Consider the following 71,571-nt stretch of genomic DNA (forward strand, 5'->3'; position numbering starts at 1 on the left):
ATCCTTGAGGAACACATGACCTTTAGTCACCTTCACGTTCAGCGACTTGGATACATGTGGGTTCCTTCAGCAATTTCACAAAATGTTTATTCGTTTGAGCAAACTCAAATCGCTCAATCATCTGTGTCACTAATTAAATCAACTCATCTTTATTCAATTACATCTAATTTGTTTGCTAGTTTCCTTGTGCGTGTAAACTGTAGTGAACCTTTGTTTCGGCAGTGTCCTATGGCTTGAGAGGGGATTCCCACAAATCCTTCTCCATCAGCTGCTTCCGTTGGAGGGGGCAGATGTGGCCCCCAGCTGGTAGTTTCTGTGGCTGGTCACATCCAAACTGCCTCTCCAGACCAATATATCACTGTCAAAGCTCTCTTGACATAATGTCTAATTTTTGAATCGTGATAAGCTGGAAGAAGCTTGGTTTGACATTCTACATCTTCTGTGGAGGACACTGTAGGTTGTTTACTGCTACATATGTAGGATCTTAATTTGATCACCCTGTTGCAGGAGAACGTTCCTGCAATGCAGGAATCTTTAAACTTGTAGTGTATTTGAGGTTTAAAAAGGCTTCTTAAGTTTGTAATTTCCATGTAGAAAAATGTCCCTTACAAAAAATGTATTAAGCCCTACAAAAATTTAAGTTAATTATAATCCACATAAAACACTACATGACCAAAAGTATGTGGATACCTGCTCGTCGAACATCTCATTCCAAAATCATGGGCATTAATATGGAGTTTGTCCCTCCTTTGCTGCTATAACAGCCTCCTCTTCCGGGAAGGCTTTCCACTAGATGTTGGAACGTTGCTGCGGGGACCTGCTTCCGTTCAGCCACAAGAGCGTTAGTGAGGTCAGGCACTGATGTTGGGCGATTAGGCCTGGCTTGCAGTTGGTGTTCCAATTCATCCCAAAGGTGTTTGATGGGGTTGAGGTCAGGGCTCTGTGCAGGCCAGTCAAGTTCTTCCAAACCGATCTCAACAAACAATTTCTGTATGGACCTTACTTTGTGCACAAGGGCATTGTCATACTGAAACAGGAAAGGGCCTTCCCCAAACTGTTGCCACAAAGTTGGAAGCACAGAATCGTCTAGAATGTCATTGTATGCTGTAGCGTTAAGATTTCCCTTCACTGGAGCTAAGGGGCCTAGCCCGAACCATGAAAAACAGCCCCAGACCATTATTCCTCCTCCACCAAACTTTAAATTTGGCACTATGCATTGGGGCAGGTAGCGTTCTCCTGGCATCCGCCAAACCAAGATTTGTCCGTTGGACTGCCAGATGGTGAAGCATGATTTATCACTCAAGAGAACGCGTTTCCACTGCTCCAGAGTCCAATGGCGGCGGGCTTTACACCACTCCAGCCAACGTTTGGCATTGCGCATGGTGATCTTAGGCTTGTGCGCGCTGCTCGGTCATTGAAACCCATTTCATGAAGCTCCCGACTAACAGTTATTGTACTGACGTTGCTTCCAGAGGCAGTTTGGGACTCGGTAGTGTGTTGCAACCGAGGACCCTTTCTGTGAGCTTGTGTGGCCTACCACTTTGCGGCTGAGCCGTTGTTGCTCGTAGACGTTTCCACTTCACAATAACAGCACTTACAGTTGACCGTGGCATCTCTAGCAGGGCAGAAATTTGACGAACTGACTTGTTGGAAAGGTGGCATCCTATGACGGTGCCACATTGAAAGTCACTGAGCACTTCAGTAAGGCCATTCTACTGCCAATGTTTGTCTATGGAGATTGCATGGCTGTGTGCTCAATTTTATACACCTGTCAGCAACGGGTGTGGCTGAAATAGCCAAATCCACTAATTCGAAGGCGTGTCCACATACTTTTGTATATATAGCGTAATTCACATTTTCTGTTACTGCCTGATTATTTTCCTGCTGTAGCAAGCTAGCTCAAATTAAGATCCTACATCTGTAGTCAAACAATTGATTTAGCTATGACATAAGCTTTCATATTTAGTGGATGTACCTCATAAATTGCAAGGTTACCAGTTTTGAAATCAAAGGTCCTGTAATGGTTCTCTAGCTGGTTTTCAGATTAACACATTATGGTATCAAGTTTCTAGATTTCCATATTCAAGGTTGCTGAGATACATGAAAGGAACATTTAGAACAAGCATGGGGAGTCTCACAGTGTTAAGTGAGGAGTGTGAAAGGCGGACTGAGGAGTGACAGTTTGAAAACACATAACAACATTTAAAAAAAATGTAAGATGGTTGAATGATTACACACTCACAGTAGCTCTTTTGGGGTCAATTAGAAAGAGCCAGACCCATTACATGATGAGTTTGACCTTAGGTCCTTGTGGAGAAATATCACCTTGCTTATGTCTCGGGAGTGCTCCTGCTAACTAGTGGAACACGTTCACAGCATTCTGCTGAGGCCAGAGGGCAGGGTTGCACAACAACAGTCACAGAGGGCTGTGGTGTGTGATGGTTTTGGTCCTCATCTTTTGATCAGAGACTATTTTATATCTGGGCGGAGAGAGAGTTGTTCATCCCTTCCATAGACGTTCTATTAAATCAAGCCGGCTTAGGGCTAAAGTGTTTACACTGATTTAAGAAAGGATATCAATTATGTTTATGTAGCCTATAGTTTTCTAATATAAAATAAAATCCACTAACAGAAACCTTGAGTGCATTGTGTTATGTACTGTACTGTAATGAGACACTGCAGCTGTCATTTAATGCTGCTAAGCACCTGTCTGAACTGAGTGTCCAGTTCCTCAAGTGCAGGGCTTCCCCATCATGTCCCCCCCATTGCCTTTGAGTGTTTATCGTCACACTTGTTGCCTCAGCCTGTGTCAATGTGACCCAGAGTGAAAGTCACACAGCAGTAATTAACTAACCCTTCCTCAACAGGGTCAAGGACAGCCACAAATGTCATGTAAATGACAGCTGCTGCCAATTAGTGGAACTGAACGTGATGAGGGCTGTTCAAAACCAAGCTTTCAATAATCAATGCGGTACCTCGTACCTACAATGCTCACAAAATGTTGCGGCGTCTTTATCTGTGCGTTAGTTAGGTGCATCAGAGAGTTACTTTTCTGGTGAGTATTTCCTCTTGATTCTTCCTTATACAGTGAGGGAAAAAAGTATTTGATCCCCTGCTGATTTTGTACGTTTGCCCACTGACAAAGACATGATCAGTCTATAATTTTAATGGTAGGTTTATTTGAACAGTGAGCGACAGAATAACGTATGTCAAAAATGTTATGAATTGATTTGCATTTTAATGAGGGAAATAAGTATTTGACCCCTCTGCAAAACATGACTTAGTACTTGGTGGCAAAACCCTTGTTGGCAGTCACAGAGGTCAGACGTTTCTTGTAGTTGGCCACCAGGTTTGCACACATCTCAGGAGGGATTTTGTCCCACTCCTCTTTGCAGATCTTCTCCAAGTCATTAAGGTTTCGAGGCTGACGTTTGGCAACACAAACCTTCAGCTCCCTCCACAGATTTTCTATGGGATTAAGGTCTGGAGACTGGCTAGGCCACTCCAGGACCTTAATGTGCTTCTTCTTGAGCCACTCCTTTGTTGCCTTGGCCGTGTGTTTTGGGTCGTTGTCATGCTGGAATACCCATCCACGACCCATTTTCAATGCCCTGGCTGAGGGAAGGAGGTTCTCACCCAAGATTTGACGGTACATGGCCCCGTCCATCGTCCCTTTGATGCGGTGAAGTTGTCCTGTCCCCTTAGCAGAAATGGTGTTCTTGGGGTCATAGGCAGCATTCCTCCTCCTCCAAACACGGCGATTTGAGTTGATGCCAAAGAGCTCCATTTTGGTCTCATCTGACCACAACACTTTCACCCAGTTCTCCTCTGAATCATTCAGATGTTCATTGGCAAACTTCAGACGGGCATGTATATGTGCTTTCTTGAGCAGGGGGACCTTGCGGGCGCTGCAGGATTTCAGTCCTTCACGGCGTAGTGTGTTACCAATTGTTTTCTTGGTGACTATGGTCCCAGCTGCCTTGAGATCATTGACAAGATCCTCCCGTGTAGTTCTGGGCTGATTCCTCACCGTTCTCATGATCATTGCAACTCCACGAGGTGAGATCTTGTATGGAACCCCAGGCTGAAGGAGATTGACAGTTATTTTGTGTTTCTTCCATTTGCGAATAATCGCACCAACTGTTGTCACCTTCTCACCAAGCTGCTTGGCGATGGTCTTGTAGCCCATTCCAGCCTTGTGTAGGTCTACAATCTTGTCCCTGACATCCTTGGAGAGCTCTTTTGTCTTGGCCATGGTGGAGATTTTGGAATCTGATTGATTGATTGCTTTTGTGGACAGGTGTCTTTTTTACAGGTAACAAGCTGAGATTAGGAGCACTCCCTTTAAGAGTATGCTCCTAATCTCAGCTCGTTACCTGTATAAAAGACACCTGGGAGCCAGAAATCCTTCTGATTGAGAGGGGGTCAAATACTTATTTCCCTCATTAAAATGCTAATCAATTTATAACATTATTGACATGCGTTTTTCTGGATTTTTTTGTTGTTATTCTGTCTCTCACTGTTCAAATAAACCTACCATTAAAATTATAAACGGATCATTTCTTTGTCAGTGGGCAAACGTACAAAATCAGCAGGGGATCAAATACTTTTTTCCCTCACTGTAGGTGCACTGTGCAGCCGTTTACTTCTAATTTACATTTCTCTGTTTTTTTTTAAGAATACAACTTAGCATTACAAATCTTAGTACTATGCTATAACACAATATAGGATCCTAATTCAAATTGGATTATAGGATGTCTATGGTTATTACCTTATCATAATCCAACAAAACCCATTTTTTGCAGGGATGTGAAGTAGTGTTGTATTGTTTTTGTTCAACTGCAGAGAATGAGAACCAACAGTGTAACAGGAAGATACTGTTTGTGTACACTGAAGTGGCTGGTTGACCAATCACCAGTAAATAGGTCACTTAATAGCTTCAAACCATCCTACAAAATTATATTTTTATTCCTCCACTGCTACATATATACATGATAAGTTATCTGCAGGTGTCACGATCGTTGAGAGACGGGTCAGACCAAGGTGCAGCGTGATATGCGTACATCTTTAATTATACGAATAAACACTTGACAAAATAACAAAACAACGAAAACGTGAAGTCCTATGGGCTATACACACAACAAGCCTAACAGGAACACAAACAAGATCCCACAACTAAGGTAGGCAACCAGGCTACTTAAGTATGATCCCCAATCAGAGACAACAAGCGACAGCTGCCTCTGATTGGGAACCACACCCGGCCAAACATAGAAGTGCAATGACATAGAATGTCCACATAGAAATTCCCACACATAGAATATTCACACCCTGACTCACCAACTAGCCAACTCTATGTCAGGGCGTGACAGCAGGTGAAACTGTTGTGTTAACTTGTAAGAATATTTGTGTGCAGCAATAGGATAGCAATGGGTAATAAGTTGGTGTGATTCAATTAAGCATGATTTTTGTTGCCTGCCACATTACAGAATAGCTTGATTATTGTAGCTTGATGTCAGTTGTTTACGCATTCACTCATTCTCTCTCTCCCGCTGTGTGGGGATGTGTGTTGGGTGGGAGTGTTGAAGACAAAGGAAGTGTCTCCATCTGTTGGTCGTTGAACAATACTACATCAAGGGAGCCAATGCAAGCAGTGAGCAACTCTTTTTGCAATCATATGAATATCTGTCATGAGTTCCATCCTTAAGGATCTCATGTTAACAGCATGTATGTCAGATTAACAAGACAGTGTTCCTTGATCTCTGTGTTTCACACAATGTACCCATCAAAACCAATGTTTTTTTCTGTCATTAGTAAGCTCTGAGTTTGGATGTTTTAACGAGATAGGATGCATTTTATGATTAGAGTGAGCTGGGGGAGAGGTTCAGGAATTCACACAGTGATTCTGGTATGCACAGTATCTATATGTGGAGAGTAAGTGGACAATGTGTTTGCATTCTCAACGTCCTAATATCTTTTCATCTTCTAAAGTCATTGCGTATTCATGATCGTTACTGATAAAAGCAGTGGATGATTTTGATGTACTGTAGCTTCTGACAGATGTCTCTTTGATAAATGAGAGATGAGTTATTGTTTGAAGTGGACACCTCTGACATAACTCTGTATGAGGGGAAGCTAATCTCCTGGAGTATAAGTGTATCTCCAAAGATGCCTGGCATTTTAATCAAATGCTTTTGGATTTTATTTTTCTGCACTGTCTTGCCTAGAATCAAGCTGTATGTCTCCTACAGTCTAGGTCAGCTGTTGTCCAATAACTATTCCTGGAATCAGCAAGTTGAGCTGTCAGTATTCACTCAAAGTTGGATCCAGAGCTGTCTCCAACATACTACAGAATGTAATTTTGCTTTTAAACTATTGTTAAAATATAGTGTCTTAACATGTCCATCTATTTGAATATAAGATAACTAAAACCCATTTGCTATATCATCTATGCTAAAAGTGTTACCTCTAATGAAACAAAGATAATAGACCAGTATGATACTGCTTTGCAGTATTTAATTATAGTTTTATAAGTAAAATTGATTTGTACTGTATTTCATTGTAATGCCATTTTCTGCTTTTAAGTAGAACATCTAAGCATGGTGGTCAAACTATAGCACAGGGAATGCTAACATACAGGTACGTACAATAGTGTAAGCAGGCATGTATCTTTGCAACAATAATTACTGTATACTGTATCTACATTCTATGCCTGAGTTATTGTAATTCTAAACATGAATTACAGCACCATCAGCAGAAGATGCCCATATCTCTATTCTTCTCTCTTGCCACCAACATCACGACTCTTAGCTCTTAATTTGTTAACTTGGGATTCTGCTATGTCTGCCCGCTGCTATGTCTGCCCGCTGCTATGTCTGCCCGCTGCTATGTCAATTGGCCAAATTGATACTGGTCTGCTCCTCCTGTAGTTCACAGAAAAATAAAGAGACAGATAAATTAGAAGTGGTGAACAGTTGTCCTATTTATCTAATAATAAAATGTACAGTCGTTGCCAATAATATATTGTACTCACCGCCTCCTCACACTGCCTTTTGTAAGCTTTCACCCTCAGCTGCAGCTTGTTGACCAAGTCCTGCAGTCTGTCTGCATTCTTCTTGTCTTCCTCACCCTACAAACCCAGAGTTATTCATTACTCTCATATTTTATCATGATTTGGTGCAATTCAGGAATAAGCAACCAAACATATTTTACCTGATATGCGAGCTCCTTCACCTTTCTCTCATATTTCCGCACACCCTTCATGGCTTCCACACCACGTTTCTGCTCTGCCTCCAGTTCATTCTCCACCTCTCTAACCTTGAGTATAATTGATTAAGAATGAATCACAAACTAAGAGAGTGTGAACTGGAAATAAAACATTTATCTTTATCCTTACATTTACATTTTAGTCATTTAGCAGACGCTCTTATCCAGAGCGACTTACATTAGCAATTAGGGTTAAGTGCCTTGCTCAAGGTCACATCGACAGATTTTTCACCTAGTCGGCTCGGGGATTAGAACCAGCGACCTTTCGGTTACTGGCACAACGGTCTTAACCACTAAGCTACCTGCCGCTACCTTACCCTGGTCTCTAGTTTCTGGAGCTCTTTTTTTCCACCTTTCATGGCTAACTGCTCAGTCTCATCCAGACGCTGCTGCAAGTCTTTAACAGTGACCTCCAGGTTCTTCTTCATCCTCTCCATGTGAGCGCTGGTGTCCTGCTCCTTCTTCAGCTCCTCAGCCATCATGGCAGCCTATCGATAAATCATTTGTAATCGATCGAGACATTGTTTGAACGGACTTCATTTGGACTGAGATTTACACTGAGTTCGGACTTACATCTATAATAGCCTTTTTAGCTTTCTCATCTGCATTTCTGGCTTCTTGGACTACATCTTCCACCTCTGATTGCAGCTGAGTTATGTCAGACTCCATCTTCTTTTTTGTGCTGATGAGACTAGTGCTCTGTTAAATGAGTAAAGAGAGAGGGTAACAGAATAAATTAAATTCATACATTTCACTTAAGGCCACATTTTTTATTTGCTTATGGGGCCTCACCTGAGAGTGCAACAGGTGCATCCTCTCGCTCACGTCGACCAGCTCCTGCTCGGCCAGTTTACGGCACCTCTCGGACTGCTCTAGTGCTGCCTTCATCTCCTCAATCTCTGCCATCATCAGTGTATTGCGGCGTTCTACAATGGCCAGCTGTTCCTTCAGGTCCTCCTGCCCATGGAGGGCATTGTCCAAATGGACCTGAGAGTCCTGAAACAGAAAGGTCATGAATAAGTCCAATACCTACTGATTAGAACTTTGATAGAGATGGTGAGTGTTATGGTTTTTATAAAATGAGTTTCTGGAGTCAAACACTAACTTTGAGCTGGCCCTGGATGTTTCTGAGCTGCTTGGTAGCATCAGCTGCTTGGTGGTTGGCATGGCACAGCTGAATCTCCATCTCATTTAGGTCCCCTTCCATCTTCTTCTTGACTCTGATGGCATCGTTTCTGCTGTGGGTCTTAGAATCTAGAGCACTCTGCAGGGTGTCCACAGTCCTCTGATGGTTCCTCTTCAGCTGGTCTATTTCCTCATCTTTCTCTGCCACCTTTCTGTCAACCTCTGACATGATCTGGTTCAACTCCAGTTGAAGGTGGAGCATCTTGGCCTCTTCATGTTCAAGGGAGGACTAGAAGAAGACAGGTGCACAGAACAGAAACATTTGCGGTCATATTCAAATTTCAAATAATACATGTGGGGGAATGCACAATATGTGTGAGAAAAGGGCGAACCTCAGCTTCTTCAAGAGCTGTTTGGGTGTCCATCTTGTCCTGTTCAGCTTGTTTCGCTGCCTTTTCCAGTTCATGGAAGGTCTTTGCAGATTGTCCCACTTGTTCAGTGATATCTGTTATCTCCTCTGAAAATTGACAAAACAATATGTTTGTTACATGCAGGCCTATAAGCTGCCTAAAACACATCATACATTCTATGAGGATATGTTGTTTTGATTTTCAAGGGTGATGACTATCATACGTTGAAGGTTCTTATTCTCTCTCTTCATGTTCTCTAAGTGATCCAGGGCTTCTTCAAATGAGTTTTTTATCTTGAATAGCTCTGTGCTCAGAGACCTGAACTCCCTTTGTGAGCCGTCCAGCTCAGACTGGGTCTCTTCATACTTCTGTTTCCATTCAGCAAGAACCTGATGTTAAAAAAGATCACATGAAAGTCAATCCAATTGTTGAGACTGAACCACACCACAGTCTTTAGTCATTGAGACACTAAATAAGTCAATAGGATTACTTTGTCAAAGATCCTCTGTTTCTTGTCCAGGGTGACAATGGCTGAATTGGACCTCTCCATCTCGACCATGAGGTCCTCCACCTCTGCTTGTAGTCTCTGCTTGGTCTTCTCCAGTGAGGCACACTTTGCGTTCATTGCCTCTGTCTGCTCTTCAGAATCCTGGAGGCGCTGGGCAAGCTTCCTCCTTAAAAGGGAACACACAATAGTAAATCAATCAATTACTGTATGTTGCAAAATAATATATGTTTTACCCATCAGCGCACTTATGTGTTATTAGGATATATTTGCTGTGGTAGTTCTTACTTAGCATCCTCAAGTTCCTCAGTGCGCTGGATGGCATCAGTCTCATACTTGGTTCTCCACAGAGCTACCTCACTGTTGGCCTTGGACATGCTCCTCTGCAGCTCAGCCTTGGACTCCTGCTCCTCCTCATACTGCTCCCGGAGCAGATCACAGTCATGGCGGGTTGATTATAAACCATGGGCCAGGGCATTCTTAGCCTAAAGCCAGAGACAATTCATAAATTTAGTCTTAGCTTATATTGTCATGGTGAAATTACCATGGCTTGTAATTGGCAAGAGTTTGTATAACCTTAACTTCCTCCTCCAAAAGTCTCTTCAGCTCTTCAATCTGTTGACTGCACACTAGTTTCACTCTGGTCAGCTGGGACACAGTTAACTCCTTCTCCTCAAGCTGGCGTGTGAGCTCACCTATTCAAGGTATACAGTAAATGTAGCACATTAGCAGCGTAGTTCTCAAACTATGTATCAAGTCCTTGGTGTCCTTCATGTACACAGGAACTTACCTGAAACTTACAATTTTCTGTTTGCAAGCGAGCATTCAGGGCAGTGTAATAATTTAGAGACTCATGGGCCTCGTCACATTTGTTCTTGTACTCATTACTTTGGTCTTCAAGAGTTCTGCACAGTTTCTCAAGGTTGGCCTAAAATATAAAAAATAAAAAGCTAATGTTAGCCACAACAAATTGGAATTCGTAACATATAATACGTTTAGCAAATTCATAATATATTGTACAAATTGCAATTCGTAACATATCACAATTCTAGGCTAGGGGTTAGGGGTTAAGGTTCGGGTTAAGGTTAGGGTTAGGTTAAAGGGTTAAGGTTAGGGGAAGGGTTATCTAACATGCTAAGTAGTTGCAAAGTAGCTCAAAGGTTGCAGAGTTGCTAATTAGCAAAATGCAACCTTTGGATTGCTAGATGTTCGCATTATACGTCCACTCGCCCCCAACCACCCATCCACCCACCCACATAATCTACGGATTGCTAGACGTTCGCATTATACACCCACCCGCCCCGACCAACCACCCACCCAACCTACTTTTGTTTTTTGCCTTAAGCAACCTTCTGTCTTATGTAACCATACCAATCGAAACATATCATCCTAATTTGAACGTCCCGGATTTACGTTTACTATATTACCGCTAGTCTATGAGACCAGGCTGGTGAATCGTGAATTAGTTTATTTTGTATGTTGAATATCAATATGGTCAACATATGTTGAACCTACCTTGCTTTTGAGGACACTCTCCACGTTGCTGGCCAAGTCATCAATTTCCATCTTGTATTCACTTTTCTCCTTCTCCAGTTTCTGCTTAACTCTGTGGAGGTTGTATATTTGTTCTCCCAGTTCTGCCACGCTATCTGCCTGATTCTTGCGGAGAGCAGCAGTGATTGACTCATGCTGCAGGGTTGACTCTTCGAGAGCACGACGCAGCCTCTGAAACTCACTTTTGCGCTTCTTGTTTGCCTCAATCTGGGAAGCAGTGGCACCACCAGCTTCTTCCAGTCTCTCACTGATCTCCTCAAGTTCCCTGGAGAAATCAGACCTTTGCTTCTCTATCTTGGCCCGAGCAGAGCGCTCAGCTTCGATTTCCTCTTCGAGTTCCTCAATGCGAGCCTGTGGTAAAAATAATAATTCCATCAGAATTTTGACAAAAGTTACAATGTATGCATTTAATTTATTTTCACAAACCACATACCTGAAACTCCTTTATTTTCTTCTGAAGTTGAGTGCTCAGTATTTGTTCATCCTCAAATCTACCTTGCAGGTAACTGAACTCTAAATCCTTCCTGAATTTGATTATTCATTATATGAAAATGAGTTGATGCTCCATTGTTTGTGCTGTTTCTATCACTTTCAACTACTACTCTATAAAATGTGAATCAAGAGTTTAATCTCCATAAACTCAATGATCATTTCTAAATTACTTTTTAAATCGTTCATCCATTTGTTGTCTTTCATTCTCCAGGTCCATAACATTTTCCTGTGACAGCTTGAGATCTCCCTCAAGTTTTCTTTTGTCTCTTTCCAAATCCGCACGCACCTTCTTCTCCTGCTCTAGAGATCCCTCAAGCTGGAAGGAGATCATAGTCCAGAACAATCAATGACTGTGGGAAAATCTTGAAAGAATGCTAACAAAAGACAAAAGTGTATAAGTCACTCGATGCTTACATCATCAACCTGTTGCTCTAGCTTGACCTTTGTCTTAGTCAGAGTGTTGACTTTGTCCTCCTCTGCCTGGAGGTCATCCAGGGTCTGCTGATGCACCTCTTGCAATGCCTTGATCTCCTTTGAAGACTTCAGAAGATTTTCCTCTAATGTGGTCAACTCCTCTGTCAAATTTTTCACCTGTGTTAAAATAACGCACACAAAGTTACCGTCCATTCATTGTGGTTATGACATTTAAAGGCATGGGGTGATGTGCTTATCAGATGCCCTCACCTTATTTTCTGTGGCATATTTTTCCTTCTCAACCTTGGCAATAGTGAGCTCCAGGTCATCTATATCCCCTTTGAGCTCGGAGCATTCATCCTCCAGTTTCCTCTTCCTGGCAGTGATCTCTGCATTGATCTCCTCCTCTTCCTCAATTCTCTCAGAGAACTCCTTGGTTTTTGCCTCTAGGTGGATCATGCTCTTGATCAACCCCTCACATCTCTCCTCTGCATCAGAGAGGTTCTCTCTTTCCTGTTGAAATATGAACAAGTAGCATACCTTAGACAATAAACCAATAGTAACAGGGTTGCTGCTACTGCTTATTATCTATATTGTTGCCTGGTCATTTTATCCTTACTATATGTACATATCTACCTCAATTACCTCGTACCCCTGCACATCGACTCGGTACTGGCACCCTGTGTGGTCCCGTGTAGCTCAGTTGGTAGAGCATGGCGCTTGCAACGCCAGGGTTGTGGGTTCGATTCCCACGGCGGACCAGTATGAAAACATTTATGCACTCACTAACTGTAAGTCACTCTGGATAAGAGTGTCTGCTAAATGACTAAAATTTAAAAATTTAAAATGTATATAGCCAAGTTATCGTTACTCATTGTGTATTTATTCCTTGTGTTATTATTTTGTAAGTAAGCATTTCACTGTTAGTCTACACCTGATGTTTACGAAGTATGGGACAGATACAATTTGATTTGAGTTCATTGGATTCAATTAAAGTTTGGTACTTCTTGAAATGTTAATATGTAACCCTCATAGAAAGTGCTATATATTTATAAGAACCATGCAACATCTACACACATATCTAATATAAAGCATGTTCTTAAAAACTTGATAGAAACCCACCGCTTGAATCTGGAGGTAAAGGACATTCTTCTCCTGAGCAAGGACCACCATCTTCTCCTCAAGTTCCTTCCTCCTGGCGTCTGACTTTGCAAACTCATCTTTGACCTTTGAGAACTCCTCTTTCATGTTCTGCATCTCCTTCTCAGCCTCTGCACTTCGCAACAGGGGCTTGATCTTGAAGTAGAGCCTCATCCAAGGCCAGTTCTTCACGTTCATGAATGACCGGATGTTATATTGAATTATGAAAATGGATTCCCTATGTAGTGGCAAAAGAAAGATCCCGTCATTTATTGAAGTTCATAGGACCTGTACTGTATGAATTTTTCAATTACAGAAATATGTTTTTTAGACCTTTTCTTTGACATCTCCTTGAACCTCTGCCTGGTGATGTAGCCCCTGGAGACAGCCTGGATGCGAGTCAATAACACTGCCAGGCGCTCATCTCTCATCTCCTCCAGCAGACCTAACAGGCCAGCTTTAAAGAACACCTAATATACACATACAAACACAAACAATGCAAGTATTATTCTGAGTTGGTGCACCACTGTCTGAATGTACACTACATATCACTCGATAACGTCATGCCTATAGGTCAGACCATAACATTGTTTTGCCTTCACAATACCTTAGTGTATCCAAATTTGTACTGGGCGTGGTCCACATCGATGGAGGACAGTAGCTTCTCTGATGCCTTTTTGCTGTCGATAAACTGCCCCTCGGAGATAGCACTGGCATTCAGGATTCTGTATCTGTTGGGGAAACAGTCCACATTTATCCTTGAGCTCATGTTTGTTGAATCATTTTTCTTATAGGTAACAGAGATCAATGAAGGATTTACCTCTGCTTGAAGTCAGCATATATAATCCTGCTTGGGAATCCCTTCCTGCAGATTCTGATACCCTCCAGCACACCGTTACAGCGCAGCTGATGCAAAACGAGGTAGTGTTCCATGGCCCCTACATGGAAAGGCATAATTCTGTCAGGTCAGGCAGCCTTGAGAGCAAACAACCCACATTACATATTTCAAACTTTTACATACCTGGTGTTTTGGTCTCGTTTGGGATGATGCATCTCACAAAATGGGGATGTGTGGACCTCAGGTTAGACATCAGCTTGTTGAGATTTTCCTGAGGGAAGGTTATGAAGTGATAAAAGAGCATGAACAAGCAAAACAATGCTCACTGAATTGTGCATAGAAATGTTCTAAAGTCTACATACGATCATTAGATCGATATACATTTTCATAAGAGTAGGGGGAAACAGTTTTACCCTGAAAAGTGCAGAGACAGTCTGGAAAAAGGACCCCTTCTTTTTTGCTCCTTTTTGGTTTCTATCAGCTACAGAAAGAGAAAAATAAAACAATTGTATTTCTACTCAAGATCATTTTTCACTGATGTCTTAAAACGCTGATGTAAACTCACCATCAACTAAGACAAACTTTGCAAACAACTGAGACAATAGCTTCAGGGCAGCTTTTTGGTACAGTTGTACCACAGTGTCATTCAGCGGGTCCTTGTTCTTCTCCAGCCAGCCACCGATGTTGTAGTCCACAGTGCCAGCGTAGTGAACCAGGGTGAAGTGGGCCTCTGCTTTGGCTGTTCTTCCCAAGATGCTGGTCATAGAGTTTGTTCTTGAAGGAGCAGTCTGTTGCCTTTGGAAACATGCACTCTTCTTCAAGGATGTAGAAAATACCCATTGGCTGTGGAAGATTTACAGTGTAAAATGTGTTTATAAGAACCAAGGTATAGAACTTCATTGTTTTGATCATGTCTGTCTACTGGATTTCAATATTATGCTTGTAAACTTTTTAATTACTGTCAATAAAAATGTTTTTCAACTCTGTCCTGTTGATCCTAACTTATTTAATCAATTAACAGTTAGACTGTAAAGAGTGACTTAAAGGTATGCTGAAAAGGTCACAGTACCTTCTCAATAAGCTCAATGAAGGCAGCCAAGTCCATTCCAAAGTCAATGAACTCCCACTCTATCCCTTCCTTCTTGTATTCCTCTTGTTCCAACACAAACATGTGATGATTGAAAAACTGTTGCAGTTTCTCATTAGTGAAATTGATGCAGAGCTGTTCCAGGCTGTTCATCTGCATGGTTTACAAAATATAATTAAATAACATACAATAAAGGATTACATTGTTGTAAATGTGTTTCAAATGAGGAGTCCACTCATACCTCAAAGATCTCAAAGCCTGCTATGTCCAGAACGCCAATAAAATGCTGCCTGGGCAATTTGGTGTCTAGCTGCTGGTTTATTCTGGACACCATCCACAAGAACAGTTTTTCATACACTGCCTTAGACAGGGCACCCATGGAGTTATTCACCTGCAAATGAGACAAAACACATTTTAAGGACAATGAAAATTGGTGAGAGTTGGGCGAGGGTCACTCATGTCTGTACACACTCTAATGTAGTTTGCATACCTGCTGAACTGTCTGTCCTTTGGTGACATATTCATTCCCGACCTTCACTCTGGGATAGCACACAGCTTTCAGTAGATTAGCAGAGTTCAGGCCCATGAGGTAGGCAACTTTGTCAGCTACTATTGAATACATGAGACAAAAAAGATGATGAGTGGATTCTGGCTGTGGATAAGTGAAGATTTAATTAGAATTTCAAAATAAGTAAAAATCTAAGACTGCTCACCCTCAGTGCCATCAGGCTCTGCCTGTTCCTCACACTGCTTCTGCTTGAACTTCATGTTCCCATCATGCATCACAGCACCAGTCAGTTGGTAGATCCCACGTTTTTCCTCTGCATTGAAGCCTAGGATATCAATGGCACTCTATTGGGACAGATATTGGAGCTCAGTCAAACATATATAAACATTTCATCAGTCCCTAAGACAATCTTATACAGTACAGTTGAGGGTTTTCTATTATGTTTTCGATGTATTTATTTTCCAATCTGTGTGGGTAATTTACACATATGAGATATAGGGTACAGGTGGACTCACATCTGTGGCCATGAGCTCTTCTGTGTCATTGATGCTTTGCACCTTTATTTCCCCCTGACTGATGAAAGGGTAGTGATATGGGTTGGTGGTGATGAGCAGCATCTCTGGTGAACATGATAGAGAAGGTGTATATTTACCAGTGGGGGGTTACATTGGTGTTGGAGGCTGAACTCACAGTACATCACTTTTTTTTTTTTTTGCAGTTCAAACAACAACAAAGTGGCAACCTACCACTGTTTTTGGTAAACAGTTGAGGGATGGGGCTGGAGAAATATAACCACTCTCAAATTCATAGACAGAGCTACGGATGTGAGGACTGACTAGGCTATACAGTTTTTATTTACAATTACATTGTTTACAAACAATGGAGTAAAACAATTTTATATTTGGGGTTCTGATGGGGTAAGACAGTTGACCTAAGCTCATGAGTCATTTATTCTTCAAGAACCAATGGGTACATATCATTAATTTTAAAGTACACAAATGGATGTAGCAATCTCAGATTGCCCCCTTAAAGTAACCAATACCTTTGTAGTCCAAAACTACAATTACTGTGTATGGCTTTATATAGATCCACCAGGCAGCATTACTCAACCTACCAATTAATTCAGGCTTCTTATTGGACATGATCTGATAGAAGATGTGATAACTCCTTTCTGCCAGGAGCTGAAACGTTACCCTGGATTTTTCCAGAAGGTCTAAAGAAGAAAATCAGAGAAATAATCAAATTACATTTTGTTCCAATCCACAGCAATGGCCTTGCATATTTAAAGAAAATAGACAAGCAAACTCACATGTCTCAATATCAGCTGAGGACAGCTTCCCCTTTGTGCCAAAGTGGATGCGGATGAATTTGCCCTGTAAGTTTTCCAAATATTACATTGTTTTTAAAAGGTCACATTTCAGCTAAGGTGTTTGGTTTATAATAGCCAGCCACCACCTCTGGGTTGTAGACTGGGAGCCACTTATAGGGGTTCACAGTCACACAGAACAGCCCAGAGTAGGTCTGCAATAGGGGAACAACTCAGGTTATGTCATTGATGATCTAATTGAACCCATGAAACTAGTTTGTAGATGTTTCACTGACAATGCAATTAGAAGATGTACGTATGACTGAGTTGAAATGTAATCTGATCTGTGTCTGCTTACATAGATCATCCAGGCAGTGTAGCGCTCCTTGAGGTTGAACAGCACGGCTGGCTCATGGAGATGGGTCAACATGGCCATGTCCTCGATCTTGTCAAATTTAGGAGGGTTCATGGGGCTGATGTCATCCGGATTCACCGTGACAACCTGCAACATAATCAAATAAAGGGGAGGGCAGTTAGGGGAGGCAAGTTTCCATTCAAATAAGGAACCAGTTGTATTGATTACATGCTAGAATAATAACTGGATGAAACTGCATTGAAATCATGCCACGGTGGCATAATGAACTTTTTATTTAGCATCCAAAAAGGCTTAGAAATGACATGCACTCTGAATTTCAGTCACTCTCATATAGTAAGTAAAATATATCATGCTTTCCCACTGGGCAAAAACTGGTTGAATGTTGTTTCCATGTCATTTCAACAAAAAACGTCAATGTGATGAAGTTGAATCAATGTGGAGAACTGATTGGATTTGAAAAAAGTAATCAACGTAAGTGATTATCGTTTTTTTTAACCCAACTTTTAACCATGGTGGAATGTTTTGTTGTTTTCACTTTGAATTCCCGTTAGCTGATAACTCAACCAAATGTAAATCAAAACTAGACGTTGAACTAACGTCTGTGTCCAGTGGGTTAGAACAGAGCTACTATGGTCAAACATTCTAGAACATTTTATATGTACTCACCCTCCCATCCTCAGTCTCCATTGTGACCTTGGAGATGTCTTGGCTCTTGATTTTGCCTTTCACATACTCTACCTTTAGATCTGCCACAAAGCAGGCCGTTTTGGCATCAAATGGTTTGACCTGTGCCGCAATCCTCTCCCGCTCCGGCTTGCGGAGGTACGAGGCAGCCACCCCAAATACTTCCATCTCAGCATCACTCATTTTCTAAAGCTGTGTAGCATGGAGACAATTGATTATACATCATATGCTTCATATTGATCTGTAGGTCATAGATTATACAATAAAAACAAATAATTGCAGAAATTCTCTATATTCCTTGAGAAGATCCAATGAACATCAAAGGCATAAATATATGATTTGGTCCATTCTTACCTGAGTGTTGCAGCTACAGGGAAAAATCTATGATCACAGTAGGATGGCAGAGACTGTATTGATGCTATCTCTCTATGGATGCACCCTCTATTGTTGTTAAATGTTTGCTGTCTCAACAGTACGCCAAAGACATACCTCAAATGCCCTGCTATCATCACACTAAGAATACTTTTTATAAGGGATGTTTTTTTCTATTTGCTTGACAGCTTCTCTATATTTGGATAGAGATCAAATCTGGCTCAAACGCCACCGTGGAAAAGTCAAGTATGTCCATTTCGTATTTTCAACTGTCTATCTATAGCTGTATTGTGTCACATTTAAATGTTTTCAATTGTAATCCTGTAGCCTGTCCATTAAAAAGCAATGATGGCTGAGGACGGCAGCTTAGAGGGCTTTGGGTTCAGACACGACATTCCTCATTTTCTGGGATCAGTGAAGATTAGGTCTGTTAAGGCATTGCTCAAATTCTGGCATTGGCTGACTGGGATCACGGTCGATTAGGGCTCACTGGGAGGGCATGGTCCGATACAGGCTGGGGTTGACAGGCGGCAGTTAGTACGTTCCAGACAGACAGAGACAGGTCCGTCTGCTGTGTTCCATTGCCATTCAAATACCTGAGACGAAGAGATGTTATCAAAACCTTTTCAGTTTTGCTTTCAAGACTATTGACCCAATGCTAAACTGAGGTAATGTTACTCTATGAGATTGGATTCAGTCACAGGGACCAATACGTAAATGTGCCATAAAAAAAACATACCGACACAGCACATTTGACACAGTAATTCTGAACAAAAATTATCTACAACACTGATTACCAGAGGCCTTTGTCGGCCTTATAATGAAGCACGCTGAAGCAATAAAAGACTTCTCTGACAATACAAACATCTAAGCTGCTTCCAATTGTGATGATGTTACATGTAGTAAACCACTTTACAGATGACCTGAACACATCTCATACAAAAGCAGCCCATGTCTCATCATGTCTTCCAAAAATTCAGGCCTCCGTTTATGCATGGCTGAGAGAGCATTCCAAATAACAGGGTTAACAATGAATCCCAAAAAGCCCTCCAGATCCATACAAAATCCTGAGTGGATTTCTATTAATGTTCCTCAGTTGCCCATGTCAATACAGCACAAGTATGTGTTTCAAGTGTACCATGCGATGCCAGTGCTGATAGAGGGCTTTGGCAGGGCTATATAATGTTATGTTGAAAAAGTCATCCATTTCATCTATACGGGTGCATTCCAAGAATGCAATGGCTAACAATATATTCTCAATGCATTCATAGCGCTGTAGATGTTTTTAATTGGTTTATGTTCCATTTATTCCTGTGTGTGGCAGTGTGCAAGAACAATTCTAAATTCTATTAAATAAAATGTAAACTGACTCAAATTAAAACTTATTTTGAAAACAAAATTGACTGATAAGCTGTGGTACATTTTGAGCACAACATTATCTCTGGTCCAGGGTGTTATTGTGCATTATTAAAGGAACGGTCACTAACGCCCTGGACCAGAGCTAGCACAAAATATAGGATCATGCCATCCCTTTTAGAGAGACTAGATCAGGTGTGTCAAACTCATTCCATGGAGAGGCTTTTGGTTTTTCCTTTCAATTAAGCCCTAGACAACCAGGTGTGGGGAGATCCTTACTAATTAGTGACCTTAATTCATCGATCAAGTACAAGGAAAGAGTGAAAACCCACAGATACTCGGCCCTCCGTGGAATGAGTTTGACACCTGTGGACTAGATAGCTCAATTGGTAGAGCATGGCGTTTGTAACGCCAGGGTAGTGGGTTCGATCCCCGGGACCACCCATACGTTTAAAAAAATGTATGCACACATGACTGTAAGTCACTTTGGATAAAAGTGTCTGCTAAATGGCATATATTATTATTATTATTATTATTATTATAGATGCTGCCTCATCATCATCAGGTAGTTTAGTTCAGACTGTTTGTCTGATATCATGCACTCCTTTGGACAAGCTCCTAACAGCACGTCAGTTAGAATGTAAACTGACTAGCATAGAAGTGCTGTGGTCATAATCATGACCCTCCACAGCTCCCTCTAAAACTCATGTGATGTCACATGCAGTCGACAATAGAACGGCAACGCCTGCATTCTTTCTTTCAAATTCCTTTATATCTATTGGTGAACTCAGCTGTGCACAATGCTAAACAATTTATTTAGACTTACATTCTATGCATGATCCTATTCCACCATATAAACATGTTACATATAACATGTATCTGTAAAATGTCCAATGAATGTGTGAACTGTCTCCAAGGAAAGAGTCAGTAGAGTTGTACTGTGTGTGGGCCATTCATTTTCATAAACTATGACACAAGCTGGCACTGCATCACATCCAACCTAATTGGTGTTGATTTAATATCCCATGAATGTAATTTGAAGGGCTGGCAACAGTTGTGGGTATAATTGGTCATGGGCAGGGCTTATGCTGACCTCTTCCGACACGTTATAGTAGAGTATGTACATTGACTGTGTACAAGACTGTGTCAAGGACACTGCGAGACTGTGGGAATTTGAAGTCACAGTACGAACGAGAGAAGAAGCAAGGAGACAATCCCCATTGGCTGGTTCTGTCTGAGGCAGACGGATGCCTGCCTCTGGTGGAAAATTGATCTGAGGACGGGTGCATCTGCCTGGGATTAGAGGGTCAACGGACAGGAGACAGGAGGCCACAAAATAAAAATGCCGATAAACACTGCTAGTCTGAAAGGACACCCAATTTTAGGGGGACTGTTTCAGACAGACAGTACATCCACAGGGAGACACTCGTTGTATCATCAAACTCAGTTCTCCAGGGAAGAAGTGTACAATGAATTATAAGGCACAAGGGAGTCCTGTCCAATGTTGTAAAGAGAAGGGCATGTACTGTCAGTGGGACACAACAAATCAAGATATGGAATGGTTCAGTGGGTGAATTCATAAGCATACAACATAAAAATCGGCGTAACCGAATTCTCATAAAGGATCATTTGTTACTCTGACAGCTGAAAGGTGATCTCTCATCTAGAAGAGTATTTCTTCCCAGTCATCACAAACCACCAACCGTCCAGGAATGAGTCGGGAGCTTTGCCGAAGAGTGCTGAACAACTTCTGTGCTCTCTCTAGTAATCAGGTTACCAAGGGGGAACTCAACAGGTGTTCTGGCCAAAGAGACGGTCAGTTTGCAAGGATATTGAGAATTCATTTATATGTATTATAAAAACAAATATTATAAATTATGAGTGTGTGTGTGTGTAAATTCATTGAAAATGACATGCTACTATGAGATAATCATGCATCTATGGCTATGACCAGATATAGAGGCTCCGGTGATGACCATTTATTTGCAGAACAATGGGCCCAGTCAAGACACTGGTCTGGCTGGCATATCAATAGCAACATGATTACAAATAAAGCTGTTAAAATTAATTATTTACGACAGTGCTCTACTCTTGACAACTCAAATGGCACCATATGAATAAGCTCAAACTTTGACCACCATGTGTTTTCTACTAGGAATAGGCTAGTCTACAATATGGTTGCACAAAGTGAAGCCCTGATACCTGCATGGTAGCCTACGACTACATGGGAAGCAAAAAAAAATGAACAGACATACAGTACATAACTGCAAGTTCAAGTTTAATCAATTAAACGTTACTTTGGAAATTCTGTTGAAATATGACTTTGATTTATGGATAGTACAAATTGAGTAACCAAATAGTTATTACAGTGCATAAATGTTTCTGGTGTCACTGAGAAGAGTCCAGGTATTGGGCCAGACTTAATAGCGAGGCTAAAAAGGAGAATTAGTGTAAACGAAGTAAAGCAGAGCTGTAACTGCACAACGACAACTATTCCTGTTCCTTTTCCATTAGGAGTGCCCAAGGGTAAACACTGGAAACCTTCAGTTCCTCAGTATTGATTTCCAAGGAATATGTGTATGTGACCAATAAAATGTGATTTGATTTCCAAGGAATACTTTCCACCTCCATTTTAGCATAGTTACATTTGTTGAGGTACTTGAAATCAAGTATTTCTGTTTGGCTCTCATATTTTACATCGAAACAATTGTATTTCACACCGATTGAAATAATGGGCAAAGCAGAAAAAAGAAACACTGAAGCGTTGTCCACCCCTATTTGCAAAAAATCCCTTTAAATCATCTTAGACATAAATATGATATTAGAGACCATGTTAAATGGTGAACAGCAAAAAGGGAATGGTAAGTCGTAGACATCTGAATTCCATTAAAAGCTGTACTCCAGATAATATTCCATGTCATTGACATAACATGGCAGTGTTCAGTCCTGCTGGGTCAGGGGCTGCTGGGCCAGAGGCTGCTGACAGTCTGAAGGCTTTGAGAGAGGCACACAAGTTCTCCTTCATCTTACCTCTTAATTCAACTTCTTGTACTTCCTCATGTGTGATGCAATGGAAGAGGAAATCTCAGCGCTCCTCTTGTTCTGTCCAAAATACTCCTTGAATTCTCCGTCTGGACCAACCAGGTACATGATGATTGTGTGATCAACCTGCAATCAAGAATAAAGGAGGTTTCGTTTAGATATCAATTCAGCTGGGAAAAGTGGGAATTCCTACTTTACTATGAACCAATGAGAGTTATGAATAAGGGAAGGATCAGACGATGAACTCACAATGTAGTCGTTGTCTTCATCCTTTGGTCCCTGGCTGTAGTAGACTCTGTAGGCTCGAGAGACCTGGTCAATTTGGGGCATTGTCCCAGTTAGGCCAATGAGCTTAGGGGAGAACTCTGGGGATAGAGGACAGAGGAGGAATGTTATTGTTCCACCAATGTGAGTCTAAGTCCCCCTTTTACCATAACATGGAAGCAACAGTAGTTAATGGCTTGTTCTCTTTACCTTTCACATATGTCCCCATGGCCTCAGGTGTGTCCCTGTCAGGATCAATGGTGATGAGGATGGGGGTCAGGTTTGGAAGAGACTTTATCCTGTCTGGGAAACATGGAAAGACATGGTGTTAATCACAACATATCTTCAGTACATCCCTGGGTTCTAGCATTAACATTATGCTTTGTGAAGACATTTGATATGAGTGACTGACTGGTTACTCACTCAACCATCTAATTGCCATGACATTCATAATAATTCACATGACATATGATGCATCATAAAAGATGTTTAAAATAAAACACTTTACCTATTTCATCCACCACCTCAATCATTTTCTCGATTTCATCAGGACAGATGTCAGGGCAGTGTGTAAAGCCAAAGTAGATAAGGACCCACTGGCCGAGGAAATCCTCACTTTTACAGGATTTATTATTCTGATCCACAAGAGAGAATGGACCGCCAAGCGCTGGTTTCCCCATTGACTTTGTCCTTTCTCTTTCAATCACTGCAGTGCACATGTAAAAAAGACAACATGTAAAACAGATTGTTACCAACATGTACAGACACTGATGATTATCTCCAGGGGAACTTCAGTTCGGAACATAAATTAATTTGTGTAAATCCACTGTTGGATGTAGCCTACTGCATGATGGTGAGTGCACCGAGAGGTGAAATGTCCTTACATTCTTCTTTTTCCTTCTTGAAATATTTCATTCCGGCAAGGATAACACCCCCAAATGCAAATGTTATTGCTAATGATTTCCAAGTCACTGGCTGCAGAGGATAGATGGATGGAGACAGGCAAAGCAACAAGGTTAAAGACAAAGCAAAAGGCTGTGTGCTTTGTTTTATCCATAGACATTAAAACCAGGTTTTATCAGGTGCCCCAGATGATTGTACATATCAATCCAATTTGTAAGTCGCTCTGGATAAGAGCGTCTGCTAAATGACGTAAATGTAAAAAAGTTAATCAATCAGAAATTAATTGATACATTACATACCCCTGTCTTTTTGGTTTTATCACCAGAAGGGGGCGGTGGAGGTAAAGACGAGAATGATCTTGAGTCGTGAAAAGACAACCACCGTGATGTCTTACAAATCCAACTCCCGCCTAGGTTTACCTGTGCAGCGCATGAATACACACAATATGTTAACATAATGGATAGGTACAAGGTACAACGATATCTGTCTTCAAGCTGTTAGTCATTCCGCGAACACATTTGATCATAGTCTGAGTGTTGTGAGCCGTGCATGACCTACCAGCCCGTGTACTGTCCGTGGTGAGAGATCTGTGTACGGAGAGACAGTCATTCTCGATAACGCGCGTGTAAAGCTGCATATTGTGCTCACACCTTGGTGCGAAATCATACGATTTAACAATCGACATCTCAAAGTCTGATACGATATTAGGCCCACTGCCATGATGTTGAGCTAGTTTGTCAAGAACTCAATGCGGAAGTGGTGGCAGAATTTTACACAACGTGAATCATGAAGGTAAAAACGCATACAAATTCCTGATCTTGGATCAGTATACTATGTACAACGATGCTCATTGACCGAGTGGCTCGCAATATCAACCATTTAAGCTGACCCTGGACCTGCCGGCGAACATAGTTATTTCTGGCTGTTAGAACCGGAAATTACGCACCCGAGTCCTTTTTTTTGTGTTATGTGGTCTCTGGGCGCTATTGACATCTAGCTATCGTAAAATACAGTACAGTACATTTACTTTTTTCATTGGCAGTAGCCTACTTCTGCTGCCAACTTTAACAAGTTAAGAGCACCAAACACAAAATGAGTTTGATTTAGCTATAGCCTACATTACTTTTAAGGCATATCTCCTGTATCTATCGAGGCCCAGTGGTGCTAAATCAAAATACCAAATTATTTGGAGCCTTGAGTAGGCTACAGTACATGCATTTCTTTCAATTTAGATTTCTGATGCAAAAAGAAAAAATTATACAAAAATTCCATTTAGATTTCTTATTAAATTGCTTTATTTTACTGTGATTCCACCAGATATCACCACAAGTGCAATGGGTTGCCTACAACAACAAAATGGTCAGAAAGAGAAACCTATGATTCCAGTAAAAAAGGAAAATGTGTCAATCATATACAATATATATTCTAATTTATGACATTTGGTCACTTATTTGGATGTCAAAAACACTGCTGCTAAACCATACGTGTCTTTTTAAACAATGCATCCGTGATTTCACTGACTGCCGGCATTGGCTTTTTATTTACAAATGTACACATTAGCAGTATTCCATACTGTAGAAGACTCTGTAGCTAGGTCATATCCTCTTGTAAATGTTCCATCACGCATGAGATGTTGCTCACTCGTCACTGGACTATCTTAATGAATGGATATCTACAGTGCAGTTTTACAATGCGAGGGCCAGCTGGTCCTCAGCTCCTTGTTAATGTAGTAGTACAGCCAGGCCACAAAGGGGAAGATTGTGATGGCAACAGCAGCAGACAGTCTGAAAGCCCCAATAGAACTAATAGAAAATAGTTACAGCAGTACAGATATCAGTGATGTACAACAGAGTGTGAGACTTTTAAAATAAGGTATTGCATGTTGGGATAAGGTCCAAATCTATGTCGAAAGTCCTTACCTTCCAGAGTGTTGACACAGGAGAAGCCAGACAAGTATCAACATGAGACCAGAGAATTCCCTGGGGATAGAGAGAAACAGGTGTGACCAAAAATAATAATTGAACACAATGCTCATTTAAACAGAAAACGATTGTGAGACTATACCTTCCCTCCTCTTGCTGGAAGATATTTGTGATGCCCTCTTTATACAGAGTCCATCCCATCATGGAAACAACAGCAGTCGAAATAAGCACATGAAGTTGAGCAATTCTCCTCCAAAGTACTGTCTCTGAAAAACAGTCTCTCAACCGTTTAAACATTCAGAGGGAAGTGCATGCAGGCTCATGCATGAATATTTCTAGCTTTTAACTACACTGTCTTGATATAGCCACAATACACTAAACAGTCAATGGCCTTTTTCACTGGCCAAAATGTTAAAATGGAAATGTTATTTATTAGGAAAAGTAGTCAAAAGTAAATGATGGAACTCTATTAATCCATAATGTCCACATACCTGTTAAATGTGGTTTAATGCCAATCAATAAACACAGATTTGCTGGAATAGCATAGGCAACCTGGAGATAGAAAAGTGGATTACTGTATAAAAAAATTAAAAAAGCCCTTTGATAATAGTAATTCATTAAAAACATTAAACGAAAAAAAAAAAAAGCGTGATCATACCATCCATAATACTGCATCCGGATCGTTAATCTGTGCCAATAAAAAACACAAAGGATAAAACATGGGATTTACTCAGTTGGGCCAAACATTCAGAGACATACACCATGTTCACGCATTAAATTACTCTGCTAAATCCATGAGTTATCAACAGAAGCAGATATGCCTACAGGTCATGCCAAATACAGTAGGCTATAGATACAAAGTATCTCAAACAATGTAACGAAATAAGGGAATCACTTGCCTGCACATAACTTGCTAGAGCAAAGAACAATGACATGCATACATTGCAAACTCTCCAAATTATCAGAGAAAAGTTCGTTTTTGTGCACTCAATTTTACTAGGTTCGTCCATTGTCACGGTCTATAACTACAGAACCAGTTTCTCGTAATCAGCAGTTCAACAGCAAACTTTCCTCATGGACGTTGAACCATAAACTTTGCGTTGAATCCTTTTCCGTTAATTTTTAGCGTGAGGTTTGGGATATGAAGTTTCGACAAGTGAACATTTATAGGCCCGATTGCGAAATCGCTAAGACTCGTTGTTTTCTTTTTCTTTTTCTGAAGACTGCTTTCTGAATATAGATGAATGGGGAAAACGATTGCAAGCTACCTATGTGTTACTGTTACATTAAATATTAATTTGGCTACTTTAAAATAAAATAAACTATGGACAGTATTACACACTACTTTAAGGTACGTAAACTGATTTTAATCTGTCATACAGTGGCGGCTGGCCGATAGAGGGCGCTAGGGCGCCGCCCCCTTAAATAAAATTATTTTAAAAAATAAAATAAAAAATAAATAAAAATAATAATAATAATAATAAAAACATCAGTATGTCAATATTTGTGTGTTTGAAATATGGAATGCACACAGTAATATGTGTAAGATATGATAGAAAATCATATTCGCAACCTTTCCTCTGCCTGTCAAACGCCTCGTCAGCTCTGGGCGATACAGAAAGTGCCCCGAGGAGGCGGGTCTACGTAGCAGTTAAGCCAATTGCTAATTTAAGATATGAATGTATGACATAAAATGTAGCTAATCAGCGATTTTAATTCGAATCCAAGGAGGGCGATTATTTTATCGCCCCAAGCTCGCCCCTGATAAAATAAGGACCGGGCTCCAGTGGCGCCATTTTTACTAGACGACAATGGCGAGCGCAAACGTTACTCCTCCAAGACCCAACCCTAACTCGGTCAAATCTCTCCTCCAAGATCCGTTTGAGAGGAGAACTTTGTCAGAGAAAGTTCGGGTGAAAGAGCTGGGCCCAGATCAACCTGACCTCTCAATCAGACAGCAGGCTAGCGAGAAAGGGAAGCAGTATATGCGCGGCTTCTCCCGTAGCTGGTACACCAGGAAGGCTTGGCTAGCTGGGTGCACTGATGCTAATGCTTTATTTTGCTTTCCGTGCTTGCTTTTTAAAACGACGGGGTCAGATTCAGCATGGACAGGTACCGGAGTGAGGGATATGAAGCACCTGTCAGAGAAGGTAAAGAAACATGAGAACACCAGGGCACACATGGACAACTCTGTAAAGCTAGCTGTATTAGGAAGGGTGAACATTGCTACGCAGCTGGATGACGGCCACAGGATTGCGGTGAGGAAACACAATGAGGAGGTGGATAAAAACAGGCACATTCTATCCAAAATTATTGATTGTGTGAAGTTCTGTGGGGCTTTTGAGTTGGCCTTGCGTGGGCACGAGGAGACTGACTCCTCGGACAACCCCGGCATTTTCCGGGGCTTAGTGGATTTTGTTGCCTCCCTCGACAGTGTGCTGGAGGAGCACCTGAAGACAGCTACCGTTTTTAAGGGCACGTCAAAGACGATACAGAACGAGCTGTTGGACTGTATGCTGTCAGTGCTTAAGGATTACATCCTGGAGGAAGTAAAGAGTGCTGATTTTATCGCCATTCAAGCTGACGAGACGACTGACGTTTCCACCCACTGCCAGTTGGTGCTTGTGATACGCTACATCGATGCTAAAAGTAACGTCCAAGAGCGTTTTTTTCGAGTTCATTTTGATCGAGAACGCAACCGCCGACACCATCGCTACAGCGCTGCTGGAGAGGCTCAGCACCATACTCTCACATGGACAAAAGGCCAAACTTATTGCCCAGGCTTACGACGGAGCAAGTGTGATGAGGGGAGCCACCGGCGGAGTGCAGCGTAAAATAGTGGATGTGTACGAAAATGCGCACTACGTCCACTGCTATGCACATCAGCTGAACCTCATCATGCAGCAGGCTACTTCACGCATCCCCAGGATCGGCACTTTCTTTTCCGACCTTGCAGGATTTTCTGCTTTCTTCTCCAGGTCTCCCAAGCGAACCACCGTGCTTGACGAAGTGGTTGCGCATAGACTCCCCAGAGCCTCTACAACACGGTGGAACTTCCACAGTCGCGCTGTAAACACTGTGTACGAGTACAGGGATGACCTCCTAACGTGTTTCCAGACCATCAGAGACTCTGGGAACTTTGATGCCCCGACTGTCAGAGAGGCGGGGGGCTTTGTGAGGATGCTCGAAGACGAGGCTTTCTGTTTTTCCTGGCACTGTTCCACAAGATCATGCCAAATGTGGACATGCTTTTCAGCCAGCTGCAGAAGAGGAACATCGACCCTGTCTTCATTAAAGCACTTGTCCAGAGGTTCACAGACAGCATGCTAACAATCAGGTAAATAACTATATTTACTATTGGCTGATAAAGATGTTGTTAGAAAGATGAATAGTTCACTTACAACAGTTTAAAAGCCTAAATGTGTCTGGTCATCAAAGTGAGTGATTATCATAGAGCCGTCACAATTATATTTGTTTTAGTATTTTAAAAGGAAAGAGAAGACACAATCAGACGTTGATAATAATGCAGGAAAGTACTACACAGTTTGTAATAATTATTCAGGTGTCCACCAGGTCAATTTCTAGAAGAGGCCTAGTTGTTATTGAAGATTAACTTTATTGCTAAGTGCACAGCAGAACAAAATGATGTTGCATCCCTCTCACAAATGTAATAGAAAAAGGCTTTAAAACGTAATAACATCAGTTAATTATGTACATCACAGGTTAAAAGCAGTTACTAGACATAGTTTGTGTGTATATACACACTATCTGTCTGTCTGTCTGTCTGATATATATATATATATATATATATATATATATATATATATATATAAAAGTCACTGGTTGTGTGTTGAGGGGGGAATTACAGTGAGTTAAGAAGTCTGATTGCAAGTTATCAAATTAAACTTTATTTTTTGGACCCAGGGCCTCAATTCCCTCTTTGTGTGGGGACAGCGCATCTGACGAGCAGCAACAGCCCATCAAGCGACGGAGGATGCTGGGACCAGGAGAACAACAGAGGTTGGCTATAGAGGTAAGTTGTGATGTAATTGTCAGTGTTTCCCCCTAGAACTTTTTTTCAGGCCTGGTAGTATGTAGCCAAAACCCTGAACAATCAGCACCTTGGTAATCATATACTTGAGTTGGACATAGGCATGTGTCAGTCAGGATCACTTGCATCAAAATAGCTTAATTGCAAATTAAAGCTGATGATGTATCTTTTACAGGTATGTGATACCATCCTGAGTCATGCCAAAGAGAGGTTCTCCTTCACCCAGCACCTCATCAGCGCAACACTATTGCACGGAGAGTTGTTCCCACAACACAGTGTGAAGTTCCCGATACAGCGCTTGAAACAACCGTGGAGGCGTACCCCATGTTGAACAAGGCCAAGCTCAAAACCGAACTGTCCCTCATCTATGAGAACAGTGAGTTCAAGGCTTGTAGTGGTGCAGTGCCCCTGTACCAGTTCTTCATGGAGAACAACCTTCAGAGCACTTTCACAGAGACTGCCAGCCTCCTCAAGATCCTCATCACCACACCCATGACAACTGCTGAGTCAGAAAGGTGCTTCTCTACACTGAAAAGGATCAAGACCTTCCTGAGAAACAGCATGACACAGGATCGCCTGAACGCTCTGGCCATGCTCTCCATGGAGAAGAAACTTGTCAGGGACATTCCTGACTTTAATCAAAGGGTCATTGAGAGGTTTGCCACTCAGAAGGACAGACGGGCAAAATTCCTGTACAAATAAGATGACAGACACACACACACAGAGCAGCTCTGGCCGCATGTTTCTTTGTATATAGTTGACCTTAGCATAAAAAATCCAGTTATATATGGTACTCTAGAAAGTCTTAATAGTGTCTTTGCTAATATTACTGTATATATGTTGTTTTGTATCAATTAATTGTTGCAGTTCTGGAGCACATTAACAATTAGTCACATTTAGTATGATCATAAAATACTGTATGCTATTCTTCCAGTCAAAGGTTTGAGTTCATCCACTTGATATCCATTTCTATATTATACATCCTTTTATACAGTGTAAGATTTCCTATAAACTTTATAATAATTTCATGTTATTGTCCACTTTCCACTCTGTTCTGACAGAATGCCTGTTGCGTTGCCTGTTTACTACCAATGGTGAAAAGTTCACTTTAAATGCAAATGAAAGGCTTGGGTTTGTGTAATATGTTTTTGTGTAAGAATGCCTCAACTTTTTAATATTGGCATTAAATAATTACTGAATGTTTCACTGAGCACTGCTGTCCTGCAGTTTGTGTTAAAATATATCGCGATGGTTACAGGAAAAAAAAAGTATGGCACAGCCCCACCGAGAATATTTTTCACCAGCCGCCACTGCTGTCATATTACTGTTTACTGTATGGTCATTTATAGCCTAATATAATTAGGCTAGAAATCGCCCCAACCCACTGATACACGATCAGATATTTGTCTTCCCCTAGTGCTTTAGGTTAAAACTGGCGGTATGGTAATCTGAGCCTAGATTTGTGTTCCTCGAACTCCGTCCACACACACACGCAGCAGCTTCGCGGTGGAAACTGTGGGTGTTCACGTTCGCAAGTGACATTTGGTCAGCTGACTGAGTCTTTACCAGAGACTGAAGAGGAAGCGAGACACCCCACTTGCTGTTTTGTCTGTTTTTTTTCTGGTTCAATGAAACTAAGTAGACCAGACCAAGCTGCTATTGCATTGGTGTCTATGACACACCCAGTTAAGTAAGCCGGAACTTACCTTTTTTTTCTCAATGGTAAAGTGCCAGACTGGACGGTCTTCATTTATCCACCATCTTTGGTCTCGACTCTAGGTGTGTAATGGAAAGGTGGTTACTGGACTGTCAAACACTGTCCCAATTTCTTGCTGCCTGTTGGTAGTTACAGTCTTGTTCGGTAGCGCTCTACATCCACCACGCGCCTTTGAGTCGAAGGAGTCTAGCCAGTTTGATTATTCTCTAGTCTAGTTTGGTACGGGTGAAGTTGCTCTCTGCATTGCAGCCTAGTGCTGCTGATGGAATTCAAACACATAACAATGGCGACTTCCAGCCCCAACAACACAACATCTACCAGCCACAACAGCAATAACGCAGGATCTACAGGCACACATCAACATCAATCCCAATCGCAACACATAACAACAATGAGCAGTATGCAAGGTAAGGATTGTAAAATACCAGCTTGTTAGCTAACGTTAGCGCTAGATCTTTTTTTGTGAGTGGTGTTAACGGGAGCAACCTAATGACTATGCTTACTAACTAGCTAGCTATATTGGCTAGCTAGCTCTCTACTAACTAACAGATAACTTGCTTCAGTTTTATTCACACACTACTACAAGTCAGTTAACTAGCTTGGTGTCTACAGTTAACTAGCTACCGTCAAAATCAGTTGCCCCCACACCCAAAACATTGTCTTCTAATCAAATAACGGGTTCTGATTTTGTTGTTGTTGAAATAAGTAACACCAAAACAACGTTAACTAGCCACATAGCTACCGTATGTTAGCTAGTGCATAGTTGTTAGCTAACGTTACCTAACTAGCGAGCTAAGGTTGGCTAACAAGCGGCATTGATAACTGGCCTTCTTAAATAACGAGCTAGAATATAGGAAGGCTTGTCATGATTGATCTGGATGTGGTCATGTGTTGCTTACTGTCTTTCAATGTAAAGCCAGGTTACCTCTAACTAACTAATATTAGCTAGCTATAATATGTTGCAGTTCTAAAAACAAGATCATGTTGGGAGGTTTTTTCCCCCCTCCAGACTGTTCATGTAGTTCACTGTTAAAGGGATACTTAGGATCAATCCCTTTATCTACTTCCCCAGAGTCAGATCAACTCATGAATACCATTTGTCTCTGCATCCAGTATGAAATTGAAGGAAGTTGAGGTAGTTTCGCGAGGCAATGCTAACTAGCGTTGGTCGCAATGACAGGAAATTCATGGTATCTACTAGCATGCTACTGTAGCAGTTACCGCATAGAATTCCAGTCATTGCGCTAACATTTTACATTTTAGTCATTTAGCAGACGCTCTTATCCAGAGCGACATACAGTGAGTGCATACATTTTCATACTGCCCCCCCACAACCCTGGCGTTGCAAGCGCCATGCTCTACCAACTGAGCTACAGGGGACTAACGCTAGTTATCATTGGATGCAGGGACATACATTTACAAATTGTATCCATGAGTTGATCTGACTCTGGGGAAGTAGATACATGGCTTCATTACCAAAATCCCGAAGTTTCCTAGGCCAGGCAGCTACAGTAATGTTAGCTCAGTGAAACTTGTGCCTGAGCATCTCTTACATTTCAAATACATCCACCAGCAGAAATCTGTTCAATTTCCACCCAATGCATAATTAGCTAGCTATGTTTTTACAAACAATATTTTATTTTAATTTACAGAATCCAACACCTGCTGGAGATGTCAGAGTGAAACAGGTAGCTAACGTTACTGTCAATATTACAGATTTTATAAAGATAATATATATACATTTTTGTTGATGCTTTACCAATAACTGTCATAGGTCGTTAGTTACTTTTGGATCTGGTTCTATACTTTTGCATGCCACTCTGAATCCAGGTAATACATGAAAGAAACATCTGTTATGGTCCTCTTCTGTCAGTGTCAAAGTATTGAAATTACATTTGTGATATTTTTCTTCCCTTTCCATAATGCTACTAACTTCCCATAACCCTCCTGACTTGATGCTGATCGACGGTGAGCTGTCCCAAAAATAATTTATTCAATTGTCATTGTCTCTCCCTGCCAGGAACATTTTGTGGATGCATTTAATTTTCTCTCGCACCCCTCTATTTTTATTTCTCCATTTGTAGGTTGTTATTTTTATAGGTCTACCACGATTAGCTCCACTGAATCTAACTGATCTAGGCCAAGTCATACCAAAGTTCTCGTGGTTGTTTCTGGCTATATGTGTGTGCATGTAGATGCATTACCCCCCCCTGTTTACCAGTTCACTGATGCGAGGGCAAGTTATAAAAGTTCAGTAGTTCACTCAGCAGAAAATAATTTTAGTCTGTCATGAGGCCATAGCCACACTTGTTTACACAGACATTTCAAAGTGCAGTGTTACATTTGGCAGTTTCTTTAAAAGTATAACAGAACACGACCTTCCAGATTGTAGTAATAAATATGTTTTTAACTTTTCAGTTATTGGTTGGTTTCTCTTGTAAAAGTGCATACAACATGAATGCAATTGGGTCTGTGGAATGTACCATTATAGCCTAAAGCATACAGTGGGGGAAAAAAGTATTTAGTCAGCCACCAATTGTGCAAGTTCTCCCACTTAAAAAGATGAGAGGCATGTAATTTTCATCATAGGTACACATCAACTATGACAGACAAATTGAGGAGAAAAAATCCAGAAAATCACATTGTAGGATTTTTAATGAATTTATTTGCAAATTATGGTGGAAAATAAGTATTTGGTCACCTACAAACAAGCAAGATTTCTGGCTCTCACAGACCTGTAACTTCTTCTTTAAGAGGCTCCTCTGTCCTCCACTCGTTACCTGTATTAATGGCACCTGTTTGAACTTGTTATCAGTATAAAAGACACCTGTCCACAACCTCAAACAGTCACACTCCAAACTCCACTATGGCCAAGACCAAAGAGCTGTCAAAGGACACCAGAAACAAAATTGTAGACCTGCACCAGGCTGGGAAGACTGAATCTGCAATAGGTAAGCAGCTTGGTTTGAAGAAATCAACTGTGGGAGCAATTATTAGGAAATGGAAGACATACAAGACCACTGATAATTTCCCTCGATCTGGGGCTCCACGCAAGATCTCACCCCGTGGGGTCAAAATGATCACAAGAACGGTGAGCAAAAATCCCAGAACCACACGGGGGGACCTAGTGAATGACCTGCAGAGAGCTGGGACCAAAGTAACAAAGCCTACCATCAGTAACACACTACGCCGCCAGGGACTCAAATCCTGCAGTGCCAGACGTTTCCCCCTGCTTAAGCCAGTACATGTCCAGGCCCGTCTGAAGTTTGCTAGAGTGCATTTGGATGATCCAGAAGAGGATTGGGAGAATGTCATATGGTCAGATGAAACCAAAATATAACTTTTTGGTAAAAACTCAACTCGTTGTGTTTGGAGGACAAAGAATGCTGAGTTGCATCCAAAGAACACCATACCTACTGTGAAGCATGGGGGTGGAAACATCATGCTTTGGGGCTGTTTTTCTGCAAAGTGACCAGGACGACTGATCCGTGTAAAGGAAAGAATGAATGGGGCCTTGTATCGTGTGATTTTGAGTGAAAACCTCCTTCCATCAACAAGGGCATTGAAGATGAAACGTTGCTGGGTCTTTCAGCATGACAATGATCCCAAACACACCGCCCGGGCAACGAAGGAGTGGCTTCGTAAGAAGCATTTCAAGGTCCTGGAGTGGCCTAGCCAGTCTCCAGATCTCAACCCCATAGAAAATCTTTGGAGGGAGTTGAAAGTCCGTGTTGCCCAGCGACAGCCCCAAAACATCACTGCTCTAGAGGAGATCTGCATGGAGGAATGGGCCAAAATACCAGCAGTAGTGTGTGAAAACCTTGTGAAGACTTACAGAAAACGTTTGACCTGTGTCATTGCCAACAAAGGGTATATAACAAAGTATTGAGAAACTTTTGTTATTGACCAAATACTTATTTTCCACCATAATTTGCAAATAAATTCATTAAAATCCTACAATGTGATTTTCTGGATTTTTTTTCCCTAATTTTGTCTGTCATAGTTGACGTGTACCTATGATGAAAATTACAGGCCTCTCTCATCTTTTTAAGTGGGAGAACTTGCACAATTGGTGGCTGACTAAATACTTTTTTCCCCCACTGTAGATAAGACAAGTGCAAGTGAGGTAGTTAGCACCAGGGACTTTTCAGCCAGTTGTCTGTTCAAATTGCATCATTTGGGGGGCTTACGCAAAGGAGCTTTTACATCTTCAAACTAAGTACATTTATGATTATTAACTCTTAACATGCGATATTGATAACAAGGCTGCTGCCATTTCAGCTGATAACATCTGATAAGTAGCCTAATTCTTTAGTTAAGTATTGCATGTAGGTTAGGCCTAGATAAAATATTTATTCAATTGGCCTAGTTGGTCATGTTTTAGTGTGTGTAGTTGTTGTCCACCCTTGGTATCAAACTGTGATTCGTAGACTTTTCCAGGAATTAAGCCTCATTTAGCAAAATCAAGTTGATTGAGACTTAAAATAGTTGTCAGTCAAGGTGGTGACGGGTGTTGGGAAACAGTGCTGCATCGTTGCCTGGTCTAAAAACCGAAGCTGAGAAGAACAGTATTTGTTCACCAGGTTTCTTAATAGAACTTTGTTGTTTTTTGTTTATCCAAATGAATATATTAAGTCGGTCAAACAGTAGCCTAAAAAAGGTGAAATATGAAAAAGATATGTTCTCTTCTCACCTCTAGGGTTTCAGATAAACCTGTCTGGAGCTCCCCCAAGTAAGCCAAACCTCTTTTGCTACAGTACCAACAGTTCTCAACCCTTTGTTTCCACCTGACGGTCTGATATGGGGGAGTCTGTCCTCTTTTCTCAACTAATCCAAGTGAAGTGTTGTTGGGGTCTAGTAGGTTTGTGCCGGTTTTGACAGTTTAGGCTAATAGTTGAGGCTAAACATTGATTATCCTAGCTGAGTTAAAGAGTGCAGCTTGTGTTGGTCTGTGTTTTAAGACACTTGGTCATAATATTTTAGTGATGCAAAGCAAGTAAATGAGACTTGTCCAACTGTGAGTCGTATTGATTTCAGTTTTCAGTTGTTTCCAAAAAAACAATAGTTGGCGGTAACCATCCTATATGTTTTATCTTACTATTAGTTATCACCAAACAATTTAGTTTCATCATTTTCATTTACCAAGACGTTCCAATCCATATTCGGATCATCCATCATCGACACAAGCCTAGGGCTAAGAGCTGCCATTAGCATTGGTGTGTATAGATTCACACTTTGGCTTTCAACTGATCTTCACCACTGTTCGGTTCGGCCTGAACCGATGACCTTCTACCCAAAATAGCACTATGCTGGAACTTTATTTTATCTTGACAGAAGTGTAGTCCTTTTGCTTTTGTGTTTTTAATAAACATTGTAATGGAAGCTCTACATTTTTAGTTTTAGCACTTTTAGTCAGCTTGCTACTAACAAGCAAAACTAGCTAGTAATGCTTGTGGTTTTGTCACATTGTTTTTCAAACCAGTTTTGTTTTTGAACACGCCAGTGATTTTTGGCATGAGCTGTTCTTAAACAAACACTTGCCCATTGAGACATGGAGACACTAGTATAATTTCCAGTGGCGTATGCCATTTTATTGGAGTTTGAGTAAACACATTCGTGTGGTGTTTTGGATGGAGAGAACAGAATGCATCCTTCATTTCAAGGTGAACTCGGAACAGTTTTCCTTGGGAAGCTCCTTCTCCTCTGGCAAGATAGATTTTTCAGACTGCAGTGTAGGCTGTTTTACTCTTATGTATGGTTTAGAGCCACAAGTCACATTTTGTATTATCAAAGATCCAGTTCTGTCAGATCCATGCTTTTGTTGAGTCAGAATCTCATTACACAATGTTGTCCTGTTTCACAGTCTGACTCTGGGTAGTAGCCTAGTTGAAATAAAAAAACGAAGCAAGAAATTGTCTGGTTAATTGAAATTCTCACCTACTCCCTCATTATTGCTTAAATTACCAAGCAAAATCTACTAAAACATGATAGGTGAGTGTTGGATTGTAGGTAAGCCTCCATCCTGAATAGCCATGGTATGGGATGTGAGCTAGTACTAGGCTATGGTTTAGAGCAGGTGTCTACTGAGAAGTGTATGCCTCTGCATCAACTCCAGTGAACCGGTCAAATTATACCTACCATCTGCAATGAGTCACATGTATAACCAGGACATGCCTTGTAAAAATACCTCCAGGGGATTTCTGTTCCTGGCCACTGAGGCTTAGCATAAACATGGTTTGATTGAGTACCTGTTATTAGATCTACTTGTGATTCATTTGAATTCGGTCAAGACCCGATTGTTTTGTTGACTATCCCATATAGTTCAGTATAGGTAGTATCAGCTAAAATCCCAAACTCAGTATCTATAGAAGAAATCTATATTCTCGCAGAGAAATATAAAGAGGGATGCCTTTGGTAAGAAGCAGGTCATTACTCTTACAGGCTTCGTCCCTAGATTTGGATTGCATGACTTCAGTAAATTTACTTGAATACTCTTGATACATTTACCTGTCTCCCCATTGCTTTAATGGTCTCTCATTCTGTGGTATGATATCTATTTGTTTTCATGTTGTTTTTGAGTGTGTTGGTGTTGTTTTCTGGTCCTTGTCTGGCTCTACCCCTGCCATAGATGTCTTGTGTGCAATCTGACATAATATCTGCCTCTTCCCGATCAGGTAAACGCAAAGCACTGAAGTTAAATTTTGCCAATCCCCCGATCAAACCAACAACCAGATTCACTCTGAATACAGCAGGACCCCCATTCCAGAACCCCCACATGTAAGTTGACCTCCAAACTTTGCAATGGATGTGGTTTTCTGAAGATGTACAAAATAAATAAATAAAAATAAATTGGTCATTTAGCAGACGCTCTTATCCAGAGCGACTTACAGGAGCAATTAGGGTTAAGTGCCTTGCTCAAGTGCACATCGACAGATTTTTCACCTAGTCGGCTCGGGGATTAGAACCAGCGACCTTTCGGTTACTGGCACAACGCTCTTAACCACTAAGCTACCTGCCGCCCTGATGTACAAGATGTACATGAAGCGGAATTTGCATTAGCCACAATGCAAACTCCTGCATAATGAATTGTTATGACTCTGCCCTCTAGTCTACAGTCTGCTGAGACTCTTCATCTCCAAAAGCCACACATTGTCAATGTAACATTCAGTACTGTATAGGTACCCAGGCAATCTGTCAAAGACAGGCTAAGTGAGGTTGGAATGATTTGCTGTTGTATTTCTATCTCCACCTGCTCATGGAAAACAGAGAGTAACTGAATGTAGCCTCAAGTACCTGTTTGGGCAACACCATTGTAGTGAATATGAATAAGCCCTGTGTCTTTGCCGTGTAATTAGATGATAAATAAAACATGAGCCTGCTAAGTTACCCTGGACAAGCAAATGACTGATGCTGGATAATGCAAACTGATCAAACGGATGCCAGCTAACCATCCTTTTTCAGGTGCAGTATTAGATATACTGAACAAAAATATAAACGCAACATGTAAAGTGTTGGTCCCATGTTTCATGAGCTGAAATGAGGAGTATTTCTGTCTGTAATAAAGCCCTTTTGTGGGGAAAAACTCATTGTGATTGGGTGGGCCTGGCTACTCAGTGGGTGGGCTTGGCTCTGCCCAGTCATGGGAATCCATAGATTAGGGCCTAATTTATTTATTTCAATTGACTGATTTTCCTTACATTTTTATTTTTTAGTCATTTAGCAGACGCTCTTATCCAGAGCGACTTACAGTTAGTGAGTGCATACATTATTATTTTTTCATACTGGCCCCCCGTGGGAATCGAACCCACAACCCTGGCGTTGCAAACGCCATGCTCTACATCCCTGCCGGCCATTCCCTCCCCTACCCTGGACGACGCTGGGCCAATTGTGCGCCGCCCCATGGGTCTCCCGTTCGCGGCCGGCTACGACAGAGCCTGGATTCGAACCAGGATCTCTAGTGGCACAGCTAGCACTGCGATGCAGTGCCTTAGACCACTGCGCCACTCGGGAGACTCACATGAACTGTAACTCAGCAAAATCTTTGAAATTGTTGCATGTTGCGGTAACATTTTTGTTCAGTATATGATTGAGGTGAAATTAGCTCAACTAGCAAAGATTGTGTTTCTTATCTGTCTCCCACCTATTTCTGTGGCCAGAGAGAGGCTGCGGACGCATAGTATTGAGTCGTCAGGGAAGTTGAAGACCGCCGGCGGTGATTGTGACTTCACGGCTGAGGACCTCAAGGACCTGGGGGAGATTGGGCGGGGCGCTTACGGCTCTGTCAACAAGATGGTGCACAAGCCCAGCAACCAGATAATGGCTGTCAAGGTGACTGCCCTCACTGACCTCTTATTGACTAAACTACAGGAAGTGTTCAGGGCAAGATTTATACCGGCTCATCACTACTAAAGTGGACGGGACATTTATCCTATGTCCAGTGAAGTTGTCTGGCTGAGTCTTAGGCTATATTGTGAAATGAACACTGAGTAATCGTCATAATCACCAAAGGGTAACTGACTCCAATTGCAGGATATTGTAACATGTTGCTCATGGTAAACTTCCAACAGTGAAGGCTTTTGAGGGGAGGAAGGCTCGTAATAATGGCTGGAACAGAGTAAATGGAAACCATGTGTTTGATGTTGTTGATACCTTTCCACTTATTCCACCCCAACCATTACCATGTGCCCGTCCTCCCCAATTAAGGTGCCACCAACCTCCTGTGACTTCCAACCATGGTCACAATTGAAAGCAACATGCATCTGATTGCCATGTGTGTCTCCCACAGAGGATTAGGTCAACGGTTGATGAGAAAGAACAGAAGCAGCTGCTGATGGACCTGGATGTGGTCATGAGGAGTAGTGACTGTCTCTACATAGTCCAGTTTTACGGGGCTCTTTTCAGAGAGGTGACCGTGCAAGTTTTTCACTTCTTTGTTTTGTCGATTTGATTTCTCTATACAGTAAATGCATTGGATGTAAATCAGTCGTTCTGTGTAGTTAGCAATAAGCAGTTTATTGTCTTCACGTGGGTATGTTATGTCTTGTGATTCTTTTCTTTTTCAGGGGGACTGTTGGATATGTATGGAACTTATGTCTACCTCGTTCGACAAATTCTACAAATATGTATATTGTGCTTTAGATGATGTGATTCCAGAGGAAATATTAGGCAAAATAACATTAGCTGTAAGTTTATGCATTATCTCCTTACCTAATTTACACAGATTTGACAGGAATGGTACATATTTCTATGTATTAATTTAGTTGCTATGTGTTTTCATTACAGACTGTGAAAGCACTTAACCACTTAAAAGAATACTTGAAAATAATTCACAGAGGTAAGACGACTCCAGAATGGAGGCCTTGTTCTTTACTTCCTCATTTGAGATGTGTATTTCCGTTATTACCTCACAATGCTCTATTTACTGTACCACAACAGAAGTGGCACTTCCTTTATCCAGAACTCTTAGCCTAGCTTTGTTATCTCTTCTATACGTTTCTCCTCTCAGACATCAAGCCATCCAACATCCTCCTGGACAGGAATGGCAACATTAAGCTTTGTGATTTTGGCATCAGTGGCCAGCTGGTGGACTCCATCGCAAAAACCAGAGATGCAGGGTGCAGACCATACATGGCAGTAAGTGATATATGGGGATTTCGGTGCAATTTCATTAATGGCTGAAAGACATGTGCAAGATGTACAACTAAGGCTCTTTCTAAGAATACATTTCACTTTCACACCATCCAGTACATAATTAGCATTCAATTGTTTTCGTACTTAGAGTAACTGTTAGTGGTGTTCGCCAGTTGTAAGGAGACAACACTACTGTTATTGAGGGGAGGCAGGTAGTCTAGCAGTTAAGAGTGGTTGGGCCAGTAACCGAAAGGTCGCTGGTTCGAATTCCCGAGCCGGCAAGGTGGAAAAATCTGTCATTCTGCCCTTGAGCAAGGCAGTTAACCCCCAACAACAACTGCTCCCCGGGCGCCGATGACGTGGACTCAATTTAAGGCAGCCCCCGCACCTCTCTGATTCCCATTTCCCTATTGTTGATAGTGGCATTGTTAGTGATATAATTATGGTCGCTACTGATATCTGTGCTTGTTGTCTCGTTCCTATTCTGGACTAGCTGCAGAGTAACCTCATGCCGTGTGTGTGTGTGTGACATAGTTGAAGTCATCTAGTGGAATGAGCTCATCGTGTCGTCATCACAGGGTTTATTTTCTGCCGGGGGCGGGGGTATTGCTGATGGGAGAAGGGAGCCCCGGCCCCTCCAGTTTCCATTCTAAATTTGGCACACCTCTGCCACGTGTCTACCGGAAGGCCAAGGAAGGGCTGGGTTACTTCATTCATGTCTGTCAGAATAAAGCAGTTTGGGTTGGTGCTCCCACAGCTGTGAGCTCACAGTGCAGGAATCCAAGCCACATGGCTCCAGTTTCCTGTTTCCAATAGAAAAATGGCAGCCCTGCCGGGTGCTTCTTGGCCACCCCATTGCTAATTGCTTTAGCACAATTTTTGTCTCTGTTTGGTCTAGGTATTAGAGAGGGATTGATTTCACTTCAATAGAATATTATGTACTACACTACAATTAAGTAGGCTTGATTTGGTTCATGGTATGTGGTTTAGGTGACAGTCTGGCTCTGTTCCTCTCTGGTTGTTATGATTTAGTTCATTTAGCTGGCAAGTGGCCACATGTCTGGAATATTTATTATATTGGAATATGCTCACTAATACACTGTAGTCAGCTTACTGTTGCTACTACCATTATGTACCAAAGCAAACTGTCTCTTAAATCAGCAGTTCAGTTTTTTAAATTAGGAAATACTTTACATAATTGAAAGCAATTACACATCCAAATTAAATCTGCACCGATGTTGTTTTGAGTTGATAATATACACTGAGTGTACAAAACATTAAGAACACCTTCCTAATATTGAGTTGCACCCCCCCACCTTTTGCCCTCATAACAGCCTCAATTTGTCATGGCATGTACTCTACAAGGTGTCAAAAGCGTTCCACAGGGATGCTGGGTTTGCCCATGTTGACTCCAATGCTTCTCACAGTTGTCAAGTTGGCTGGATGACCTTTGGGTGGTGGACCATTCTTGATACACACTGTTAACTGTTGAGCGTGAAAAACCCAGCAGCGTTGCAATTCTTGACACAAACCGGTGCGCCTGCCACCTACTACCATACCCCGTTCAAAGACACTTAAATATTTTGTTTTTCCCATTCACCCTTTGAATGGCACACATATACAATCCATGTCTCAATTGTCTCAAGGCTTTAAAATCCTTCTTTAACCTGTCTCCTCCCCTTCATCTACACTGATTGAAGTGGATTTAACAAGTGACATCAATAAGGGATCATTGCTTTCACCTGGTCAGTCTCATGGAAAGAGCAGGTGTTCTTAATATTTTGTGCACTCAGTGTAGTAGGTCTGAGTAGCTGGGTTGTTTTGAGTTAATAACAGGTCTGAGGAGCTGTGAACTGTGTCCTAGGTGAGAGCTGGGCAACCAGATCTTTTTCAGTCTTGGCAGATGTGAGCTGGTGCTGTAGCCACTATGCCATAAAACACATCAGTGCTGCAGTCAGAGCAGTCTGTCCCACTGCTGTGTGGGTGACATCATCATCTAATTCTGGTGCATGAATGAATGGGCCAGAGGAGAGGAGGTGCTCCCTCCACTCAGCAGCATGGCTGGTAGAAGTCTGCTGCTGATGACCTTGGCACTGTTTGGAACCACTACATTGCCTTGTCTTGTTTATGTCTGGAGGTGAGGTCATACATGAAGTAACTGGCTGAGGTGGTTATTATGTAAGGCATGTAGAACCAGGCAATGAGGACATGGACAGGGTTTTCAGTAGGGCTGTCCCAGACTAAAAAAGATCAGTCGACCAAGATTAGTATTTTATTTCGACCATTCTATTGGACTAAATGTGTTTGATTAAAATCAACTATATGTACTGAGCTTGTCTGGTGCTTTTAAGCACAGTTTGATTAAATAATTAAGACCAACAAATGACTAGAGGGAGCCAGTGATCAAGATGGCCTAACCAGAAGAAAAAAACCTGTTCCCGACCCTCCTCCCGCTGCTGCTGGCCTTGGTGGATTCTGCGTGTGTAGCATATGTGGTGAGCTCTGCAAACGTGTCCACTCTGACAATGAGAATGGTAAACAACTATAATTATAATAATATATTGAATACATTAACAGAAATTACCGTAACCAAACATTGTAGATTCGACATTATGGGAATTAATGGTAAATGTAGGCTACTACTGGTGATATGTAATGGGGAATTAATAGACACTAATAATTAAAGGGCAAACAATTCACACAATTAAGTTATGAAACAATGAACACGCACGAAATGGTAGGAGGGCGCGCATTCTGGAGAGAGACGTGCCTTGTGCATCTTACTAAAGATTATGGATATACTGACAAGGTACAAAAAAAACGCACCTGCTGGCGGGAGACAGATTTTCCGCCGAGTTGGGCCTCTCTTCCTCTCTGATCGTAGCCACACTCCCCTTCTTCTAGGACCGTGTCAGCCCCGCGTCCTCCTCAATGGATTAGTCCACTCAGACAGGCGCAAATCATACAGGTGTGACATAAAATAAATAAATACGTATTTGCGACTGCTCTACTAAAAACATCTTGGTCGACCAACAGCCTATCAACTAAACAATCGACCAGTTGACTAAATGGGGTCAGCCCTTAGGTGTATGTTGTATTCTGTTGAATAGACAGAATTGAGTGCCTATGATAATTAATGCACTCAATAATACAGTCCTCACCATATGTATTTGGACAGTGAATCTATTCACTAGTGATGTTTAGGTTTGATACCGGAGCTCCGAGGCAAATCGCTAAGCAGCTAACTTCGAAGCAGTGTGCGGATGCGAGAAGTATGCCATCCATGATGTCCGAACATCGTTTGATCATGTGCTTTTTCAAACCGTGTGTCGCAAAATGCGAGATCCCACTGGGTTCCGGTGCTTTCTTCAAATCTAAGCTGCTTTCAAACACCGACTTCTACTGTACATCGTACTTCCAACTGTAGTTTTGTACATGTAGTTTCACCTTAAAGTAGTTTAGGAGGTAGAGTAGGGAAATATGGAACATACAGTGGCGGGAGGGTATGAGGTCGAATACCATTGAAGACACTATTTAGAAAATTATTTTATGTGAAATCACACTTTCTGCACTGTTGTTCAAATAATTTGTTTTATTTTGTATAGTATAAGTTTCTGTCTTAAGCATCCCAAATAATGCCATAGATTCCGTTTTTGAAAAATAGTAAACTTGAAGGGCAATAAAGGGAAGTATGATGTAAGATGTGAACTTGGTATTCCAACTGATCATAGGCTACTAAATCCAACGATTTACCGTTGCGGCACAGAATTTTGATGAAAACAGTGGAGAAAGAAATATTATCTGATAATCACACGGCTATTTATTGCAGACCAGCAGATGTCACTAATGAACATTGTGAACAGATAATGAAGCTCTGAGTAATGAACAAATACTTGTGATTTCTTCAAATGGGGGAAGTAGATACATAAAGTGCTTTTATTTCTAAAGGATAAAACAGATAAGTATGAAAATACACTCATATATGGTGTAATTTTAACACTCGCTTCATAGTCATAATTTGATTCAAATCCAAAATACTGGAGTATAGAGCCAAAATAAGATGAGCTTCACTGTCCAAATGCATATGGTGAGGACTGTATACTGTATACACACTTGAGTGTCTCACAAGTCTCCATTTGGATTGTTTTGCCAAGTTGTCTATTTTGAACATTATTTTATTTGTACTTAATTTTAGTTTTTCTCTTTAAAGGCCCATCTATGATATCACTATGATGAATTGTAACATGTTTTCCATGTCTCGTCCACAGCCTGAGAGAATAGACCCCAGTGCCTCCAGACAAGGCTATGACGTCCGATCAGACGTATGGAGTTTGGGGATCACACTGGTGGGTCCTCAACCCTCTTGTCCACTTTGTCTTTAACATTCAAAAAGCTATTTGAAGATACACTGAATGTTAAAACCACAAGATAGTATATTCTTCTTAAAGTGTTTTTGTAATATTGTAAATCTTTCAAAGTAACTGTAGACTCACCATGTTGTCTTTGTGTTTTTTTTGCAGTATGAGCTGGCGACCGGACGGTTTCCCTACCCAAAGTGGAACAGTGTGTTTGACCAGTTGACACAGGTGGTGAAGGGAGAACCTCCACAGCTTACCAACTCAGAAGACAGGCAGTTCTCCCCCAAATTCATCAACTTTGTCAATCTGTGGTAAAGGACAAAGAGACAGCTTCTGCTGGCACTGCTTCAATGTTATTTTCACGGTGATATAATATAAGTTGAAGTACATTGAATCACTGCAGAGCAATATTGTCAATGTAAACTACTGCATGCTTTTGCAGTATTCACCAACAAATAACAAAAATATGTGAATTTCACAAGGTAATACCTCTGCATTTTTTGCATGAGACATCCTCTGGATTTGATGTCCCCCTGGTGGACAAAACATGTAATGTCTCAGTTTTAAGCGTCTCAAAGAGAACCATGATGTAGTTTAGTGTATTGCAGAGCAGAATTGTAATTATTTATTCGCTTTCCCCCCTTTAGCCTTACAAAGGATGAGTCAAAAAGGCCAAAGTACAAAGAGCTTCTGGTAAGTATGTACATCCTGTGTGGCTCAGTTGGTAGAGAATGGCACTTGCAGTTCTAGGTTCAATTCCCACGGTATGGGGGGAAGGTATGAAAATGTATGCATACGAGCGTCTGCTAAATGACTAAATATTAATTAATGTAATTGTATTACATGCAGAGATATACTTATCACCTCTACATATTATTACATGTTAAAACATGCTCCTTCTGTTTCTGTCTCTTCAATACAGAAACATGCTTTCATACTGATGTATGAGGAGCGCTCAGTGGATGTTGCCAGTTACGTCTGCAGAATCCTGGATCAGATGCCTACTTCTCCCAGCTCCCCCATGTACGTCGACTGACTGTAGAACAAGTAGAAACGGAAGCCTGGAACAACAACAACAAAACAATGGCCTAAAGATTTTCTTCATCCCATACTGCAGTGTTAAACTAAGACAGGAAATGGACAAACTAAAACACCACGTGTACTAAGACTGGTGTTCAGTCACGTCTGTATGATATCAACATTCACACACTTCTCTATCTCTCCTACACAAACACACTTACATGTAAGTACACTAGTAACTGAATGAATATACCATGGTCTTGGTTCATCTCGATGTGAGACGTCATCTCTAATGTGGATACAGTACGGTGATTTAAAATCTGGAAATGTATTTATAGTGTTTAATCACTTGTGGAATATATGATTTGGAGATACTGGAATCATGCTCTTTGTGAATCTTCCCACCTCTTCCATGTATGTGACTTTAAACATTGTGTTTGGTATCTTAAATGAAACATTGCTTCTTAGGGTGTAAAGCAATTTAAAAGGTAACAGCATTGATGGACAGGATCATGTGGCCTCCATCCAATGTTGTGAGGGTGCTGCCGTCACTGAGCAATGGTCTTTGTGCTGATATATAAATAAAAAGAGAGAAATAAATAATTGTGCTTTGAGAGACATTTAGTTACTCTGCATCTATGTGAGCTCAGGTTAATCCATTCTGATGTAGGAAGGCAAGCATCCACACAAACAAACACACTCACTGGCTCTCTCAGCCATGGCATATGCAACACTTTCTCTTTAAAAGCTAAGCTGTATGTATGTATGGTGCTGTTGATCTGTAATTATTCATAATGCCATCTTGTATCCCTGTATAGAGCCACACATTTATCTGTAATGAAATTGCCTACTGTTCTGATTACAGCTGGATGTTGCTACCGTTCTAATGCACCTGACCGGCCCCTAATGATTTCAGCTGATATGCCAGTATTTGTTTCTTAAATGCATGGCACCTGAACGGTGTTCTGACTGTGATTGATTGACTCCTATAATATTCACAATGTACACAGAATCTAGAGGTTTCATACACAGTGTAGTTCACTTTTTTGGGGGGGATTACTGGATATAATGGAAACTTAGTTGACTGCTGGTAAAATACTGGTACAGTAGTAAACTATTTATTTATTATTAAATTGGCTGGATATCATTGCATACAACATGCATTCAAATGTTTGCAGTTTTACTGTAGAACATTAAAATTAGAATATCTTGCTGGGCAGAATGTGTAAAATCTTTAATGACCTGAGGATATTAAAATAAGCTTATGAAATATAAGGATGATGATTTAATTTTAATGATGTATCACATTTTTTATTTTATCTTTCATCTATCTGAAAATAAGAGTGTACATTTTGAGCTTGGTGTCACAGAAAAATGTAAGAACTATCCAACAAATAAAACATGTACAGGGATTTGCCTTATTAGTGTTCATGCAGAGTAACTCTGGCAAGTGGCAATGGAGCATTTTGAAACACATTATGTAAGACCTTATTTACTAGTTTGCTCTATCGCTTTTGTAATCAATGATTTAGTCCATTCCTTCAGGTCAGGATAATTGCTGCACAATAAGGGAAAGTGATGGCCTGTAAGTCTGAAAGCACAATATGAAGAAACATTTAAATATGAAAAAGATTGATATGCAAAGAAATAGCAATGTCAATATTGCATTAATTAATAGCTTATTTCAGGGGTCATGGGGTACGAGCTAGCAGGATAAATGGTCAAATAAGACAAATAGCCCAAAATGGTGTCCCTCTCTTTTCACAAGCCAGCGTGAAGAGTCTGTAGCCCTAGAAATACGACTCCAAATTCATGATATCAATAATGAACATTTACATTTGGATATTGTATTTTAAATTAAATAATATATATATATATATATATATATATATATATATATATATATATATATAACTATCCAGATGTAAATGTTTAGTATTAACATCATGAATTTGCCATACAATTTATAGGGCTACCTGGCCTGCTACATATGAGGCTATTGATAAGCTCTGTTATATTACTGAAGGGAACATTGTCAGATATTATTTGCTTTTATCAAAAATGCTCCAGTTTATTTATTGGTTGTTTTATTGCTATATTGCATATCAATGCATAAGAACAGTGAGACCTCCCACATGAGTTAACACACCAATGATCGAGAGTGTGATGAAGACGTCATCATTCTACGCCGGAAGAAACACAGTTGAGCGTCAAATCACATGTCTCAACCTCTGAAGTCCTGACTGAATGTTTATATTTCAATGATACGTGTGCTGATAGGTACAATTATATTTTCATAAATATTATGCAATGATTATTGATAAGTGTGCTGTCTTGTATGACGAGCAGAACTAGCTTCCATTAAACCGAATGTTTAGTATGACTAAAGTGTCTCTACACTGTAAGTTTATTGGGTGGCTATTTGTGAGACACACATCTACGGGTCGCCTACAAAGCATCGCATGCAGTGAACATCGTTTTCCCCGGACTATTTTCCAGTTTCTGCGGACAATGTCTACGAACACAACAGACAACCAAAATTGGGGACCAAAGAAACCCAGAGCACCCAAAGAAACATTGCGACATGTGAAGTCTAGAGAACAGAGGAAACGTGGAGTGGATGTGCATGGACCAGCCACTGTCTACGCGCAGGTCGTCGGGGCAGGGAGCCGAGATAATGGCGCATCACTTTATGTCTTCTCTGAGTTCAATAGGTAACTAAACCTGAGAACATGAGTGTCTGACAATTTGTTGTAACGTTGCCAAATATATTTGTATAGTGGGTATCAGAAAGGCACTTGGCTGCAGCATATTTGTTTACCCTTTTTCCTCTCTGGAAGGTACCTATTCAACTGTGGTGAGGGAACACAGAGGCTGATGCAAGAGCACAAGTAAGTTGAATTGCCTCCTGTCAATGTTCCACTAAAATCCATCATTCAGTCTCAGCTCAATAAATCTCAACAATGTTCCTCTTGTCAGGTTAAAAGCTGCTCGCTTGGACAATATTTTCCTCACTAGAATGAGTTGGGAGAATGTTGGTGGTCTATCAGGTAAGTTGCTTGTTATTCTATCCACTTTACATCAAGTCAGTCATCTGTCAACCTGGAAACAACTGTGCATAGATAATAGACATAGATCAAAGCTTATTAGCCGACGTCTCCATGTACAGTCATGTGAAAAAGTAAGTACACCATGGAAAGTGGTCTTTATTTTTATTTTTTACATATTTGGACACAGATATTTGAGCTAAATTCCAACCACATTCATTGATAAAGGTAACCCAATTTAACAAATCAAGTTATTTTACACTGCATGAGTCAACACATCCACTCCATTTTTTTTTTACATTTCAATTTCCTTATGCAGAAAAAGTTAGTACACCCCTACCATCACATAAAATGGCTAAAATTAGAATCAGGTACACCAAAGCAGGTGCAAATCATTAGAGAGTAACCTGGGTGGGTCCAGCCTTCCATAAAGATTAGAAACTTGGTCTGGTTTGGCCTTAACCATATGGGTGTGTGGTAAAACATCATGCCAAGATCAAAAGGCCTATTTGAGGCCCTCAGAAGAAAGATTATTGATGCCCATGAGTCTGGGAGGGGTTACAAATCCAATTCCAAGCAGTTCGAAGTACATCATTCCACTGTCCGACGGATCATCTACAAATGGAGAAAATTCCAGACCACTGGCAATCTACCTAGGACAGGTTGTCCCTCCAAAATCAGCCCAAGAGCCGACTGAAAGATGCTCACAGAAGTCTCTATGAACCAGGGTAACATCAATGGGTCTACAGGCCACTCTTGCCACAATCAATGTCGAAGTGCATGAGTCAACTGTCAGAAAGAGACTGCACAAACTTGGCCTACATGGAAGGTCAGGAAGGAAGAAGCCTCTGCTCTCAAAAAAGAATATCAAGACACGACTGACGTTTGCCAGACAACACCTGGGTAAAGACCAAAACTACTGGAACAATGTGCTCTGGACAGATGAGTCAAAGGTGGAGTTGTTTTGCCGCAATGCCAGACACCATGTTTGGCTAAAACGAAACACTGCCTTTGAACAGAAGAACCTCATACCAACCGTAAAGCCTCAGTGCCTAGCCAATTTGCCATTATTGAGTCAACCATGAATTCAATATTGTACCAGAGAATTCTTGAGGAGAATGTGAGGCCATCTGTCAAAAAGCTGAAGCTAAACTGAACATGGATATTGCAACAGGACAATGATCCAAAACACACAAGCAAAGCTTCAACAGAATGGCTCAAAAATAAGAAATGGAGGGTTATGGAATGGCAGAGTCAAAGCCCAGATCTCAATCCTGTCAAAATGCAGTGGGGGGACTTGAAGCGGGCTGTGCATGCAAGAAAGCCCTCGAACATGACACAGTTGAAGCAGTACTGTAAAGAAGAGTGGGCAAAAATTCCTCCTCCCAGTCGATGTAAGAGACTGATAGACAGTTACAAGAAACGGCTACTAGTTATTTATTGGGGTCAATTGAAGCTAGGGGTGTACTTATTTTTTCTGCACTATGAAATTGCATTTCTGTTGATTTTTGATGAATAAATGATTGCAAAGTATAATCTTTCAGTGTCATTTGTTAAATTAGGTTACCTTTATCTGTCAATAGTGTTGAAGTGAAGATTAAATATCCATCTGTCCAAATATGCACAAAATAAAAGGCCACTTTCCAGGGGGTGTACTTACTTTTTCACATGACTGTAGATATACATAGGTCAAAGCTTATTGCATGATTAGCCTATGTCTCCGCGTATGTCCTTAGGTGTGGTAAACTGTGTACTCTCTGGTTTAGGGATGATATTGACACTGAAAGACACTGGTGTCCCTGAGGTTGTTCTCTCTGGACCACCACAACTGGTGAGTGGACATTGTAGCAGTATAAAATATTGTCTGTAATAAGTCAATTGTTTTTGTGGTATCCTGAGTCTAATATGTCATTGCCTCCTCTTGATCTAGGAGAAATATGTGAATGCCATCAGAGTATTTTCTGGACCACTGGAAGAAATCAAGCTAGCTGTTCGACCATACACTGAGAAACAACACACAGATGACACAATGACAGTTAGTCAAATACCAATATTTGGTGAGTACTAGAAAACCCCTTTGTATTAAAAAAAAAATCATTGAGTAATTGACTGTTACTCATACTCTTTATCTTAAAGCATATTAGTTTATGACGGGTAAAATAGTGAATATTTGTGTTCTCATGCTGAAGAGTTGGTAGTTGACACTCTCTTAACACCAATTGTACCAGCCCAGCTCAGAGAGGACGGGCCAAAGTGCTCCCCTAACTCAGGGAGGAGCAGCCCCTCCAGTAGTCCCCAGAGGAGGGAGCTGTGGAGGCCAGAGGACTCTGAGGACACCAGCACAGACAGCAGGAGGGAGAGAGCAACCAGCCCAGGTAAGACTAGGAGCATGTAGGCTCGGAAGCCCAGGCTTCTCACGCTCTGACTGTTATAAAGCCTGAGGAAGTTCTCATGAAGACGATAAAAAGGGGTGAAGTACGGTGGAGTCTAGATGGAAACTAGTGACACTTATCAAACCAATCAAGTATTTCGCAAGGATGGAGCTCCAAACAGGTTGTGTTTCTGACTTGCAAAAAGCTAGCTAGCATAAAATACAAAACAGTAACGCCCCATAGGCTGCTAAAACTTTGTACGACACAGTAGGAAAAGAGATATGGATGAACAAACAAGGAAAAATAAAAAATAAACACAAGGAAATGCCTCTCCTAAATGAAAATATAATTTATACTCTGAGCCAATCAAATGCAGGTGTTAACCCAGCCAGCGCTCCTGTTCAAACGCAAAATTCAATACTAAAGTTATACAGACTTCCAATAGTCAAGTCAACGGGAAGAGATTGGGAAGGATGACCCACGAGACTAAAGGAGCATGCAGCGCTATCAGGGGCATCGCTGCCCTAGTTCAAGGATGTTGAGCTCCAAAGAGAACCATTTCTCACGTTGCATTTTCCTCTCAGGTGGAAAAGCAAGAGCAACAAGGGATCCGTCTTTAGTTGTGGCATTCATTTGTAAGGTAAGAAACACAATCTCATTGTCTCCGTGACATACTGAATGATTGCATTTTGTCACATTTTATCCTTGACTTGCAGCTTCATCCTAAGAAGGGGAATTTCTTGGTTGCTCAAGCAAAAGACCTTGGATTACCAGTGTAAGTTGATATTTCAATACAAATTCAGTTTTGCCTGCTCAACAAACTTGTGCCGATAATTATTTTTTTCATTCACTTTCTCCACAGAGGCACTGCAGCTATTGGTCCTCTCATTGCAGCTCTGAAGGATGGGAAAAGTGTGACCTACGAAGGAAGAGAGGTACTTCAAATATATTTGGTTGATTGTTAGGGCTCTGGAATTTTGGATTAGCTATTGTAAATGTTAGATACATTTCATCTTGTTGTCTGAAGATATCCTGATGGTTGTCCTACAGATCCATCCTGAAGAGGTGTGCACTCCCACTGATCCAGGACCAGCCTTCATTGTTGTGGAGTGTCCCTCTGAGGAGTTTGTTCAACCAATCTGCATCAATCAGCAGCTGAGCAGGTAATGGCCTGAGCGAAGTTGGCCAAATGTGTCAGTCTGCTTCTGCATCCTGCGTTATTACTCCTCAGGCCTTCTTTAGGAGATAGTAGTTAGTTAAGTTCTGAGTTATTTGTCTCATCTGCAGATACCAAAGTGGAGGAACAGAGGACCCTGCTGCCTTAGTGGTCCACATGACCCCAGAGTCTGTGCTGAAAACAGATGAATACAAGCAATGGATGGAAAGGTACAAAATCAGCCATATGTAATACTCAGTTTCAGACTGTTTACATATTCCATATTCTGCTATTGTCTTCTCTCTCTGTTTTATGTTGGTCTTTCTACATGTTTGGTTTTGTATTTTAGGTTTCCATCCACCACTGAGCACCTGATCCTGAATGAACAAGTTTGCACTGTTCACAACGTTAGGAGCCACAAGATTCAGACTCAGCTTAATCTGATTCATCCAGAGATATTTCCAGAGCTCAAGCACTATAAAACAAAGGTAAGTTGTGAAGGGCTAGAACTTTAATTATTCACCATTGTAACCTGCTGCTACACAGAGATAAGCGTGTTCATTTGGAAACCTTTTGTAGCTTGCATTGTGTTGTGCTAATCTGTTTCTACTCTTGTTTTTGTAAAACTTCTGACTGTTGTTGTTCTTCTCAAGGAGACCCAGGCTGCCCTGCATGTCCCCAATGTCAGAGCCGAGTGTCTGCTGAAGTTCCAACTCAGACCCAAGATTGAATGGCAAAGGTGAGTCTGTCCTTCAGGCCACAATTTATCAGACATTAGTCTGCACTTACAAAGGGCTGCTTTGTCAAAGAAAACCATTTCAGATGAAACACTACTTTCAAGCATGGCTTACTGTTTCTTCTCTGATCTTGTAAATGCCAAAACAGTCAAAGTCAAATGAGAGCGTCCCTGCCCCTCTCAGCAGTATGTGATGAGTGGTGTGTGTGTTCTACTGTTCTTATTCATTAGAGATGCAATCCCCTCTTGTGACACTGAAGAGTTTGTGAAAGAGGCTGGGGAGGCCCCTAACTTCCTCCAAGAAGTGGAGGAGTGCAAGCGGTTCCGTGCGACTGATGCTGCAGTGCTGTCTGGTGAGCCCTGCTCTGGGACAGGTCAGGCTAGAAGCCCAGGAGGAGATGTTACAAGGCTCAGTCCAACAAAGCTCCATCGATTTCTCTTTACTCCTCTTGAGTGGAGTTGCAAACATTTCACACTGGGCATTTAAAAAAGTAACTGAGTTTAGTTTCCTGTAGTATTTTTGTCTTATAGAGTATCATAGTTTTACATCTCAAATTTCAGTGGCATAGAAAAATTATGTTGTACAGTATGATAATGTGTTGTTTCTTGCAGGGCGGGCAGAACAATACCCAGAGGTGGTCTTTTTAGGAACTGGATCGGCTCTTCCAATGAAGATCAGGAATGTCAGTGGCAACTTGGTCAACATTAGGTAATGGCCCTCAGTTAGGCTCATATAAAAATAAAATAATTCCCTTAAAGATATTTCTGTGTGAGGTAGCCAGTATAACTGTCTGTCTGTCTCTCTGTGTTTATGATATATCCCATCTCCTTCAGTGCCACTCAGTCAGTGCTGCTGGACTGTGGAGAGGGCACCTTTGGCCAGCTGTGCCGACACTATGGGGACAGTGTGGACGAGACTCTTGCAAAGATCTCAACAGTCTTCATCTCTCACATGCACGCGGACCATCACACAGTAAGGGTTATTTTTCCCAGAAATATATGTTTATTATAGAGTTATAGCATATATTCTGGCATACATTTTATTTCCAAAGAATTTAAAAATAATTTCACTTTATTTTCCAGGGATTGTTGAGTTTGCTGTTTCAAAGGGAGAGAGCCTTGGTCAGTAAAGAGTTTCCCTTTTTCAGATTTTAAGATGAGTCATGCAAAATGGAATATATGTCCTTATCTCTTTACTGTTCAGACAACTCTTGGGAAAGCCTTCAGCCCCATCTATCTGGTAGCCCCTGTCCAGATGATGACCTGGCTCAACCAGTACCATGACCACTGTGAGGAGATCCTCAGCCATGTCAAGTATGTCAGGAAAGACACGTCTTACTCTATTGAATTGATGCTTTCAGACCTGATATGATGTCCATCGTCTCTAATATTGATGTATTCTTTACTATGTTACAGCATTGTCCCTAGCAAAGTCATGTGTGAGGGGGCTGAGGTGTCCAAGTTCAAAACCAAGTCATTCATCCAAGCACTGCTGAAGAAATCTGATTTAGAAAAGGTATGTAGAGACTTGAACAGGCTGCTTCGTGGTTCAATAAGACTCAAAACACTCTTATTAGGTTCAATGACTGTTTATTGAGGCTATCATCAAAGTTTAAATACATACTGTATATTCTGTTTCTCTTATAGTTCCAGACTTGTCCGGTGCGTCACTGTAAGAATGCCTTTGCCTGCAGCATCACTCACCAGTCTGGCTGGCAGCTGGTCTTCTCTGGGGACACAATGCCCTGCGATGCCCTCGCACATATGGGTCAGTACCAACAGTTCTCGACCCCAATTGTGATGTTTGTACAGCTCCCAGAATTTGTGTGATGTGAAAAGATTTACACACTCTGTGAACCACACTTGTGACGTCCGGATCAAATGGTAAATACTCACAAATGCCATTTGATTTGCCGTTACGTGCATTCCACAGAACCATGCTGGAAGTTTGGACCCAGAGTGTATTCTATAACTTCTACACAGTTGCTGGTGGTATGATATACATATAGATCAGTGTTAATGGACTAGACATCTACAGTAGCCAGTCTGATCTGAACCTGTCATCCATGCTGTATTCCACACTAGCTGTCTGGCAGCATTTACCAGATATTTCTTAATGCTATCGATCGGTTCCAAAGTTCGCTATGAATCACAAGGTCTCCCACTTCATTGACTCTTTTTAAATTGTTTGACTTGATATGATCCAGTTGAAGCCTCCCAGAGAGAGCCGGGGTATATCCCATGCCTGTTCATTATAGAGGCCTGGGTGTGCCAGACAAACCGGGCTGGCTGATGGTTTATTACACAGAGCTGTGTGATTGATTTCCTCTGGGAGAGGAAGAGAGGCTGGAAGTGCTGCGCCATGCAGCAGTTGTGTGATTCATGTTTGTCATTGTGTTTTCAAAGGAAAGAATGCAACTTTACTTATTCATGAAGCCACGTTGGAAGACGGATTGGAGGACGAGGCTGTGGAGAAGAGACATAGGTTAGTAGATGGATCTAGTACGGTGCTTCTCTTCAGAGGTGTTATTCTATTAGGAAACTAGCTTTCTTGGGTTGGATTCAATCCGTATCGCGGAAGATCTGCGTAAAAAATGTAAAGGTAATTTCCAATTCAGCCGACATATGCAGCGTTTACCATGAATGCAGTCTCCGCGAACATGGAGATATTGCCTTTAAATTTCAATCGAGATATAATGCATATCTTCTGTGAAATGGATTGAATCCAGCCCGAAGTGTGGAAATATGACATGCATTGAAGGAGGTAAACAGAAATAGACAAGTGCCATTTTTCAACTGACAAAGAAACTCAATGAGCTCTTGAAAAGCCAGTCATTTTTAGAGGGCATTGTAACTGGCTGCATTCTTCTCTGAGATTGGCATTGATTTTTGGAACTCTGTATTGGATTCAATGGGCGCTTCTGCCTTCTAGCTGGAATTTCAGTGACTTTGGTTAAAGAGCTCCCTCTCGCATTGAAAACGACTTGAAATAATGACTTTAGAGAAAGTCATTGAGCTGAACTATTGAACTGAACGAACTCTGTATAGTTTACCATGGGGTTAAGTCTGGTAATCACTGTTAAAATAGTAGCAGAGTAGTATCATGCTTCTCTGCTTGCCTCCCAAAATGACAGTACCACCTCCCAGGCCATCGGTATTGGCATGAAGATGAATGCCGAGTTCATCATGCTGAACCACTTCAGCCAGCGCTATGCCAAGATCCCCCTCTTCAGTGAGGACTTCAACGACAGAGTGGGGATATCTTTTGACCACATGAGGGTAAGTGAGTGTTGAATTATGTACTTTAGTCCACTTGTTATGCATAGCAACATTGAAATGATTATGCAGGTTCTGTACATCTGAAATGTACTTTTCCACTGGATATGTGTAACCTCAGAGTGAATTAGGACCATTATTCACTACAGTATGAGCAGACCAGTGCCCCTAGTCCAGGTAGAATACTCTCGGACAAGATGCTTCGGACAACTTCAATTTAAGTCTAGATGTACCATTTTAAGGTAACATTCAGAATGTGCTAGACTCCCATCAGAGATACATCTCCAGCTGCATCAGAGGAGGCTGGGTATTTTGAAAGACCCACTTTGAGTGAGTGAGGGACCGTTTTTAGGCAGCCCTGGTGATCTCTCTTCCCTGTCTCTCCTCAGATCCGGTTTGGAGACTTTAGAATCCTCCCCAGACTTATCCCGCCCCTCAAAGCCCTGTTTGCCGAGGAGATCGGAGAGATGGAGGAGAGGAGAGGGAGGAGGGAGCTTAAACAGATGAAAGGAGTCATTGCTGAAAGCAACGAAGAGCAGAGAACACCCAATGCAGGCAAGACAGGAAAAGGTTCCAAACGAGAGCCAGAGGACCCAACACAGGACGTGGGAAGTAAGAGACTCAAAACAAACTAAGACCCTGACCATAGCTTTGGGTTACACCAGAGATTAGTGGAAATCAAATTACTGTTATTTTACTGAAACAAATCTGAGTTTGCTTTATTAAAATTAATTACATGACAAACTTGCATGAGGGATACACTGTAAAATAAGAGTTTTTCATTTGGCTGAACTGGCTGCCTTCATCGCTTGTGAATGAAGCATATCTATTTTTCCCTGTCATTACCATTGCTTTGTGTATAGCACATGTAATTAACATGGTCTTTGATTTTGCATTTAAAAGTAAAGCAATGTCAATCATGCTCCATGGTATTGGCCTGTTGTTTTCCAGCAACAAATTGTGAAGAACAACTCATACAAAGTTTCTCCTATTAAACTACACCTTTAAAAGTTGCATCCAAACAAATTAATTTAGTGAAGTTGTCACATATAGATGAGTAGTATTTTTTTATTTATTTGTATTTGTTTTAGGGGGTAGATCAGCTTAATATTGCATATAGATTGTAACTTCCATCAATGTAATTGTCTGCATCACTTCCAATCCCCCATGTTTTTATTTATATATATATATATATATATATATATATATATATATATATATATATATGAAGCACGGGGGTGGCAGCATCATGCTGTGGGGGTGCTTTGCTGCAGGAGGGACTGGTACACTTCACAAAATAGAAGGCATCATGAGGAAGGAAAATTATGTGGATATATTGAAGCAACATCTCAAGACATCAGTCAGGAAGTTAAAGCTTGGTTGCAAATGGGTCTTCCAAATGGACAATGACCCCAAGCATACTTCCAAAGTTGTGGCAAAATGGCTTAAGGACAACAAAGTCAAGGTATTGGAGTGGCAATCACAAAGCCCTGACCTCAATCCTATAGAAAATGTGTGGGCAGAACTGAAAAAGTGTGTGCGAGCAAGGAGGCCTACAAACCTGACTGGCCAAAATTCACCCAACTTATTGTGGGAAGCTTGTGGAAGGCTACCCAAAATGTTTGACCCAAGTTAAACAATTTAAAGGCAATGCTACCAAATACTAATTGAGTGTATGTAAACTTATGACCCACTGGGAATATGATGAAATAAATAAAAGCTGAAATAAATCACTCTCTACTATTTATTCTGACATTTCACATTCTTAAAATAAAGTGTTGATCCTAACTGACCTAAGACAGGGAATATTTACTAGGATTAAATGTCAGGAATTGTGAAAAACTGAGTTTAAATGAATTTGGCTAAGGTGTATGTAAACTTCCGACTTCAACTGTACATACATACACACATATACACATATACAGTGGGGAAAACAAGTATTTGATACACTGCCGATTTTGCAGGTTTTCCTACTTACAAAGCATGTGAGGTCTGTAATTTTTATCATAGGTACACTGTGAGAGACGGAATCTAAAACAAAAATCCAGAAAATCACATATGATTTTTAAGTAATAAATCTGCATTTTATTGCATGACATAAGTATTTGATCACCTACCAACCAGTAAGAATTCCGGCTCTCAGAAGCCCTCCTGTTCTCCACTCATTACCTGTATTAACTGCACCTTTTTGAACTCGTTAGCTGTATAAAAGACACCTGTCCACACACTCAATCAAACAGACTCCAACCTCCACAATGGCCAAGACCAGAGAGCTGTGTAAGGACATCAGGGATAAAATTGTAGACCTGCACAAGGCTGGGATGGGCTACAGGACAATCGGCAAGCAGCTTGGTGAGAAGGCAACAACTGTTGGCGCAATTATTAGAAAATGGAAGAAGTTCAAGATGACGGTCAATCACCCTCAGTCTGGGGCTCCATGCAAGATCTCACCCCGTGGGGCATCAATGATCATGAGGAAGGTGAGGGATCAGCCCAGAACTACACGGCAGGACCTGGTCAATGACCTGAAGAGAGCTGGGACCACAGTCTCAAAGAAAACCATTAGTAACACACTACGCCGTCATGGATTAAAATCCTGCAGCGCACGCAAGGTCCCCCTGCTCAAGCCAGCGCATGTCCAGGCCCGTCTGAAGTTTGCCAATGACCATCTGGATGATCCAGAGGATGAATGGGAGAAGGTCATGTGGTCTGATGAGACAAAAATAGAGCTTTTTGGTCTAAACTCCACTCGCCGTGTTTGGAGGAAGAAGAAGGATGAGTACAACCCCAAGAACACCATCCTAACCGTGAAGCATGGAGGTGGAAACATCATTCTTTGGGGATGATTTTCTGCAAAGGGGACAGGACGACTGCACCGTATTGAGGGGAGGATGGATGGGGCCATGTATCGCGAGATCTTGGCCAACAACCTCCTTCCCTCAGTAAGAGCATTGAAGATGGGTCGTGTCTGGGTCTTCCAGCATGACAACGACCCGAAACACACAGCCAGGGCAACTAAGGAGTGGCTCCGTAAGAAGCATCTCAAGGTCCTGGAGTGGCCTAGCCAGTCTCCAGACCTGAACCCAATAGAAAATCTTTGGAGGGAGCTGAAAGTCTGTATTGCCCAGCGAGAGCCCCGAAACCTGAAGGATCTGGAGAACGTCTGTATGGAGGAGTGGGCCACCTGCTGCAGTGTGTGCATACCTGGTCAAGACCTACAGGAAATGTATGATCTCTGTAATTGCAAACAAAGGTTTCTGTACCAAATATTAAGTTCTGCTTTTCTGATGTATCAAATACTTATGTCATGCAATAAAATGCAAATTAATTACTTAGATATCATACAATGTGATTTTCTGGATTTTTGTTTTATATTCCATCTCACAGTTGAAGTGTACCTATGATACAAATGACAGACCTCTACATGCTTTGTAAGTAGGAAAACCTGCAAAATCGGCAGTGTATCAAATACTTGTTCTCCCCACTGTACATACATACATACCTACATACAAAAATACATATCCTTTAAAAAAATTATTTTCCCCTTTATTACTTTCCAACCCCACGACCCTTTCCCTAATTGGAATAAACTAGTGAACAACAATGCTTAGGCCTCTACTTCCAGCTTATACTTACTATATACAGTGGGGGGGGAAAGTATTTAGTCAGCCACCAATTGTGCAAGTTCTCCCACTTAAAAAGATGAGAGAGGCCTGTAATTTTCATCATAGGTACACGTCAACTATGACAGACAAATTGAGAAGAAAAAAATACAGAAAATCACATTGTAGGATTTTTAATGAATTTATTTGCAAATTATGGTGGAAAATAAGTATTTGGTCACCTACAAACAAGCAAGATTTCTGGCTCTCACAGACCTGTAACTTCTTCTTTCAGAGGCTCCTCTGTCCTCCACTCGTTACCTGTATTAATGGCACCTGTTTGAACTTGTTATCAGTATAAAAGACACCTGTCCACAACCTCAAACAGTCACTCTCCAAACTCCACTATGGCCAAGACCAAAGAGCTGTCAAAGGACACCAGAAACAAAATTGTAGACCTGCACCAGGCTGGGAAGACTGAATCTGCAATAGGTAAGCAGCTTGGTTTGAAGAAATCAACTGTGGGAGCAATTATTAGGAAATGGAAGACATACAAGACCACTGATAATCTCCCTCGATCTGGGGCTCCACGCAAGATCTCACCCGTGGGGTCAAAATGATCACAAGAACGGTGAGCAAAAATCCCAGAACCACACGGGGGGACCTAGTGAATGACCTGCAGAGAGCTGGGACCAAAGTAACAAAGCCTACCATCAGTAACACACTACGCCGCCAGGGACTCAAATCCTGCAGTGCCAGACGTGTCCCCCTGCCTAAGCCAGTACATGTCCAGGCCCGTCTGAAGTTTGCTAGAGTGCATTTGGATGATCCAGAAGAGGATTGGGAGAATGTCATATGGTCAGATGAAACCAAAATATAACTTTTTGGTAAAAACTCAACTCGTTGTGTTTGGAGGACAAAGAATGCTGAGTTGCATCCAAAGAACACTATACCTACTGTGAAGCATGGGGTGGAAACATCATGCTTTGGGGCTGTTTTTCTGCAAAGGGACCAGGACGACTGATCCGTGTAAAGGAAAGAATGAATGGGGCCATGTATCGTGAGATTTTGAGTGAAAACCTCCTTCCATCAGCAAGGGTATTGAAGATGAAACGTGGCTGGGTCTTTCAGCATGACAATGATCCCAAACACAACGCCCGGGCAACGAAGGAGTGGCTTCGTAAGAAGCATTTCAAGGTCCTGGAGTGGCCTAGCCAGTCTCCAGATCTCAACCCCATAGAAAATCTTTGGAGGGAGTTGAAAGTCCGTGTTGCCCAGCGACAGCCCCAAAACATCACTGCTCTAGAGGAGATCTGCATGGAGGAATGGGCCAAAATACCAGCAACAGTGTGTGAAAACCTTGTGAAGACTTACAGAAAACGTTTGACCTGTGTCATTGCCAACAAAGGGTATATAACAAAGTATTGAGAAACTTTTGTTATTGACCAAATACTTATTTTCCACCATAATTTGCAAATAAATTCATTAAAAATCCTACAATTATTTTTTTTTCTCATTTTGTCTGTCATAGTTGACGTGTACCTATGATGAAAATTACAGGCCTCTCTCATCTTTTTAAATGGGAGAACTTGCACAATTGGTGGCTGACTAAATACTTTTTTTCCCCACTGTACATTAATTATATTTTGTTTGTTTTTTCTCCTGAACTTCTTCTACTCTCAACCGCTCCGATCATTTTCATGATTTTCAACTGTGCTCTTTCACAAAAGCTCCCAACCTACAACCTATATACCTATTATGGACACAGTATGCTTACATTATTAGTTATCTTGTTATTAGTTGTTGTTATTAGTCCCATCCTTCAACTCCATACAACACCACCCATCTATCTCTTAACACCATCCATATAGGATTTCTATTTGCCATATTTTTCAACTGTACTGTGATGTTTTACAAAAGTTCTGAACCTTTCTATTCTCATTGTTTCTACAGATAAATTGAAAATAAACATTTTTGCTAAAAGTATTATTATATTATTGATTGATTGACTATGACTTTTCAGATCACCCAGTAATGCTATCTGCAAGGTTAGCTCCAGGTAAATATTGCAATCCTTTAGCCATTCCTGGACCTGTGTCCAAAAACAAGCTACAAATGGACAGTACCAAAACAAATGATCTAATGATTCTGTCTCTTCGCAGCAAAATCTGCAGAGCTGGGAAGATTGTATCCCCCATATAAATAACATTCTATTGGTAGCAAGAATTATATATAATAATTTAAATTGAAAGATTCTAAGTTTTGAATCCGGTGTCGTTTTGCGTATCAGTTCATAAACACTATGCCATGGGATCGGTACGTCACAAATCTCTTCCCAACTATTTTGCAATCTATATGGGACTGCTGTCAATCCGTTGGTCCTTAAATTAAACTGGTATACTTTTTTATTTATCACAGTTTTCTTTAACCAATTATGTTCTTTAATGCAAGGCCGACAGACAAGTTCCTTACTTTCTCCCCCTTCCACTTTCCTCTTCCATTTTTGCGGTAAGGCTGCAATTATTTGGTTGTAATTTTGGGTAGAGCAGACATTTCCATATGTTTTTGTTAGCTGCATGTGCGACAACTTCACCAGTCCTACCGATGATATCATTTACGAAGATTATACCCTTTTTATTTTTTTATTTTGAAAAAAAAAAGAGTTTTTTTGTCAATTAGTATATTTGAGTTTAACCACAATATTTGTTGCATTATTTGTTCTGTCGTTTCTGGAGGATTAAATTGAAATTGCAACCAACTTTCTATGGCTTGTTTTAGAAATAGTGACATTTGGGAGATTATTTCCTTTTCAAATAACTGAAAGTGAGAGGTTGTAATCTGAATAAAGGGAAAAAGGCCATTTTTGAACATTGGGTGAGGTAATCTTACTAATTTGCTAGAGAACCAGTTCGGATTTAAGTATAACTTTTGTATGACTGAAGCTTTTAGTGATAGGTCTAATGCTTTAATATTTAATAATTTCTGTCCTCCAATTTCATATTCATTATATAAATAGGCCCGTTTAATTTTGTCTGGCTTGCCGTTCCAAATAAAATGGAATATTTTTTTCTCATATAATTTAAAAAATTGTTCGCTAGGCGTAGGCAAGACCATAAGCAAATAGGTAAACTGGGATAATACTAAAGAGTTAATCAGGGTAAATTTTCCACAAATTGACAGGTATTTACCTTTCTATGGTAGCAAGATCTTATCTATTTTTGCTAACTTTCTATTAAAATGTATTGGAGTGAGATCATGTATTTCCTTTGGGATATGTATTCCGAGTATATCCACATCACTATCAGACCATTTTATTGGTAAACTACATGGTAATGTAAAAATTGTATTTTTTAGTGTTCCAATACGTAATATAGTACATTTGTCATAATTTGGTTGTAATCCAGAGAGGTTAGAAAATGTATCTAGATCCTCTATGAGTGTCACGCCCTGGCTCTGGGGACTCTTAAATGTTGAGCCAGGGTGTGGATTTTCCTATGTTTAGTTGTTCCATGTTTTCATTCTAGATCGTTTAGATCTATGTTGGCCAGGGTTGTTCCCAATCAGAGGCAGCTGTAGCTCGTTGTCTCTGATTGGGAACCATACTTAGGCAGCCTGTTTTCACTAGTCATTGTGGGATCTTGTTCCGTAAGGTTTTGTGTTATTAACCTAGGACTTCACGTATCGTTTTGTTTATTGTTTTGGTTCGTGTTGTGTACACTAAATAAAGTATGTACGCTTATCACGCTGCGCCTTGGTCCGCATCTGTCGACGATCGTGACAATGAGGCTGTGGAGGGATTCTAGTTGTGGATTTAAAAGAAAACTTGAATCATCAGCGTACAATGACACCTTTGTTTTTAAGCCCTGGATTTCTAATGCCTTGATATTATTGTTGGATCTGATTTTAATAGCTAACATCTCGATGGCCATAATAAATAGATATGCCGATAGTGGACAACCTTGTTTCACTCCTCTTGACAGTTTAAAACCTTCTGAAAAATAGCCATTATTTACTATTTTACACCTAGGGTTACTATACATGATTTTGACCCATTTTATAAGAGATTCTCCAAAATTGAAATGCTCCAGGCATTTATATACAGTGGGGAGAACAGGTATTTGATACACTGCTGATTTTGCAGGTTTTCCTACTTACAAAGCATGTAGAGGTCTGTAATTTTTTATCATAGGTACACTTCAACTGTGAGAGACGGAATCTAAAACAACAATCCAGAAAATCACATTGTATGATTTTTAAGTAATACATTTGCATTTTATTGCATGACATAAGTATTTGATCACCTACCAACCAGTAAGAATTCCGGCTCTCACAGACCTGTTAGTTTTTATTTAAGAAGCCCTCCTGTTCTCCACTCATTACCTGTATTAACTGCACCTGTTTGAACTCGTTAGCTGTATAAAAGACACCTGTCCACACACTCAATCAAACAGACTCCAACCTCTCCACAATGGCCAAGACCAGAGAGCTGTGTAAGGACATCAGGGATAAAATTGTAGACCTACACAAGGCTGGGATGGGCTACATGACAATAGGCAAGCAGCTTGGTGAGAAGTCAACAACTGTTGGTGCAATTATTAGAAAATGGAAGAAGTTCAAGATGACGGTCAATCACCCTCGGTCTGGGGCTCCATGCAAGATCTCACCTCGTGGGGCATCAATGATCATGAGGAAGGTGAGGGATCAGCCCAGAACTACACGGCAGGACCTGGTCAATGACCTGAAGAGAGCTGGGACCACAGTCTCAAAGAAAACCATTAGTAACACACTACGCCGTCATGGATTAAAATCCTGCAGCGCACGCAAAGGTCCCCCTGCTCAAGCCAGCGCATGTCCAGGCCCGTCTGAAGTTTGCCAATGACCATCTGGATGATCCAGAGGAGGAATGGGAGAAGGTCATGTGGTCTGATGAGACAAAAATTGAGCTTTTTGGTCTAAACTCCACTCGCCGTGTTTGGAGGAAGAAGAAGGATGAGTACAACCCCAAGAACACCATCCCAACCGTGAAGCATGGAGGTGGAAACATCATTCTTTGGGGATGCTTTTCTGCAAAGGGGACAGGACGACTGCACCGTATTGAGGGGAGGATGGATGGGGCCATGTATCGCGAGATCCTGGCCAACAACCTCCTTCCCTCAGCAAGAGCATTGAAGATGGGTCGTGGCTGGGTCTTCCAGCATGACAACGACCCGAAAAACACAGCCAGGGCAACTAAGGAGTGGCTCCGTAAGAAGCATCTCAAGGTCCTGGAGTGGCCTGGCCAGTCTCCAGACCTGAACCCAATAGAAAATCTTTGGAGGGAGCTGAAAGTCTGGTATTGCCCAGCGACAGCCCCGAAACCTGAAGGATCTGGAGAACGTCTGTATGGAGGAGTGGGCCAAAATCCCTGCTTCAGTGTGTGCAGACCTGGTCAAGAACTACAGGAAACGTATGATCTCTGTAATTGCAAACAAAGGTTTCTGTACCAAATATTAAGTTCTGCTTTTCTGATGTATCAAATACTTATGTCATGCAATAAAATGCAAATTAATTACTTAAAAATCATACAATGTGATTTTCTGGATTTTTGTTTTAGATTCCGTCTCTCACAGTTGAAGTGTACCTATGATAAAAAATTACAGACCTCTACGTGCTTTGTAAGTAGGAAAACCTGCTAAATCGGCAGTGTATCAAATACAGTGGGGGAAAAAAGTATTTAGTCAACCACCAATTGTGCAAGTTCTCCCACTTAAAAAGTTGAGAGAGGCCATAGGTACACGTCAACTATGACAGACAAATTGAGAAGAAAAAAATCCAGAAAATCACATTGTAGTATTTTTAATGAATTTATTTGCAAATTATGGTGGAAAATAAGTATTTGGTCACCTACAAACAAGCAAGATTTCTGGCTCTCACAGACCTGTAACTTCTTCTTTAAGAGGCTCCTCTGTCCTCCACTCGTTACCTGTATTAATGGCACCTGTTTGAACTTGTTATCAGTATAAAAGACACCTGTCCACAACCTCAAACAGTCACTCTCCAAACTCCACTATGGCCAAGACCAAAGAGCTGTCAAAGGACACCAGAAACAAAATTGTAGACCTGCACCAGGCAGGGAAGACTGAATCTGCAATAGGTAAGCAGCTTGGTTTGAAGAAATTAACTGTGGGAGCAATTATTAGGAAATGGAAGACATACAAGACCACTGATAATCTCCCTCGATCTGGGGCTCCACGCAAGATCTCACCCCGTGGGGTCAAAATGATCACAAGAACGGTGAGCAAAAATCCCAGAACCACACGGGAGGACCTAGTGAATGACCTGCAGAGAGCTGGGACCAAAGTAACAAAGCCTACCATCAGTAACACACTACGCCGCCAGGGACTCAAATACTGCAGTGCCAGACGTGTCCCACCTGCAGAGAGCTGGGACCAAAGTAACAAAGCCTACCATCAGTAACACACTACGCCGCCAGGGACTCAAATCCTGCAGTGCCAGACGTGTCCCCCTGCTTAAGCCAGTACATGTCCAGGCCCGTCTGAAGTTTGCTAGAGTGCATTTGGATGATCCAGAAGAGGATTGGGAGAATGTCATATGGTCAGATGAAACCAAAATAGAACTTTTTGGTAAAAACTCAACTCGTCGTGTTTTGAGGACAAAGAATGCTGAGTTGCATCCAAAGAACACCATACCTACTGTGAAGCATGGGGGTGGAAACATCATGCTTTGGGGCTGTTTTTCTGCAAAGGGACCAGGACGACTGATCCGTGTAAAGGAAAGAATGAATGGGGCCATGTATCGTGAGATTTTGAGTGAAAACCTCCTTCCATCAGCACGGGCATTGAAGATGAAACGTGGCTGGGTCTTTCAGCATGACAATGATCCCAAACACAACGCCCGGGCAACAAAGGAGTGGCTTCGTAAGAAGCATTTCAAGGTCCTGGAGTGGCCTAGCCAGTCTCCAGATCTCAACCCCATAGAAAATCTTTGGAGGGAGTTGAAAGTCCGTGTTGCCCAGCGACAGCCCCAAAACATCACTGCTCTAGAGGAGATCTGCATGGAGGAATGGGCCAAAATACCAGCAACAGTGTGTGAAAACCTTGTGAAGACTTACAGAAAACGTTTGACCTGTGTCATTGCCAACAAAGGGTATATAACAAAGTATTGAGAAACTTTTGTTATTGACCAAATACTTAATTTTCACCATAATTTGCAAATAAATTCATTAAAAATCCTACAATGTGATTTTCTTGATTTTTTTTCCTCATTTTGTCTGTCATAGTTGACGTGTACCTATGATGAAAATTACAGGCCTCTCTCATCTTTTTAAGTGGGAGAACTTGCACAATTGGTGGCTGACTAAATACTTTTTTTCCCCACTGTACTTGTTCTCCCCACTGTATAATCCCTAGTCGTACTTTATCAAATGCCTTTTCGAAGTCTGCTATGAATAGCAGGCCTGGTTTCCCAGGTTTTTCCATAGTGTTCTATTGTTTCCAGTACTTGCCTTATATTATCTCCAATGTATCTTCCATGTAAAAAACCTTTCTGATTAGAATGAATAATGTCCGACAATACCTTTTTAATTCTATGCGCTATACATTTTGCTAGAATTGAAGTGTAAGGGGCCTCCAATTTTTTTAATGGACTAGATCTTTATATTTGATGAGTAGTATTACATTGAACTGATAGATGTCTTTTATTCAACAAAGTACAGCACCATGGCCACTTGTTGCATAACAGGTATTGGCAAAAGTTGAGGTTGCATTTCATCATAGATTCTGGTCTAGGAGTGCTCTGTGATGGTATGAATATGATATAAAGCTTCACATGCATTTCACTGTCTCTGATATTAAACCAGATGAACAATGTTTTATTTTGTAAATAATTTATATAATACACTGTGCTATTGATGTAGCCCTTAAACATGAAAAATTGAACAATGTATCCCCTGTTTGATAATGATATCCATCAAAAGGAGTCCTCTGATCTTTCCATGAGACAAGACCCCCTAAAGCACTGTGCCAGCAGCATGCTCTCTCTGTGTGAGAACTCTGTTTTGATGTAATATTTATTGCAGTCATCTGAATAAAGTTAGGACAGCTAAAATACAAATGAATGGGGCAACTGCGACTTTTCTGACAGGTGGAGTTTGCAGCTGACAGTTCACTCTAAATGGATCTGGTGGAAGGATCTATAGGAAGATATGCTCATTGTAATGGCTGGAATGGAATAGTGTCAAACACATCAAACATATGGAAACGACATGTTTGACTCTATTCCAATGATTCCTTTCCAGTTATTACAATGAGCCTGTCCTCCTATAGCTCCTCCCAACAGTTGCCTCTGATCCCTATACAGTTTGTACAAAGAATGATGGATAACTGAATGTCGGTATCACAGCTCTTTGTCTGTACCAGAGAGTACAGTAGCCTGTACTCTACTGTGATGCAGTACTGTCCCTCCACATGGTGGCTGTAGTGTGCTGTCATTGTTTTATTATACTATAGATGGGCCAGATATGACCTTCTGGAAGCTGTCTGAGAGAGGAAGGGCCACAGCCTCACCACCTTCCATTTAAAAGACTGTTTACTGGCCAGTCTCTCAAATGACATGAAGTGTTGACTGTAATCCACTCTGGAAGAGATCATCTGCCTACACTAATTACGTAAACTATGAGGAATGTATACGTTCTCTTCCTGTTTTCTGTTAGACTTTTTAAACCAGTCTAATAACTATTGTAAACACTAGTGTAATGCCGGAGTTTTCTGTCCCAGCTCTTTGGTGTGAATATGTTCAGAGTTTACTGAGAGAGGTTGAATGTGCATTGGTTTACTAAAACCCCTAAAGAGAACAGCTGAGGCTAGTCGTGATCCGCTGTCCAGTCCAGAGCTGGCAGTGTTAGCCTATAGCCAGCCACTTTGTCTGCATGTCCGTTGGGTAACATTTGCATTTCAATGGGGTATTGATCTTTCCACATTGATCGTTCTCCATCTAGAGGACTAGATCCAGCACTAGGTGGTTATCTCACAGACTTGTTGTTGTGTTGCCATTTGAAGGGCCAGTGATAATTCAAAGTAGTGTCTCCCCATATGAACTTTTTTAACGAAACTAGAAAACAGATGTATCAAATATACTCTGGGAGTAAGAACTTAGTCAATATCTCTGTGATATCATTTTGAGCTCATTTAAATTTATATTTACGTCATTTAGCAGACTCTCTTATCCAGAGCGACTTACAAATTGGTGCATTCACCTAATGATAGCCAGTGGGACAACCAGTGGGACAACCACTTTACAATTTTTTATTTTTTTAAATTATTATTTATATTTTTATATTTTTTTTTGGGGGGGGGGGGGGTAGAAGGATTACTTTTATACTATCCCAGGTATTCCTTAAAGATCTAGGGTTTCAAGTGTTTCCGGAAGGTGGTCAGTGACTCCGCTGTCCTGGCGTCGTGAGGGAGATTGTTCCACCATTGGGGTGCCAGAGCAGCGAACAGTTTTGACTGGGCTGAGCGGGAACTGTGCTTCCACAGAGGTAGGGGGACCAGCAGGCCAGAGGTGGAAGAACGCAGTGTCCTCGTTTGGGTGTAGGGACTGATCAGAGCCTGAAGGTAAGGAGGTGACGTTCCCCTCACAGCTCCGTAGGCAAGCAACATGGTCTTGTAGCAGATGCAAGCTTCAACTGGAAGCCAGTGGAGTGTGCGGAGGAGCGGGGTGACGTGAGAGAACTTAGGAAGGTTGAACACTAGACTGGCTGCAGCGTTCTGGATGAGTTGTAGGGGTTTAATGGCACAGGCAGGGAGCCCAGCCAACAGCGAGTTGCAGTAATCCAGACGGGAGATGACAAGTGCCTGGATTAGGACCTGTGCCGCTTCCTGTGTAAGGTAGGATCGTACTCTGCAAATGTTGTAGAGCATGAACCTACAGGATCGGGTCACCGCTTTGATGTTAGCGGAGAACGACAGGGTGTTGTCCAGGGTCATGCCAAGGTTCTTTGCACTCTGGGAGGAGGACACAACGGAGTTGTCAACCGTGATGGCGAGATCATGGAGCAGGCAGTCCTTCCCCGGGAGGAAGAGCAGCTCCGTCTTGCCAAGGTTCAGCTTGAGGTGGTGATCCGACATCCACACTGATATGTCTGCCAGACATGCAGAGATGCGATTCGCCACCTGGTTATCAGAAGGGGGAAAGGAGAAGATTAATTGTGTGTCGTCTGCGTAGCAATGATAGGAGAGACCATGTGAGGATATGACAGAGCCAAGTGACTTGGTGTATAGAGAGAATAGGAGAGGGCCTAGAACTGAGCCCTGGGGGACACCAGTGGTGAGAGAACGTGGTGCGGAGACAGATTCTCGCCACGCCACCTGGTAGGAGCGACCTGCCAGGTAGGACGCAATCCAAGAGTGAGCCGCGCCGGAGATGCCCAACTCGGAGAGGGTGGAGAGGAGGATCTGATGGTTCACAGTATCAAAGGCAGCAGATAGGTCTAGAAGGATGAGAGCAGAGGAGAGAGAGTATTGGATACATTTGAAGTATTGGATTTCTGAATCTGTCTGAAGAGGTATAGTACTATGTGCTTAAGACTCTACACAATGACATCTTTACTCTCCTTCCCAAAATACGAGTGGATATGAGATTTCCTAACCTGTCCTTCACTGAAGTAGCAAAATTGTCTTGCGGCGAATCTCTTACTTCACAATGCCAATATGACTTGCAAGTCATTGCAGCTGAATGTCTGCTCCAATCCTGCAGTAGCATCGTGAGAGTGAGCCTGAAGTGATGTAGTCATTATTTCCATTTACCACTTGAGGGAGCGGTAACCATGAAAATCTACTCAACAATGTAATGGCACATATAGGCTCAGGGAATTCACCCATGAGAGGGGCCAATGGCACATAATTACAAAACACTCCTAAAATCATTAGGTTCTGATGCACTATGAATAGCAGACATGATGCAGTGGTGAGCCAGAATAGTCTGTCATTAGGGTTCCAGAAAGCTAGTATTTACATTTGAGCTATTTAGCAGACACTTCTATCAAG

At 41.4% G+C, this 71,571-nt stretch overlaps 4 protein-coding genes and 1 pseudogene across 7 annotated transcripts; 2 read left to right on the forward strand and 3 right to left on the reverse strand.

Moving 5' to 3' along the window:
• Window positions 1-5,213: 5,213 nt before the first annotated feature.
• LOC121560431 lies at window positions 5,214-15,953 on the reverse strand (annotated as a pseudogene).
• A 793-nt stretch (window positions 15,954-16,746) lies between these two features.
• On the reverse strand, window positions 16,747-17,950 carry LOC123484788 (myosin-3-like). The gene is made up of 3 exons (XM_045215513.1): window positions 17,685-17,950; window positions 17,001-17,144; window positions 16,747-16,857 (listed from the first exon to the last, which is right to left on the reverse strand). Exons 1-3 carry the CDS (start codon window positions 17,883-17,885, stop codon window positions 16,747-16,749), a joined length of 456 nt encoding a protein of 151 aa, XP_045071448.1. The 5' UTR covers window positions 17,886-17,950.
• Window positions 17,951-21,691: 3,741 nt separating this feature from the next.
• LOC121566554 (protein SCO1 homolog, mitochondrial) lies at window positions 21,692-26,226 on the reverse strand. Its single transcript, XM_045215514.1, has 9 exons — window positions 26,220-26,226; window positions 25,704-25,738; window positions 25,559-25,618; window positions 23,939-24,058; window positions 23,621-23,711; window positions 23,245-23,442; window positions 22,947-23,039; window positions 22,722-22,837; window positions 21,692-22,598 (listed from the first exon to the last, which is right to left on the reverse strand). Exons 1-9 carry the CDS (start codon window positions 26,224-26,226, stop codon window positions 22,464-22,466), a joined length of 855 nt encoding a protein of 284 aa, XP_045071449.1. The 3' UTR covers window positions 21,692-22,463.
• A 5,163-nt stretch (window positions 26,227-31,389) lies between these two features.
• LOC121556829 (dual specificity mitogen-activated protein kinase kinase 4) lies at window positions 31,390-47,749 on the forward strand. 4 transcript variants are annotated; one of them, XM_045215508.1, is made up of 13 exons: window positions 31,391-31,736; window positions 32,982-33,017; window positions 36,029-36,061; window positions 38,004-38,106; window positions 39,486-39,657; window positions 40,115-40,234; window positions 40,392-40,511; window positions 40,612-40,663; window positions 40,835-40,962; window positions 45,228-45,305; window positions 45,480-45,628; window positions 45,965-46,010; window positions 46,240-47,749. In XM_045215508.1, the coding sequence occupies exons 1-13, from the start codon at window positions 31,592-31,594 to the stop codon at window positions 46,351-46,353; spliced, it is 1,296 nt and encodes a 431-aa protein (XP_045071443.1). In that variant the 5' UTR covers window positions 31,391-31,591; the 3' UTR covers window positions 46,354-47,749. The 4 variants fall into 4 exon arrangements, with proteins under 4 accessions (XP_045071445.1, XP_045071443.1, XP_045071444.1 ...); XM_045215510.1 differs by lacking the exon at window positions 36,029-36,061 and having other exon boundaries at window positions 31,390-31,736; window positions 38,016-38,106; XM_045215509.1 differs by lacking the exon at window positions 36,029-36,061.
• Window positions 47,750-48,541: 792 nt separating this feature from the next.
• LOC121556808 (zinc phosphodiesterase ELAC protein 2) lies at window positions 48,542-57,846 on the forward strand. The gene is made up of 23 exons (XM_041870715.2): window positions 48,542-49,051; window positions 49,178-49,228; window positions 49,317-49,387; window positions 51,151-51,215; window positions 51,315-51,441; window positions 51,613-51,759; window positions 52,341-52,396; window positions 52,473-52,531; window positions 52,619-52,691; window positions 52,807-52,919; window positions 53,044-53,142; window positions 53,262-53,400; window positions 53,566-53,651; window positions 53,880-54,001; window positions 54,261-54,357; window positions 54,483-54,621; window positions 54,732-54,770; window positions 54,853-54,962; window positions 55,065-55,164; window positions 55,296-55,416; window positions 56,055-56,133; window positions 56,783-56,927; window positions 57,314-57,846. Exons 1-23 carry the CDS (start codon window positions 48,708-48,710, stop codon window positions 57,557-57,559), a joined length of 2,628 nt encoding a protein of 875 aa, XP_041726649.2. The 5' UTR covers window positions 48,542-48,707; the 3' UTR covers window positions 57,560-57,846.
• Window positions 57,847-71,571: the final 13,725 nt, after the last annotated feature.

Source organism: Coregonus clupeaformis, unplaced genomic scaffold (genome assembly GCF_020615455.1).
Source record: "Coregonus clupeaformis isolate EN_2021a unplaced genomic scaffold, ASM2061545v1 scaf0461, whole genome shotgun sequence".
Classification (NCBI taxonomy): domain Eukaryota; kingdom Metazoa; phylum Chordata; class Actinopteri; order Salmoniformes; family Salmonidae; genus Coregonus; species Coregonus clupeaformis.

Coding starts and splice junctions, on each gene's coding strand:
- LOC121556808 (XM_041870715.2), top strand. CDS start 48,708: ATGTTTAGTATGACTAAAGTGTCTCTACACTGTAAGTTTATTGGGTGG. Junction 52,692..52,806: donor TGACCTACGAAGGAAGAGAG/GTACTTCAAATA, acceptor GTTGTCCTACAG/ATCCATCCTGAAGAGGTGTG. Junction 52,920..53,043: donor ATCAATCAGCAGCTGAGCAG/GTAATGGCCTGA, acceptor TCTCATCTGCAG/ATACCAAAGTGGAGGAACAG.
- LOC121566554 (XM_045215514.1), bottom strand. Junction 25,619..25,703: donor TTCCAGCAAGAGGAGGGAAG/GTATAGTCTCAC, acceptor CTCTATCCCCAG/GGAATTCTCTGGTCTCATGT. Junction 23,443..23,620: donor CAAGAAGGAAAAAGAAGAAT/GTAAGGACATTT, acceptor TGTGCACTGCAG/TGATTGAAAGAGAAAGGACA.
- LOC123484788 (XM_045215513.1), bottom strand. CDS start 17,885: ATGAGTGATGCTGAGATGGAAGTATTTGGGGTGGCTGCCTCGTACCTC. Junction 17,145..17,684: donor TGGAGACTGAGGATGGGAGG/GTGAGTACATAT, acceptor ATTATGTTGCAG/GTTGTCACGGTGAATCCGGA. Junction 16,858..17,000: donor ACACTGCCTGGATGATCTAT/GTAAGCAGACAC, acceptor CCCCTATTGCAG/ACCTACTCTGGGCTGTTCTG.
- LOC121556829 (XM_045215508.1), top strand. CDS start 31,592: ATGGAATTCAAACACATAACAATGGCGACTTCCAGCCCCAACAACACA. Junction 33,018..36,028: donor GAGATGTCAGAGTGAAACAG/GTAGCTAACGTT, acceptor TCTCACCTCTAG/GGTTTCAGATAAACCTGTCT. Junction 38,107..39,485: donor CCATTCCAGAACCCCCACAT/GTAAGTTGACCT, acceptor TTCTGTGGCCAG/AGAGAGGCTGCGGACGCATA.